The following is a 70,991-nucleotide window of genomic DNA, read 5'->3' as shown; positions in this document are numbered from 1 at the left end:
TATCTTGGGGCCAGATCCTGCCATCCCGTAAGGATTGAGGTCTTCTCAGAGTAAGTTCTCAAGGATGGGTAACTGTCCTTATGATCTATCAATCATCCTCAGAGGCAGCCGCCTTCCTCTGGGCCTGGAACAGCATGCAGAGGAGCTGCTGAGTGGACGGGTTGGTCACCCACCAACATGTGGTCTTAGAGATGGACGGCATCAGAGCAAAAGGGACACCAGAGGTCACCGGCCAGCTCCTTCGGGACAAGCCTAAGGCCTGAAGTGTCCTTAGCCCTCACTCCCAGTTATCTACCCTCACTACTCAAGCTGCTGGTCCTGAACCCAGGAGCTTATAAGAAATGCAGAGGCCCAGCACCTTGGAATGGTCAATTGCAGGCAGGGGCAGACACAGACACCGGAAACCACTGCCATCACAACCACCAGGTTCAGAGCTCCACACCACATCCTACATCCATAATGGCGAGGAGACAGACGGGACGTCCTTCTCCCTAACCTGAAACCACAAGCTCTGATCGCTCACAGCAACATCTCAACAGAAAACTCCAGATTTCTGGGGGAGGCGGAGAAGAAGGGCTGAAGGCAGAGAGAACAGGACTCAAGCACGTTAGCACAACCTAAACCAGCGGACACTGGGAAAGGAAGGCTCTGCTTTCACATACTATCAAAGTGAAGCGAAAGCGTTAGTCACACAGTCGTGTCTGACTCTTTGCGACCTCATGGACTGTAGCCCGCCAAGCTCCTCTGTTCATGGAATTCTCTACCCAAGAGTGCTGGAGTGGGTTGCCATGCCCTTCTCCAGGAGATCTTCCCAGTCTGAGGATCGAACCCAGGTGCCCTGCATTGCAGGCAGATTCTTTACCATATGGGCCACCAGGAAAGCCTACTATCAAAGGAGGATAGAATGGAGACTGATTGAGTGACTCTCCTGTATCTACAAGATTTTATGTTTATATTTAAATACAATCAGTGTTCCCCACAGGACCTTTTATCCTTACTGGCTTTGTCATTCCTGAATTCTTAGTCTGACTGGTCTCTCAATTGGCTGGCTTTGGTTTTCAAGATATTTTTATTCCAACAAGGACTCATAGAATCACATTCCATGATTTCTTTTATGTTTGATAATGTCTGTTTGTAACCATTAGAAATAAAAGCAACTTTAAAGGACTTCTGTAGTGGCTCAGACGATAAAGAATCTGCAATGCAAAGGACTCTGGTTGGATCCCTGGGTGGGGAAGATCCCCTGGAGAAAGGCATGGCTACCCACTCCAATATTCTTGCCTGGACAATTCCATGGACAGAGAAGCCTGGCAGGCTATAGTCCATGAGACCGTAAAGAGTCAGACATGACTGAGCGACTAACACTTGTAACACTTGCCAGGTAAAAAATAAGAAAAAAATGCAGATGCTCAGGCCCCAGACCTTTAAATCAATATCCACCTTTTGACAAGATCCCTAGTTGGTGCCTCAGCCCAGGCGTGGGACTCCTAGGAGTTACATTCTGCCCGCAGAGCTGTAGAACCCAGGACAGGGTACAGCCAGCCCACCCAAGTCACCACTGCTTTCCTCTCCCAGCCAAGAGAGTCAGACGAGGTTGACGTAGTTGTAACCTCAGAGGGTCCTAGCTGTCCGTGTGGAAGATGGGCAGGAAAAGATAACCCCACCCTGGGTGTGGAGAACCTACAGGCTCTCTCCTGCCCCTCACCCCACCTTCTTCCACCTTCCAGACTTTGCCCTTCTTAAATCAAGGGGCAGCCAAAGGGAAAAAAAAAAGAAGGATGTTCTGGACTTCCTGGGAGGTCCAGTGGTTGACTCCATGCTTCCAATGTATGGGGCATGGGTTCAATCCCTGGTCAGGGAACTAAGATCCTGCACACTGTGTGGTGTGGCTAAAAAACTTAAATAAATCAATTGAGGGACAGTGGTGGGCAGTAGACTACAGGCAGGTTGTTATCTGGCCTGACCTAAACTTTTAAGGACTTTTGGTTCACCTGCTTTCTAGCAGCTGATAATCAAAGGTTTCAGTTTCGCCTGCCCCTTGGCTTGTGTCCCTTGGTTAGCCTGATTCCAGACACCAGTGCATGAGTGCACGTATGTGCACTCAGTCATGTCCCACTCTTTGCCACCCCATGGACTGTAGCCCACCCGGCTCCTCTGTCCATGGGATTTTCCAGACAAGAATGCTGAAACAGGTTGCCATTTCCTTCTCCAGGGGATGTTCCTGACACAGGGATCGAACCCACGTCTCTTGTGTCTCCTGCATTGGCAGGTGGGTTCTTAACCAACTGAGCCACCAGGGAAGCCCTCCAGACCCCGGACTAGAGTCCACTTTTGGGCCTCTGATCCCTGCAGGCAATCTGCACTCCAGCTGAGGCCCAGCCGGCTTCAGGGAGGGGAGCTGTGTTGGGAAGAAGGCAGTTTGGCTGAACCGGAAAGCCATTAACTGCTATCAACACTCCTAGGGTGTGAATATCATTGATTCATTTATTGCTGTAACATCCTAGTGCGAATTAGCTATTAGCTCTTCTTCAGTTGGCTGTCAAAGAGTGGGATGGGACATCTGGACTGTCTGAGTTTTGACAGAGGAAGCGGCCTTAGGAAGGAGAAAGTACTGGTCCAGTTAGTTTCCAACCCTCCCGCTCTGCTCCATCTGGCATCACTCCATCCCAGGGCAAAGGATGCAGGGGAAGTCTCCACCCACCACAGATGTCTGCACCTGTGGCTGAAACTACCAGGTTCCTGTTTTATGCAGTCTCCTGGCCTGGGATTCTGAGGGTTCAGTGAGGAGGGGCGTTGCCTCCATCTACTCATGGGTCTCCCATCTCAGAGCACTGCTTTTAAAGCAGTCATCATATTTCCCACGAGGAGGGGAGGGAGGGAGGAGGAAAACTGACATTTAAGGGATTCATCATGGGTTGGTCATATGCTAACTGTGTAATCAGCAGCTCACTCAGGTCTCACAACACTGTGAGTTGGTACTGCTATTATTCCCATTTTACAGTCAAAGAAACTGAGGCTGGAAGAGGTTAACAATGTGCCCAAGGGCACCCAGCTATTAAGTGGCTGAGCTAGGATTAGAACCAAAATGTTCCATCACTGGCCAGGTCCAGAGAGGTGAGGCTGTGAATTGGTTTGAGCTTCTTCCAAGACCAGCTGAAGGAGGTGGGGCTCTAACACCTCCCTCTTCATCCTGAAGGCTCTCTTCCTTCTATCTCTCCTCCTGAAGAAAGCTAACAAAAGGAAAGGGAAGACGTCAAGCCAGCCCATGGAGCACAGGCTGGGGACCTGGATTCCTGCCCCTTTTCTGAACCCAGTGACTGAACCAGCATTAGCCTGGGGCCAGGGTTCCCTGGCCCCCTCATGTTAATTCCTGGCCTGTCACTCCTGCTAGGACTGTCACGTTCCAAGGCCTAGCTGCCTCTGGTGCTCCAGCGGGCACAGACCTGGGGCAGGGGGAGAATCCAGCTGGGCCTGGAAAGGGGCCAGGGCTCCCTCCAACCAGGGCAGGTGGGCATAGGATGAGAAGGGACAGCGGCGGCCTCTCCAGGCTGAGGTGTCAGCAACCTGGAATAGCTGATGCCCCCTCCCCCGAACTATGCCAACCCCATATTTAGGAAACGAATATTTATTGAATATGTCATCACATTTTGCCATGAGCAGCAGTTGCTGTGATTCCATGTCTCTTTGAGGAAACTGAGGCCCAGAGAAGTTGACCCACACACACAAAGTCTCACGGCCAGTAAGGGTACTGAAGCTGAGAGGCAAGCCCAGGCCTCTCTGCTCCCTCTCCCTCTGGCCTGATAACAAGACCTCCATCCTTTAAAAGTGAGACTTGAGGATTTCCCCGGGCGGGCCAGCGGTTAAGGTTTCACCTTCCAATGCAGGAAGTGCAAGTTCGACCTCTGGTCAAGAAACTAAGATTCCACGTGCCTTGTGGCCAAAAAAAGTCAAAACATAAAACAGCAATATTGTAAGAAATTTAATAGACTTTAAAATGGCCCTCATCAAAAAAAGGGAAAAAATCTTTGTTAAAAACTAAAAAAAAAAAAAAAAAAGATTTTTTAAAATTAAAGTGAGACTTGATTTTGGAGACCAGAAGCACAGTCTCTGTGCTTCCAAGTCCTCCAGCCACTTGCCTGTGGTCTGTGCTGCCCTGGGCCTGACTCCTGCACTGCCCTGAAGCCTGGAGGGTCTCACCACAGGGCAGAGGCAGCTGGGAAGGTATAAAGAACAGGCCAGCAGCTACCTTATTATCCTTCCTCTGCTCAAAAGCCTCCCAAAGCTGTCTAGCACCTGCTCAACGAATGCATACTTCCCACACAAGCCCTCCTCAATTACCTCCACAGTCTCAGTGCCCCCATGACTTTCCGCCAGTTCTCTTGTTTCACCAAAACTGGACTGATCTGTGTTTCCCCCAGGAGACCTGAATTTCCCTCTCCCTCTGCCTCTGCACATGCTCTTTCCTCCCCCTGAAGCCCCCTCCCAGTCATCGCCACCTGTCAGAATCCCATACCTCCTGCGTGGCCCATTACAGACGTCACATCCTCCAAGCACCCTTTTAATGTGAACGCGTCCCCTTCACAGGGATTTCTGAAGGACATCTCACTCCCCTAGGCTATTATGAGCTCCTGAGGGCCGAGTCCTGCCTTGTTGGATCTGTCACGGTGCCGATTCTGGGCAGGGGCCTAGCAGACCTGGTGGAACTGATCACCAGAGCCTCTCTCGGAAGCAGGCCTTGCACCTAGAGAGGCCTGGGGTGGCTCAAAGTGAGACTCAGACTTCCTGGGGTGCAGGGTTTTCTTGCGCAGGGCTCATCCCTCTCCCGGGCTGCTTAGAGGTGCCAGCTCTGTCACCAGGAATCAGGAGAGATCTGGGAACAGCGTGCGAAACCAAGGAATGTCCCACCCACAGCATCTGGAGCCACTTCCTTCCTGGAAGGAGAAGAAAGGAGAAAGAGGAGATCCAGCCTCCCCCGACAGGGGCGTGTGTGTGTGTGTGTGTGTGTGTGTGTGTGTGTGTGTGTGTGTGACGAGCTGGGGTCCAGGTGGGAAAGGAGGCTGCCAGGAGACAATCGGGGGCCCTGGAGACCCCTTCTCCCTTCTCTGCTCCTTCCAGCCTCTCCTCTGTGAATCCCAGACTTTTGTCCTCCACCCCTTTTCTCTCTCTTTCCCCACCTCCACCTCCCCCATCTCTCACTCCTTTATCGCCATGACCACCACTCCCCTGGACTTCACTGCAGAAAGACCACGCATTACTCTGAATTTCCGCCCCTTATCTCACCATCCCAGGCCTTCCTAACAGTCTGCCAACACCTCTCCACCCCTTCCCGCCTCCAGCTCTCCCCCTCCCGGAGCTTTCCCGCCTCTTGACTGCATCCCTGTGATTCCCTCAGCCCACAGTGACCTTCTCCACCCCACCCCGTGTTTTCCACTTCACCCTGTGGGTGACCTGCCTCTCCTCCAAGGTCCCATCGGATGGCACTGCCTGGCTCCCAGGTCAGAATACATCGCCCTCTTCCCTAGGCTCCCACCCACCCAGTGCTCACTACACTCTGTCCTGGATAGAAATAGTCTTGTTAAAATAACAGTAATAAAAGTCTTTGTTTATCCACAAATCCTCTTCCTCTTCCATAGTATAGAGTTGACCCTGGGAAGTGGTTCCCTCCTAGGGGAATTTCTCTCCCAATCCTCATGGCATTAACATAAGGCTGTACAAGGAATTCTCACCAACAGAATGTGAGAGGAAGAGACAGTAAAGAAGCTAGTGCACCTTCTCAGTGGAGCCACATCTCTTCCCCATCCACTGCCTGGATGCCAATGTCTAAAATGATCCTGGAAGCCACATGTTAAAAAAGGGCAGTGCTGTCAGCAAGGTTTCTGGATGAGGCCCTCTGCCAATCTGGCATTCCTTAAGACCATTATAGGAGCAAGAAACAAATTTCTATTGTCTCTAACTCTACACATTCTGGGCTATTTGTTATACCAGTTAACCTATCCTGACCAATGCAAGTCACTGCCAATTTACTGAGAACTTACTATATGCCAGGAACAATAAATACTTTCACAGTCATTGTCTCAGTTAATCCTCACAGCACTTCTACAAGGGAGCTACAGTTAAGTCCCCATTTTATAGATAAGAAAAATGAGGCTTAGAACTTGGTCATAGTTCCCCAGTTAATAAGCTGCATTCTAACCAGAACCAGAGTGCAGAGCCACCGATGGTCAGTTTGGTACACAGCAGATACTGGGCCCTTGATTATTGTCACTGGGAAAGTCCAAGTGGGGTTCTGATCACACTTCCCCCCTGCAGAGACAAACGTCACCCACACCATATGATTTTAAATGTGATTGCTTTTTAGCTCCCATCTTCTGAACATGCAAGGTCCCACAGAGAATGGAGGGCACGTCACAGATGTCACTCAGATCATTTCAGAAGCCCTGCCAGGCGGGCATTTTGTTGGTCAGGAATTGGGCTCTGGGAAGCTAAGGGGCCTGCCCAAGTAGCCCCATGTGGAAAGAGTGAGGTCTGTTGAGCCCTCACCTCCATCCCCTGTTCCACGCCTCTGCCTTGTCAGGGGAGGGGTGGGGGTGGAGGAGCACGTGCGGTGTGTGCATGCACATGTCCTGCGTGCATCAGTGTTTCACCGCCTTCCATCACTCAGTCTGGTTTTCATTTCTGCAGGGAAGAGGGTGGAGTCTGACAGAAGCGTGGCAGGAAAAAGGATTCCTCAGGCTGAGGGAATAAAAGATCAGAAAACAGAGTCCACAGAAACTGTAGCTGCCATGGCTAACTCTCTGGCTTCATCCAGGAGGAAAGGGGCCCAAAGAAACAGACTTGCTCAGTGAGTTGGAATTAAAATCTGCACTTCTAAAACCCCACCAGTTCTCTTTGACCAAGCCCTCTGCCTCAAAGCAGGAAGGAGCTAGAGCACCCACTGTTACAGGTCTCAGGGATCACCTCCTCCCGGCAGCCTTCCTTGGCATCTCTACCACTCCCCTGCACCACAGTGGTTTACTCACCCACTAGACTGGGAGAGGGCAGAAACAATTCCGCCTTTGTCACTGGTGCCTCTGCAGACCTCATGAGACCTGGCACATGGTAGACACTTGATAAATGTCTGTGGAATTCAATGTCCAAATGAACGCATGGACAAACCACTTGATTATACATGCTATTATACATAATAACAGCCTCAGTGCTTTCATTTCTCAAACCATATAGTCTCAGTGGAACCCGGTGAGACCCCAGTGACAAGAAGAGTGGCAACAAGTGTATACACATATGCACATGTACACACACCCAAACTGGTATGTGCAGCTCCAACCCGTGCATGTGTGTAGGTATATAGAGACACACAGATCCCATCCCCTTCCTAGCCAGCAAGGAGGATGCATGGCATGCCATTTCCTGCTTTATCTGCAGAGACAGAGACCTCCCCAACCCCAAGACACACACACACACCCCTGGTCCTTCATAAGCGTAGGGCCAATTTTCCCTTTAGGCTATGAGTGTGTGCTCAGTGGTTTCCAATTCTTTGTGACCCCCATGGACTGGAGCCCACCAGGCTCCTCTGTTCATGGGATTTTCCAGGCAAGAATACTGGAGTGGATTGCCATTTCCTCCTCCAGGGAATCTTCCTGACCCAGGGATCGAACCCACTTCTGTGTCTCCTGAGCTGCAGGAGGATTCTTGACCACTTAAGCCATTGGGAGAACCTCCCTTTAGGCTAGGGGAGAGCAAAAGAAAGCTGGCTGTCCACAAGGGGGCATCCAGAGACCATTGACTCCATGTCTCAGAGACAGAGTTACTACTTAATTAGCCTCAGAGAGACCACAAGATCCACAGGAAAAACTGAGGAGGCTGCCTGGGGTCTTGAGCAGGAGCCCAGAAGAAAAGATGGTCAACCACTGGAATAGCAGGACAGAGAGATGGAAATGGAAGCTCAGTCATTCAATAACAGAAATGCTGATTATGGTTGCATTTCATATGTATTCAATGTTTGTCTGATCCATGTTTGTACTGTCCCACATGCAGACATTATTCAGTTCAGTTCAGTTCAGTCGCTCAGTCGTCTCCGACTCTTTGCGACCCCATGAACCACAGCACGCCAGGCCTCCCTGTCCATCACCAACTCCCGGAGTTCACCCAAATCCATGTCCATTGTGTCGGTGATGCCATCCAGCCACCTCATCCTCTGTCGTCCCCTTCTCCTCCTGCCCTCAATCTTTCCCAGTATCAGGGTCTTTTCCAATGAGTCAACTCGTCACAGAGGTGGCAAAAGTACTGGAGTTTCAGCTTCAGCATCAGTCCCTTCCAATGAACACCCAGGACTGATCTCCTTTAGGATGGACTGGTTGGATCTCCTTGCAGTCCAAGGGACTCTCAAGAGTCTTCTCCAACATTATTAACATGTAATAACTCATTTCATCCGCATTGCACCTCTGCAAGGTGCAGTATTACGATAGTTTTTGTTTCATAGATGATAAAACAAATGACTCAGAAAGATTAAGTAACAGAATCAGAATTGGAACTCAGGACCTATGGTTCATCACTGACTCTGCCAACTGTTCACTCAGCTCCCTGGGTGTCAGCTGGGCCTTCAGACCCCCTCCTTCTAACCCAGGACTTCAGACCCCCTACTTCTAACCCAGGGCTCCTGTCTCTGAGCTCTTTCTGGAAGTTTCTGAAGGGCCTGGAAGCTGATTTCATAGGCAAGCGTAACTTATGGTCCTGAAGCTACCCGCTCATACACTGTAAATTGTTGATGTTGAGTTGGCATAACGCCTCGGAAAGCAATAAAGCAATTCCTAGCAACACTCATAAAGCCGTTTTTCCCCGCTGGAACCCAATCATCTCATGCCTGGGAATTTATTCCAAGGAAATAATTCAAACGGAAGCCAAGTATTATCTGCATAAATCCGTGCACTGGAGCCTTTCTTTAAAGGTCAAAAACTGGGAACCAGACTGGGGAAGTGGTTTAGTAAACTGGGACGTCCACACAATGGGCAATCAAGCTGGAAAACCGCAGCTGTTAAGAGTGTGACGGGAACGGGAAAAATGCTTTTACTATACAATGCGTCACCACCACGCTCCTCCCCGGACACGCTCACTCAACGAAGCTTGCTTATCAGACTGGGAGAGAGAGAGAGATCTGTTCCTGTTAGAAATAGATTCTTAGCCTCCACTGCCCCCAATGACGTGGGGAAGAGAAGCTGAAATATAACAACAGTATCAAACAAAACAATCTTTGGCTTTGGAGTTTCCAAGGTCCCAGCTGCTGACAATTTCTGAGAGCAATTTTCAGGATTGGTTATTAGTGACTTGCACATTTCACACCATACTGTGATACAATTCTTCATATTAACTTCTGTAAAGATAACTGATGGGGTTTTTGCTTCCTGACTGAGCCCTAACAGATACAGATACTGTCGGTGGACTCAAAGATATCTCCCCGATGTTGATGAAGAAAAAAGGAAACTTCAAAATTAAAGTACCTGTCACTATGTCAACTTATGTGAACATATGTATTAGGATGGTGACAGATATGGCTGGCCTTTCCCAAATTGAACTCAGGGCTCGTTACCTATTGCTGAAAATTATCATGAAGCTGAAGGTCATGAATCCAGGTACAGCTTAGCTGAAGCCTTATTTTGGGGTCCCTCGTAGGTGGTAGTCAAGGTGTTGTCCAGGGTTGTAATCATCTCAAGGTTTCACTGGGGAGGGTCCGCTTCCAAGCTCACTCACGTGGCCATTGGCAGGATCCAGTTCCTCGTGGGCTGTTGGACTGAAGGACTCAATTTCCTGGCTGGCTGGTGGCTGGAAGCTGCCCTCAGCTCCTTGGCACGTGGGTCTCTCCGCTGAGCAACACCATCGTAGCAGCTGGCTTTGTCAGAGCAAATGAGAGAGACGAGACATGGAGAGCGAGCGCGAGCAAGATGGAAGTCAGAGTCTTCAGGGGCCTGGTCCAGTGGTTAAGACTCCACGCTTCCAATGCAGAGGACACGGGTTCGGTCACTGGTTCGGGAACTGAGATCCCACATGCCATGGGGTGTGTCAAAGTGTTTTTTTAAAAAAGAGTAATATCCTCTCATTTTTGCCATATTCTATTCATTAGTAGCAAGTATATGGGTCCAGCCCACACTCAGAGGGAGGGGACCCTACAGGACATGTGGTATGCCTACCACATACTTGAACATTTATAGCATCTTCTCAATAACAAAAACAGTATTTTCAAACATTCCTTGTCTAATCTGAATATTTTCTAAATCTGTCAGCAAACTTCCACACCCATTTCTCACCAGCCACAGTCTGCCCATCCCCTGCTTGCAAGGAACCAACGTTCACGGCATCAGACCTAGCAGAAAGCCCCCCAGCCCAGCCCACACTTCCACCTTGGTGGGGAGGGGGCAGCTATAGGAGGAGAGGAGCAACCAGGCACTTCTGGAAGCCAAGTTTCAGAGGAGGGTGGCCGCCAGGGCTCCACCTTTGAAAAAGGTGGCAATGGTCCCTGCCTTGAGGGCATTCACAGGGCTTTTATTTTTCATTCTCATAACCATTGTTTTTTCATTCTCATTTTTTTCCCCCCTTAACCAGCCCTACAAGGTTTGGCCAAATGTGGCTCATCTACTATCCCGGACTCAAATCACTCTTTTCTTTTCAAGCACACCAGCCTTGTCTCTGCTCTCAGGCCAGACTCTCTCGCTCCTCACTGTATTCACTTGGGCTCTTTCCTCTCCAATCTCCCCAGCCTGCCCCCCAAACTTCACCAGCCTGACTCTTTACTGAGCCTTCAGCCTCAATTTGGACATACCTCCTTGCAGGGGCCTTGCCTGAGTCTCCAGACTAGGCCACTTTCCCTCCCTGGAGACTTCAGATTCAGACCAGGGATAGTCATTATTGGGTTGGCCAAAAAGTTCATTTGGGTTTTTTGTAATATGTTTGAAAAACACCTGGACGAACTTTTTGGCCAACCCAATACAACAAGCCCTGCAGGATTTTTTAAACAGTGCACTTTGGGGGAACTTGCCCACCCCGGTCATGAGCACTCCCAGAGCTTTCCTCCTCCAGTCTCACTCAGCAAACCTGGAATGGGTTAGGGGGTTCCCTGAAGACCAGACACACATCTGTCTTGTCGGAGCTAAATGGGGCAAGAAGTCAATGAGCAAGTTGTTTCTAATGTGGGCAGGTCGTTCTAGGCTCAGCCTGGTTCTAGGGGAGGCAGGCACTTCAAGACATCTAGGTTCCACTGAGAAAATCAGGATGCTAGGGGAGAATCACAGTCCAGGACCAGGAGACTTCTTCCAGAGCTCCTGCAGAAATCCAGGCTCTTGGAGCTCCTGCGGGTGCTGTGTGGGTTGCCCACAGCCCCACTGTTTAGGATTACAACTGGGAGCACGAGATTTAGGGTTGCCAGATTTAGCAAATAAACATGTAGATGCCTATTAAATTTGAATATCAGGTGAACAACAGATAATTTGTGGGAGACATATCTATTCTACCTGGCAACTCTGCCAAGTTGTGACTAGGGACTAGGCACTGAGATTGGAGTCCTTGATTGTTCCAAGGGATTTCTGGAGAAAAGAACAAATCCTAGGGCTCCAAACAGGCCAGGCCCCTGCCATGTTCTCAGAAAATGGCAGCAGTCAATCATTATTGTAAGAGTTCAACTCTGGACGCAACCTAAATATCCTTCCAGGGGGCTGTATTAGTCTCCTAGTGCTGCTGTAACAAATACCACAAACTGGGTGGCTTAAAATAATAAATTCACTGCCTCACAATTCTGGAGGCTATAAGTCCAAAGTCAAGGTGTCAGCCAGGCCAGGCTTCCTCTGAGATTCGAGTAGAATCCTCTCTTGCATCTTCCTTGTTTCCAGTGCATGCTAAGTCGCTTCAGTCATGTCTGACTCTTTGCGAATCTATGGACTGTAAGCTACCGGGCTCCTCTGTCCATGGAAGGCTCCAGGCAAGAATACTGGAGTGGGTTGCGATGCCCTCCTCCAGGGGACCTTCCTGACCCCCAAAGGGTTTAACCCACATCTCTTATGTTTCCTGTGGTGGCCATCAATCCTTGGTGTTCCTTGGCTTGTGGCTGCTTCACAACAGTCTCTGCCTCTTTCATCACATGGCATGTTCCCTGTGTATCTGCTCTTATCTTCTTGTAAGAACACCAGTCCTATTGGATGAGGACCCACCCTAATGAAGTATGACTTCATTTGAACTTGTTAATTGCAAAGATCCTATTTCCAAATAAGGTCACAACCACAGATATCAGGGATCAGGGCTCCAACACACCTAGGGAAATGAATGAATTAAGAATGAGTTATGCTTTTCGAGGGCGGTGACTGAGTGAGTGTGGCCTGGTGGGCGTGGGGATCGGGCTGGTGTTCTTGTGGAGGGGGGACGGCACCTGTGGACCCTCCTTTTCTTGGCGGGGGTCGGGCGTGCAGTCCCGATCCGCGTAATGTACGGAGGTAGAGGGAACAGGCTCTGGCCCCCTCGGAGTCATGTCTTCGGTACCGGCGGCCAGCAATCCTCCGGTTCTATCCTCAAGCGCCGGGACACAGAAAAAAAAAAAAAAAGAATGAGTTATGGAAGAATGTCCATTATGGATCTTTAATTTAAAAAAAAAAAGAAAGCAAGATGTAAGAAAAACACACAGCATGATCCCCTTTTTGACCTTAAAAACAAAATCTATGCATAAGCCATTATGAATAGTTTTTACTTTTCGTTTATTCAGTCAACAAATAAACTCCCACCAGGGATACAGCAGTGACTGAGGGAGGTCCCATCCATGCCCTCCTAGAGCCTACAATTAAGTATGTAGCTCACCAGAAAGAGGTCCATTTGTTTCTGTTTCCAAGTGACCTTGGAAGGACAAAGGGAAATATTTTTTATTTTTTCTGTATTGCTTGAAGTTTTGTAACAAGCATCTTATTAATTTGTGGCTTTTAAAAGATGTTTCACTTCTTTTAATCCTAAAGACCAACCCTTTTTGGAAGCTTCTTTGTTATGCCTTCCTGAGCACTGTGGCTCCTGTCACAGCTGCGTAAGCAATGGTACCACCATGAGCCGATGGCTGTTGGACCAACCAGCCAGGCTTTCCGAGTATGGGTAAGTGTGAACTAGCAGGAAAGTTGTACACAATCCAATCACTCATTTATTAAAATTTTATTGAACTTGTAATTATACATTTACATGTTTTTTGTTTGTTTGTTTGTTTTTACATTTACATGTGTTTACTTAACATCTGTCTGTCCTATTGGATTCTGAACTTGGAGATGGTGGGGCCATATTTATTTTGTCCAACATTGTATAACCAGCCTTCAGATAAGCACTCAACATATACTAGCTACTCAGTAAAAGTATGTTGAATGCATGAAAGAATATCAAACCTTGAATTGGCTCCTATCCATCATCCAGTCTAACCCACTCATTTTATAACTGATTAAACTGGAGCCCAGAAAAGTCAAGCCACAGACCTAGTTGTGCTCTGCTTATTCACTCAGTTGTGTCCAACTCTTTGCAACCCCATGGACTGTAGCCCACCAGGCTCCTCTGTCCATCGGGATTCTCCAGGCAAGAATACTGGAGAGGGTTGCCATGCCCTCCTCCAACGGATCATCCCAACCCAGGGATCGAACCCAGGACTCCTGCACTGCAGGTGGATTCTTTACCATCTGAGCCACCAGGGAAGCCCAGAAGTGATAGCGAAGCCCAGAAGAGCCTTATCACTCCCAATCCAGATTCTTACCTGAAAAAAAAAACAATAATAGCATGATATACATCTTTATGCTGGAGGAGGGCATGGCAACCCACTCCAGTATTCTTGCCTGGAGATCCCATGGACAGAGGGTCTTGGCAGGCTACAGTCCATAGGGTGACAAAGAGTCAGACATGACTAAAGCAACTTAGCATGCACGCACATATATTTTATAGTGAGATGAAAAGACATATAACCAATCAAGCATACAGAAGTACTGTCTAATAATAACCAAAATTGTGAACCATTGTTTTCATCAAATTGTGCCTTTTCCCACTAGGGCGAAAAAGTCAACAGATGTTGAGGTTTGTGGGTGCTAGTAAATCACACCCCTCACTTCTCCAAGTTCTGATCCAATTGAGAAATAGTCACAGGAGACAAGTAGGGATTAAAATGTCAGCTTTATTGCTGGTCCAGATGGGTTGGAGGATGTGGCTGAGACCCAAGGCCCAAATGGGCTTCCTTTCCTTCTCTCCTGATGTGACCTTACCCACCCACTCACAGCACAGCAGCTGGACTATTGAAGTCTTCTCAAGCAGAGTTGGGACTGCCCTGGTCCTCATTGCCTGGAGAAGGCAGGAGCAGAGAGCACACGCTGCTTGTAGTTCGATCAGTCCCAGAGAGAGAGCCAGGAACGGGCTGAGCAAGGCACACTTGATACCCTTCCCCAACCCCGCCAAATCAAGAGGTCAGTCCTCCCCTCCCAGTGAGGAACAGGAAGGGGCTGCCAAGAAAATTTAAAAGTATCTTTCCAGTACTTCCAAGAGGATGTCAGTTCCTGTTTTATGGGCTGATGGAGAATAGGGAGAAGAGAAAATTGTCCCCCTTCATGACAGCATTCAATTTACTCAATACCCTTTCATAAAATCTAAAAACTTCTGTGTTCCAGGAAGCACTCTGAGGTTAAAGCTTGTATGATTTGAAGGTGAATTTGCTGAATAAACAAACAAAACAGGAAATTAAACAATTGGTAACTTAAACTAATAAAGGATAAATTTTTCTTAATCAATAGGATATAGGAGACAGGCAGTCCTGGGTCTGTGTGAAGCTCTGGATGCCATTCAGGACCAGGGCTCCTTCTGTGTTTCCACTGCACCATCTTTACAAAGTAGTTTTTGCCCTCATGCTTGCAGGATTTCTTCTCCATCCATCTCTAGGCATCCTACCCACATCCTAGGTGGGAAGAAAGGATAAGGGCAAAGAGACAGCTAAATCTGTCCCTTTAATCAGGAAAATAATAGCTTTTCTGGAAACTCTTTTCACAGCATGTATGTTTTCATTTTATTGGTGGGAACGGTATCACCTGCCCCACTTCTCTGGAAGCGGGGCCTTTGCATTTAATTTCTTGTTTTTTAAATTAATTTATTTGCATTTAATTTATAACTTGACAAAATTGCGTTCTTTCAAATAAAGGAAGGATAAGAATGAATATTGGATGGCAGAACAAAGGTCATGAAATAATGAAAGAAAACATAGAAAATATTGTCAAAGAATTGCTTTTTTAATAAGATCTAAATGGGTGTCTGTGTGTGTGTTTGTGTGTGTTTCACTTTTAGTTTTTGGCAAACATTCAAGAAAGAGATTAGTCCCTGTGCAATTATTTTCAGAGCATAAAATGATAGAAAATTTAGTTCATTTTACATAGTTAGCATAACCTTGATACCTAAACTTAACAAAGAGAAAAAACACACTATAAATACATTCATTAACTAATTAACTAAAATTGCATACCAAGCTAACTTGCTAGCTGACAAAAACCTCATATTTCCCCCATCTAGGTTTCTCCCTTGTTTTATTGAAGAACATCCTCAAATGACTTACTAAGAAAAAGTATGTGGGAAACAAGCTCTTTTAGTCTTTGTGTGTCTACAAATGTTTTTGATCTGCCCTGGTACCTGATGGACAATTTAGCTGGATATTGAATTCTAAACTGAAAGTCATTTTCCCTCCGAGTTTTGAAGATATTATTCTGTTCCACTGTGTTTTAGCATCCAGCACTGCTCACGAAAAAGCAGATGCCTTTCTGATTTTCATGCCTTTGTGGGTGTCTTTTTTTCTCTCTCTCTGAAAACTTTTAGTAAACATCTTCCCATGTTCCTATGTATTTTGAAATGTCAAAATCTTGCATGTTCATTATGCTCTCTTAGTCTGGAAGCTTTGAGTCTTTTTGGTCTGGGTAGTTCTATTCAATTATTTATTGGAATATTATCTCCTACTTTCTCCCTTCTCCCTAAAATACTTATTAATCAAACCTGGACTTCCCTCATTTTTTTGCCTCTTTCCTCTAAAAATAATTCTATTTCTTTCCCTCTTGCTTTGTTTTCTGACAGGTTATCTCAACAATGACTTTCCATCTTTCCACTGAACTTAAGTTACATTTTTTATATCAGGGACTTTTTTTGTTCTCTAATTGTTCCTTTTTCATAGCACTGCTCATGTTTCATAGATATAGTGTCTTCTTGGATTCTCTTGTTAAGTTCTCTTCTACCTATAAATTGTTTCTGTTTCCTTGGAGATCTCTTTTTTCAGTTTATTTATCTTAGCTCTTTCTACTTCATATTTCAGGTTTCCTCAAATAGCTTCTGGCTTACGGTTGTCCATTCATAGTTAAGAATGAAGCAGTAGAAAAGTTTCCAGGAAGCTTTGTGTACATAGATAAGAGGAGCTGAATGGCAGGCTTTGTTTCAAAGTGAGTTGGTCTTTATGTCTGGGGACTTCTAAATGTCAGCCTGCAATGTGCTTTACTCTAGGATATCATCTTAAAACCAGCTATCCTAGTCTTCCTCAGACAGTTTTGTGTCTTTAAAAAAGACCCTCTACTTTACTGGGGAGGAGCAGTATAGGGGAGGGGCAGGGCAGAGCTATGCACTCTGCATACAAGAGTCAGAGAAGCTTATTGTCTCATTTATAGACTTTCAATTAGACCCCCAATTTCAGTTGTATATCCTCTTCTCACCCTCCACTGCACCCCACATATTCATGTCTCAAACTTCTTCAGTCTTCCATGAAAGGGTCAGCTCCCATCTGGACTGCAGATCCTGCCATGTGCATCCAGCCTACAGCATCTTCCATCCTGCCTCCTCAGTCACGACTCTTCCATCAAACCACTCCTCTATAAATATGTGGAGACTTCTCTTGTCCACAGACAACTTTCTCCCAACTCTCTTCTTTGGGAAGATTTATATGTATATTATTTATTTCTGAGACATTTCTGGAGGAGGAGGAGGAGATAAGCCCATGTGCATTTGGTTGGCCATCACAAGCTAAAAGTCCCACCTGCCTAGTAATCTGGGCTCATAAATGATGGGCATGGGCCTGGGTTCTCTTTTACAGTTTTAAATTTTTACAATTTTACTGAGAAGAATGCAAAGTCTTTCTAAGCCTTGACACATTTACAAGAAATTCAAAAATATGCACCGAGAGGCAAGGAAAACTTTTTTTTTTATTACATAACACATTTGAGCATGTGTTGATTAAAATATATTTTAAATGTGAAACGAAAATCAGACGTGTCCCTAAAGCACCTCCCAGAATCCTAAACATTTCATAGAAAATACTCAAGAAACCACTGGCCTAGTAAGAGCAGCATGGAATTGGGATTCAGATAAACTTGATACTGACCCTGACTCAACCATTGGTCCTCTCCAAACATTACTTTGCTCAATGGTACTTACCTCCTTAGATTACTGGGAGAATTAAATGAGACAGTATACATGCAGAGTACTTGGCACAGAACTTGGTGATTAGTAGGTGCTCACTAAATGCTAAAGACTGTTTCTTTTCCCCACTTCATACTGAACTTCTCACCATGCTGCACGTCATTCTATGCTACTTCCACCTCCCTCCTTCTCTATACCTTTGAGCTCAGTCTTCAATGTTCAGATCAGACATTCCCACCTTTACAAAGTCTTCCCCACCCTCCAGAAGGCTCACTGTTCTGTCTTCTGTGCCCCTGCCAACCGTAGCACTTGTTCACACCTCTAATCTCTCTGCAACCAAGAGAGCTGTGCACACATCTGTCCCTCTGCTGGGGAAAGAGTCCCCAAAGGCAGCATCCTGCTCTTATTCCTAAGATTCCCCCCAGCACCCACTGTGGCAGCTGGCACTCAGTAAATGCTGGAATCTAATTGAATGGCAACTAACTAACCTGAATTAGGGACAGCCTGAAACAACCGCCAGGCTGAGACACAAAAACCAAGCCATGACCCAGATGGACAGATTCTAACTTGTACGCAACGCAAATACCTTGTTCCTTTCCTGTAGGAGTTTCTGAGCTGCTGTCATCATGACCTCCACCCCCAGTCCTGCCACTTTGCCAAACACAAGTAAACACATTCAACGCCGGGAGACAGAACTTTGGTTTGGCTCAGCCCTTTCCCCACCCCATGAGACAGAGTCAGGAGGACCAGACAGAGCTCACCTGGATTTACGGGAACCCACTGGGTGGGGATAGAATTTTTCATCCTCCAGAATGACACATTTAGCTCTGGGGCTGGGCGAGGCAGGATGCTTTCTCTGTTATTCTCCTCTGCCTTCTTGGGCAGCAGATGACAGAAGAAAACATTGGGGGCCCTGACCTCTCCCCTCTTCCTCCCTCTGTCTTCATCTCTGACCCAGGTAGGGTCAGGCCAGGAATCAAGCAAAATAGAGATATAACACAGTCTGTATGAAGGACCCTGTTCTGGGGCCTCCCGTAGACCACCCATATTGGGTGTTACTGGTGTCACAAACAATATAAAGTCCCTGTCCTCCAGGAGTCCCCAGTCTAATGGGAAACAGGATAGGGAGACACAGGATAGTCTCAGCTTTCAAGTCGCTCTCTAGCTAATGTGGTCACCGCCATACTCAGGAAACATCCGGTCCAGAGTGGGGGACTGTGCAGGTGTACACAAGCATCATCCAGAGTTAAGTAGATACAGCACCAGCCATGGCACCTACTATGTGCCAAGCATTCGACATATGTATCAATGTTTTCAAACTGTGGTGCTGGAGAAGACTCTTGAGAGTCCTTTGGACAACAAGGAGATGAAACCAGAAAATCAATCCTGAATATTCTTTGGAAGGACTGATGCTGAAGCTGAAGCTCCAATACTTTGGCCACCTGATGCAAAGAGCCAATTCATTGGAAAAGACCCTGATGCTGGGAAAGAGTGAAGGCAGGAAGAGAAGGGGATGACAGAGGATGAGATGACTGGATGGCATCATTGACTCAAAGGACACGAGTTTGAGCAAACTGCTATCAACTCAAACTGCTATCTCGAGGAGATATCAAAGAACAAGAAAGCCTGGCGTGCCGCAGTCCATGCGGTCGCAAAGAGTCAGACACGACTTAGCGACTGAACAGGAGCAACAACATCGTGTGCTTGGTCATCATCCAAGTGGTGCAGTCTCAAAACTGCGTTATCATCAGGGATGGCAACTGAAAAATGACACTTTTGAAATAACTAGGTTTGTTTACTTGAATTCCTGAACCTGAACGAAAGGGCTTCACAGATCACAGCGATGCTTCTCGGGTCTCCTTGCTCCCACCCTCTTTCCCCTTACACATTGCAGCTGCTCCCAAACCTCCCTCCTCTTTTAGTCTTGCTCCTGCTGTTTCTTTCTCTCTCTGTCTTCCCAACTCTACACCACATTTGTCTAAGGATTATTCCGACAAATCAGACGCCTCCTTAGAGGTCGAGAGAGGCAAAGAAATCAAGAAGATAAAGCAGAAATTCCCTCCAGTGGGCACAGGAAAGGGAATGCCCAGGAAAGAATGTATGCTTGGGTGCTAAGTCGCTTCAGTTGTGTTTGACTCTTTGCAATCACATGGACCATAGGCTCCTCTGTCCATGGGATTCTCTTGGCAAGAATACTGGAGTGGGTTGCTAGGCCCTTCTCCAGGGGATCTTCCCAACCCAGGGATCGAACCTGTGTCTCCTGAGACTCCTGTATTGCAGGCAAATTCTTTACCGCTGAGCCAACAGGGAAGCCGTGGGAAAGAATACTCATACACTAATAATTTCCATCCTGCCATCTAGATATTGATTGACAGGATGGTCCTTACTCTACAGATGAAAAAATTGAGTTTACAAGTAACACACACCCAACAGCAGGCCCTGGATCCATGGGGGAATAAGGACTTGAAACCACGCCTTCCGGCGTCTGGGCAAAGGGAGACGTGGTCGCTGAAAAGACAAATATCAATTCGCGGGGTGCCCAGAGGGAAGGAGCCGGGTGACTCATGGCTTCGTGGAAAGAATCTCCAGGGTGAGGCAAACTTCTCTTCAGTACCTCAGGATACGTATGTGTTTGTGTCTGTGCGTCTGAGGAGTCGGTGAGGTGACCACAGGGAGTTCCCCTCAGCCGTGGTCCACAGCCCACAGCTCCCAGCGTGGGAGGACATTACTCGAAGAGCCGCTCAACCCCAGAGACTCAGGGAGAACTGTGAGGACACTGTGAGGAAATACACAGTAGAGTGGGCCGAGGGGCTCTTGGGGGCCAGGCCAAGAGCATAATCCACCCATGGGCGTCTTGCTACAGAACGCGAAGTTTCCGTCACTGACAATATCAGGCTGGTGTGGCACAGGCAAGAAAACAGAGACCCAAAGAAGTTTCACCACCAGGCTGACACCCAGACCTGACTCCCACAACACCCCACAGCCACCCCAGCTGCTGGGAAGGGGCAGACACATCTACACCCCACTCTCACGTCCCCCAAGTGAAAGTCGCTCAGTCGTGTCCGACTCTTTGCAACCCCATGGGTCATACAGTCCATGGAATTCTCCAGGCCAGAATACCAGAATGGGTAGCCTTTCCCTTCTTCAGGGGATCTTCCCAACCCAGAGATCGAACCCAGGTCTCCCACATTGCAGGCAGATTCTTTACCAGCTGAGCCACAAGCACCCCACATGCCCCAACCCACCCAGAAATGGGGCTTCAGAAGGCCTTTGGCATCTCCCTCTCCTCCTTCTGGGGCCACCAAATGACCCTAGATGCAGACTCCTCAGGGTGGACCCAGGGAGCTTGTCTTGCCAACTGTTTCCCAAGCTCCACGAATGAAGGAATGCGGGTGATAACCCCACTGGCGTGCGGGCATGAACGCTGGGCAAGGGGACATCAGGGACCTCGTCCTGCTTTGCCAGAAGCCAACACCCAGGGCAGACTCTTTGTGACCCCATGGACTGTAGCACACCAGGTTTCCCTGTCCTTCATTATCTCCCAGAGTTTGCCCAAGTTCATGTTCATTGAATAAGTGATGCCATCCAACCATCTCATCCTCTGTCACTCCCTTCTTCTCCTGCCCTCAATCTTTCCCAGGATCAGGGTCTTTTCCAGTGAGTTGGCACTTTGCACCAGGTGGCCAAAGTATTGGAGCTTTAGCTTCAGCATCAGTCCTCCCAATAAGTATTCAGGGTTGATTTCCTTTAAGAGTGATTAGTTTGATCTCCTGTTGTCCAAAGGACTCTCAAGAGTCTTCCCCAGCATCACAGTCTAACAGCATCATTTCTTCAGCGCTCTGCCTTCTTTACAGTCCAGCTCTCAAATCCATACATGAGTACTGCATTGATTTATTTATAAATGTATTTATTCATTTATATTTTATTTTTGGCTGTGCTGAGTCTTCATCATAACACTCGAGATTTCTCTAGTTGCAGTGTGTGGAGGCTGTTCTTCGATGTGGTGGCTTCTCTTGTTGGGGAGCATGGGCTTTAGGCACATGGGCTTCAGTAGTTGTGGTGAAGGGGCTTAGTTGCTCCACAGCATGTGGGATCTTCCCGGACCAGGAATTGAATGAGTGTTCCCCGCATTGACAGGCAGATTCTTAACCACTAGATCACCAGGGAAGCCCGTATCTGCTTTCTTAGAATACCTGTGGACAGGGTTTGTTTGCAAGCCTTTCCTCTTGTGTGTTTAAATCAGAATTTCCCTCTCCATTCGGAAAGTTCCTAGATGGGAGGTGGGCATGGGCCAAGGGAGTTTGTTCACCTCTATGCTCAGGTTCAGTAGCTCTTGACCTCAGTAGTATAGGAATCATGGCTTCTCCTTGAGGCCATCTCTCCTGAACACCTCTCTCCACTTAGTATCTGAATTTTCTCCAACCTCCTCTCTCATTTACCCACCTTGATTTGACCCTGCCCAATTCAGATGCTACTACCAAGAGTTTTCCCCTCAGTCCTTCTAGAAGGGATTTTGTGGGGGATATGTCTGAGGTCCTCAAAGAAACGGGCCTCCCCTATGCTCTCTGACCTTCCTACAGCCCCTTGAGCTTCCCTGGATCCCAAGAGGATATTGCTTCACCTGCATATTGGAGCCCAAGAAGGATCCATCTCCTGGTTCTATTTTTTTTTTTTTAATTGGAGGATAACTGCTTTACAATATTGTGTTTGTTTCTGCCATACATCAACATGAATCAGCCTCAAGTATATGGATCAGCCACACATATATACATATGTCCTTCCCTCTTGAAGCTCCCTCCCATCTCCCACCCCATTCCACCCCTCTAGGTTGTCACAGAGCTGCCACTGAACATGCATATTAGCGATTAACTGCCTACATCTTCTCTTGTCACCTCTGCACAGCTGTTAAAGTCCACTGCCTTTTTTTAAGTCCTCTAGCTCCACTGTGGTATGCCTGGAAGCAAGACTTCAGTCCTTATTTTCTTTGAAGAAAGAATTCAGCAAAGAGACCGAGATCGTGAAATGAGGGGACAGCATTTATCAGTAGGAAAGTACATGTGGATGAGCGTTTGGACAAAAACTCAGAGTTACTCACAATGGGGGCTTAAGTTGCTTATGTGGGGCAGTTTTCTGTCTCTGGCCAGTAGTCTCAATTGTGCCCATATTTGTTCTGACTCAGTGTCCTTTCTGATGTGCGCGTGCATCTCTCGACCAAAATGAATTCCAGCGTGAAGGTTTCTGGGAGGTTGGTATGATATATTATGGGCTGGCGACTCCTCCCTCATTTGATCCCTTCTGTAGACTGAGGACCTCTTCTGCAAATGTCAGACTGAACTTTCACCCAATCAGGGCCCAGGGCTCCTGCTGGTATCTTGTGTTAACAAACCAGTTGCAGCTGCTCAGCCCGGGGCCTGTTTATCTCCCACATCACCATGATACTTCATCTAGACCAAGAGTGCTGGGGGAAGCAGGTGTCCTATTCCTCCAAGCACCCCACCCTGTGTTCTGAGGGTTTTGGGTGGACCCCCAAAGGTAGTGAGACCCCAGCAAGGATTGGAGGCTGCTCAGCTCACAGCTCACTTTAGAAAATCTTTCCCTGGAAGGAAGGCAGGGGGCTGGATTGGATGATCCTGGGTCCTCCATCCTGAGAACCAATGGTGGGGCTGCCCCGAGAGCCGGTCAACAGAGTCTCTTTTCCCTCCAAACTTCTTCCCTTTCTGGTGCAGGTCTGTTGACTGATATGTGAAACAGACGCCCGAGGCCAGGCAGGAGGCAGAGGAGGGAGCCTGAAGGCAAAGGAGACAGAGGGAAATCCAGACCAAGATCAGAGATCTGAGCTCCAAGTGTCCCCAGCATCTTCATAAATCCAGACCCCAACACCAGCCACAGCAGGAAGTGGTCCCTGGGGCTTTATGAACGAAATGAGTGGAGAAACACCTTGAAGCCTGTGAACAACCCCCACGGCCCAGGGTCCAAGCCCTGCTAGAACCACAGACAGTCCTTGGCACTAGGAGGATAGATGGGCAGCAAGAAGCTGCAGCCCCACAAACCCGCCCCACCACTCACCACCCCATACATCGGGAGGGTCCCTCAGAGCCTTTGTGGGGCGGTGGGGAGTTAACTGTCAAGAGGCCTCTGGGAAGGAAGCTCCTCAAGGCCTTGCCCCAGTTTAAGACAAAGAAACAGCTCTGCTCTCAGGGAGCCCCCACTCCTAGGGGGAGACCCAGGCCCTACTAGGGGTGTGGGTGCGGGGTCAGTCTTGCTCTTTAAGACACCTCAGGGCTCCTCCATGACTCCCTCCCCCAGGGCAGGGAGAGGCCAAGGGTGGAGACTCCTGAGTAAGAAGGGTTACCAAGGACTGCCCTTCCAAGGACAGTGACTCAGAGGCAGGAAGAGGGGAGTGAGAAGCCCTCACCTGGCCTCGTGGGCTCAGCTGCCAGACACCTGGGAGACCCCAGGGCCTTCGCGCGCCCTCAGGTGCCACTACCCCCAGAAAAGCACCTTGGAAGACAGGCACCCATGGGGCACAGCGGAGGTTCCTGGGGCCAAGAGTCCTGCAAATGCTGGTGGGGTCGGGGAGGAGGACTTAATGAATTCCTTGCCTAGAGCCCTGACTTCTTTCTGCCCGGAGCTCAAACGAGCTCAAACAGCATTTGCAGGAAAGCACCCGCTGCAGGTGCCCACTCTCCCTCTGGGCATGAGCCTTGGACACGTGCCAGCTGACTCTCCCAGAGCACCTGGCACTTCACACTGGCTGGTCTGCTGCCAGCCTGTCCTCCCAGACAGACCGTGAACTGCCTGTAGGCAGAACCCAGCCTGGCTCTAGCTCCCCAGGGCGATTTGTGCAGAGCAGCAGACTCGTGGTGGGTGTTTAAAAGTGGTGACTGGACAAATGACCTAGTAGGTACAGGATTTAAGGCTGATCACGTGCCCACACTTCCACCACCACCACACTCGATCTTGTACCCTCTTGGACCTGCCACAACCTCAGAACTAGTCTTTCAGCTTTCTTTCTTGACCACTGCTCCCATCCTTCAGTCATACCATAGCCAAAGGATCTTTCAAAGCTGTGTCATCACATGTCTTTAAACACTTGCTTCCCACTGCTCTTGGAATAAGTCTAAAATATCTAACCCAGACTGCAAGGGCTAGCCCCTGGCTACCTCTCCAACCTCATCATTTTAAGCCCCATTCTTTATGTACCATTGCTCCTACCTCAGGACCTTTGCACTTACAGTTCCTTTCATTTGCCAGCTCTTTCTCGCTGCTTCACCTTCTTTCCCTGCCTATTTTCTATTGTCAGATTAATTGTCTCCTTCTTACAGAAGCCCTCCCTGATCTCCCAGAGGCAGTTTCCGCATTACAGATTCTCAAGGCAACCACAGCTTTTCCTTCATAGCATCTTTCACCATTTGTAATTACACATATGCAAGGTTCTTTCATCAATATCTATTTCCCTCCTGCCCCAAAGTCCATCAGCAGGATGTACCCACTCTCCAGCCCCAACTGAGGGACACCTGACCTAGAAATGCTCTGCACCCCTGGAGGCTGAGATTTGGGAAGTACTTGGCCCAAGAGGTCAGCCAGCCCCACCCCATGCCAAAGGTGTGGAGAAGAGGAACTGGAGGTGGGGAGGCATGCATATTCACCAAAAGAGAAAGCTGAGGAATATTTAGAGAGGGAGATAAGGTGCTCAAAAAGCAGGAAATGAGCTTCGGGGAGCTGTTGGCTTGAGGCAGGGCAGTTTAGAATGAAGGTTGCAGATCAAAGCCACAGGAAGTGGGCTGGTTTTTTCAGTAACGGAAGAATCAGATCAAAGCCACACTTTCCTGTCTGGGTGGGGTAGGCAATTCATTCACTTATTCATATGTATTCGTTCATTATCATAGGTCATTCAACAAATATTGATGGAGCACCTTTTTCTGTGCCAGGCCCTGGAGCTACAGTGATGAATCACAGTGGATTGGACCCCTATCCTCCTGAATTTACAAGCATCCTGCTTAGTGTCCAGACCAGTTTTTAAGAGGCAAACTTACAGTCCATTTAATGAGTCATAGTCAGCATTAAAAAAAAAAAAAAATACAGAATGGAATGGAATGGGATAGGATAGGATGGGATGGTAAATATCACTGTACCCCGTATAGTAAGGAAAAGCACTGTTTTGATTATATATGCATTTATGTGAACTGGGTACCAGCATAAAATGTTTTTCTTACCATGGGTCATGATCAAAAAGGTTTGTGAAATGCCAGTCTAAAATAAGCATTATTAAAATAATCCCATAAGCCCATAACTAAAGTCTGTGATAGTGATAGGGAGCAGGCAGGATGGAGTGCAACGGAAAATAGAATAGTACCACCCAATCTGGTCTAGGCTGGAGGGGGATGGTCAGGGACGATTTCCCAGGGAAGCAGATGCTGCAGGGAGGAGGAGAAGGAAGCGGGAGAGGAGGGGGAGAGGGAGAAGCTGATAAATAGGCTTATCTTGAGAAGCCCAGCGTAGGGCAGAGGTGAGACAGGCAGAGAGAACCACATGGGCCATCTGGCAGGAAGGAGCGTGGGAAATCTAAGGGAAGGAAAGAAGACAGCAGAGGGGAGGGTGGTGTAATATAAGGATGGAGAAGTAGGAAGGTGCCTTGTGGGGCTTGTTGAAGAGTTTGGCCTCTGAAAGGCAATGCGAAGTCACTGATGGGTTTATTCATTCCTGTATTCAACAGCAGCTTGCCAGCTCATGCCCTGACCTGGCTGTCCTGGTGCTGGAGACACAAAGACACCTGCAAGTCACTTCCAGGCCAGTTGGGAGTCAAGACAGGCAGGAAGTGGTCAAGGCAGACTCTCATCCCAGTTGAATAAAATTGACCTCTTGGGCTGGGTTCCCCTATGGCAGACTCTGCAACAAGAATGTGCATGCCAGGACTTCCAGGGTAGTCCATTGCTTAGGACGCCATGCTTCCACTGCATGGGGCGTGGCTTTGATCCCTGGTCGGGGAACTGAGATCCTGCATGCCTCTGGGCACGGCCAAAATAAAAGCATGTGCACGTCATGCACCCTAATGTTCACTGCAGCGCTGTTTACAATAGTAAAGACGTGGAAGCAACCTAAATGTTCATCAACAGAGAAATGTACAAAGCAGATGCGCTGCGCTGTGCTGTGCTGAGTCACTCAGTCGTGCCCGACTCTTAGCGGCCTCATGGACTGTAGCCTGCCAGGCTCCTCTGTCCATGGGGATTCTCCAGACAAGAATACTGGAGTGGGTTGCCAAGCCCTCCTCCAGGGAATCTTCCCAACCCAGGGATCGAACCCAGGACTCCCACGTTGCAGGGGGATTCTTTACAGTCTGAGCCACCAGAGAGACCCAAAGATGTCATAGTACATACATATACATGTACATATATAGTACATATATGTACATGCATATATATAGTACATATATATATAATGAAATATTGCTCAGCCATTAAAAAAAGAACAAAATAATGCCATTTGCAGAGACATGGACGGACCTAGAGGGTATCATACCAAGTGAAGTAAGTCAGAGAAAGACAAATTTCATATGATATCATTCGTATCTGGAATCTAAGTTTTTAAAAATGATACAAATGGACTTATTTATAAAACAGAAACCAACACAGATTTCAAAAACAGACTTCCGGTTACCAAAGGGGAAACATGAGGGGGAGGGAAAAATTAGGAGTTTGGGATTAACATACACACACTATTATATATAAAATAAGCAACAAGGGCCTGCTGTATAGCACAGGGAATTTTATTCAATATTCTATAATAACCTATATTGGAAAAGAATCTGAAGGAGAATGAATTATGTATATGTATAACTGAATCACTTTGCTATACACCTGAACTAACACAACATTGTAAATCAACTATACTGAAATTAAAAAAAAAAAAAATGGGCATACCAATCACTTCCTTGAGGGGTGACCCCAGAAAGGACTGACGGGAAAATGGAAAAGTGACACAGAGAAGGGGAGGAGCCAATAGAGGGGGGTTAACAAGCCCCTCCCACCAGTGCCCTTCGGGAGACCACAAGGAACATACCTTCCTAAGGGAGAAGAGCTGTGGTTTTCATCACCCAGGTCTCATCTGTCACTGCTGAGGATGCTCCTGGGGACACTCCTGGCCTGTCCCTCACACAGACCAGGCCCGCTTCTGCTGCAGAGAAAGCCATCTGGAAGAGCTACAGGGTTGCAGTGCCAAGGGGATATGGACAGGGCACTGACCGTTTCTGCCAAAATCAACCTGTACCACTTCCAGAGCATTCTGTGGTCCCTTAACTCATCTGCATTTGATTTAGGGTGATGACCTCAAAATCTCCCCAGTTTTAACTTTTCTTGTGGCCTCCAAACCTTCATATCAACCAACCATCACCCAGACATCTCCCTTTGGATGTCCTACAAGCCCCTCAAATCATCAGATCCTAAACTTAATTCATATGACTCTCCACCCCCACCCGCAAACCTACACCTCCAGTTTCCCTATTGAGATTAATGGAGTCCCAGTCACCCAAGCCAGAAACCAACTCCCGCACCACCAACTGCCCGCAACCAGCCCCTCAATCCTATCACTTCTTGGTCCTCTCCGTCCCTCCCAGTCTGAGGATGCCTCACCCCTTTCACCCAGATCCCCACATTGGCGCCCTGGCTACCTTTCACAACCCCATTGGGCCATCCTTAATGCAGCCCAGGCCAACTTTCCAAAACACAGATTTGGCTGGGTCTGTCCCGGACAGAAATCCTTGCTGCCTCCCCCACTGCCCTGAGGATGAAGTCAAACACTTCTGTGCGGCATAAAGGCTTTCACATCCCTCCTAGTCAGTCTCAAGTCCCACACCACCATGACTGCCACCCCAACTCATACGCTCCAACTATTCTAAATTATTCCTAGTTGCCTTGACACGTATCCATTCCTTTGCACTCGCTAAACCAACTCTCTAAACTCAACATCCTTTGCTTTGTCCATCTGGCAAAAAATTCTTTCAGTCTCAGCTCAACTCTGCCTCCTCAAGAAAGCCCATCCTGGTTCCCTCCACGCTCCCACTGTACCTTACACATCTTCCTTCAGAGCAAGAACATCATGAAATAGTGAAACTGTCATTGTTAACCGCAGATCTGCTTCCCTCGTGAGCTCCTTGAGGGCAAGGAAATAAAATTTCATCTTTGTTTTCTCCAACTCTTAGCACGCAGACTGCTCCCAGGAAATCCCCATAAATATTGGTCAACCAATGATGTGACCAGGCTCAGGTGACATTACTGGACAGAAACTGGACTCTCTCCTGCCCTCATGTCAACCCAGGTGACACAGACCTGTTAAGATGAAATAACATAAAGTGGCCCTTCATCTCCCCACACAGGGCTGAACCTTGTCAGCAGGACCCAGACTTGTCACAACAGTGGGGACAGGGTGCACCGAGGCAGCCACACTCTCTCAGTACCAGAAGCAGGATCAGACCAACAGACAGGCTTTGAACCTGGGCAGAGCAAGGAGTTTCTGTCCCACCAGACACTACAGACAGTCTTGGCTTCAGGGCCTCTGAGCTCTACCCACGTGGGCCAAATGGCCAGTGAGCATTGGGGGATAGCTCTGCCTTCTGGTGGGTGACTCAAGACAAGTTGCCTCCTCTCCCTGGGCCTCAATTTACCCATCTGCAAAGTGGCAGCTTGAAACAGGTCCTCACGTGCCGTGTGCCAAGTCGCTTCCGTCGTGGCTGACTCTTTGCAACCCCATGGACTGTAGCCCACCAGGCTCCTCTGTCCACGGTATTCTCCAGGCAGGAATACTGGAGAGAGTTGCCATACCCTTCTCCAGAGGATCTTCCTGACCCAGGGATCAAACCCATGTCTCCTGCGGCTCCTTCATTGCAGGTGGGTTCTTTACCGCTGAGCCTCTGTGGGAGGCCTGAAGCAGGTCCATTCCAACTCAAAAACACTACAATTTGGGGAATTCCCTGCTGGTCCAGTGGTTAGGATGTTGCACTTTAACTGCTGAGGGTACAGGTTCAATTCTTGGTCAGAGAACTAAGATCTCACACGCTGTTTGGTCCAGCCAAAAAAATTTTTTTTCAAAAAAAATATATATACTATAATTTGGACTATAATCTCCTCAAGAAACAAGTCTGAGGGCCAAGAAAGGGACCAGTGACATGATGTGGAAAGCACGCATAGTTCAGGCGCGGCTGCCCTCTGCCCAGCCTCTGCCCTTGGTCCCTATAGCCCTAGGTGCGTCTCTTTGCCTTCCACAGTTTCCTCATCTGTAAAAGAGAAGAAAGGCTCCACGCTCCACGAGGTTGCTGACAGGAGAAATGCTATGAAGGATATAAAGTGTCTGCCGCACTGCTAGACCCCTAACTGAGGCCATAAATTGATGTGGTTCCTTTCCTCTGGTTCTAGAAGGCGCCTGTGGATGTCGGGTGCCTCCCAGTTCAGCCTGCAGAGCCCAAGACCAGCTCACCTCCTTCCCTCCCTGCCTCGCCCCGAGTCCCATCTGTGGCTTCCCTCACCGCCAAGCTCAGCTCCTTGCCCACAGCTGGCAGAGGACCCGAGTGGCCAGGTGAGTGTGGTCAGCCACTGACATGACCACCCAAGAGCCCAGAACCAGAGTGGCAGGACCTGGATCCGCACCAAGGTCCAGGGCCTCCAAGCCCCAGTATGCCTGTCATAAGACAGCAGACCCCTGCATGACACAGGTTCACCGGCTCACTGCCCACCCGCTATCCAGCCACCCTCCCTCTGTCCCCAGGTGACCCCAGCACATTCCTGTGGTTTGGGGTTTGCTGGTGGTGGCGACCAAAGTCTTGGCCCCCTCCCATCGGCAAATGGGGAGGGGTCTCCAGGGGCCAAATTCTTTTTCAAATGAGATTCTCGTGGTTTCCTCAGCTGAGGCGTCTGCGGAGCAGAGAACAAACAATGTGGAATTAAATTTCTCTGGAAAATAGGCCCCGCAAGTGAAGATCTAAGCGTCTCCTTGGGCATGGGGCCGAATTCGCCTGGTGCCAGGCTGGACTCCCACTGCCTTCCAGGCCCCAGGGTTGAGCAACCCCAGCTCCCGAGGCCGTGCACCCCTGCCCCCACCAGCAGCCACCCCACCCTGTGTGACCTCAGAACTGTCACCAGAGCAGGGCTCCGGCTTCTACTGGGTTCATCTGGGGACCCCTGACCAGAGACAATTGGAAACCCTGAAACAGGAGCATCCTCCCCAGATAGGGCCACACCAGCTGTGTCTGCTGCCGGCTCCGCCACGGGGCGGAATTTGGGGATCAGGTTGCAAAGACAAGGGGAGGTGGTGAGACTGGCTGTCTCCCTGGGTCCCCAGGCCCCAAGAGCATATTCTAGAGTGACAGACCCCAAGAGTCACAGAGGAGAAATAAACAAAGAGGCAGAACGACCAGCTGACTTGCCCCAACCACCAGCCCGTTACCATCTTGGATCCTGGCAGAAAGGCCCCTGTACATGTGGTCTATCCATGCAATGGGATATTATTAGGCCATAGGAACGCGTGAAGTGCCGAATCCTGCAACCAAGTGGATGAACCTTGAAATCATTATGCTAATTGAAAGAAGCCAGTCACAGAAGACCATGTAGTGCCTGATTCCATTTATAACAAAGATCCAAAATAGGTAAATCCATAGAGACAGAGCACAGTTTAGTGGTTGCCAGCCCCTGGGGGAGGGAGGGATAGGGAGTGGCTGCTTAATGGGTCTGGAAGTTTCCTTTTGGGGTAATGAAAGTGTTCTGGAAATAAAGGGTGTGTCTGCACAACGTTGTGAATATATCAAATGTCACTCATGGTACACTTTATATGTGCTTTAACACACTAAAAGGAGACAAGAAAGGCCCTTGCCCTGGGTCCTCAGCTATACAGCAAGCCTGCTCTGGTCACCCCGGGGGAAGGAGGAGTCAGAGGTCCTAGTGGATGTTCCCAACAGAACCACGGCCTCCCTTCTAGACCACACTTGGCACACCGAGGGCAATTGCATTTCCTGCCTAAACTGCCCTGAGATTTCTCCAGGTTCCCTTTCCCAAAGGCAAACCACACCCTGCGCCCCAGGGGCAGGCAAGGGACAGCTGTTTGCAAGGGAGTTAATGGAATTTAGCTCATCCAGCCAAGGCTCCCCACCCCTCCTGGTGCTGGATGGAGCCAGGAATGACAGAAGAAGAGGGCTCAGACCACAGACCAGGGGCTGGAACCCAGGGGCCAGGCCTCTGAGGACAGCTACCTGCTGGCACAGAATTCCAAGTCATCAGAGAATTACAAGTTTGACCCTGGCCTTCAAGGTCATTATGAAGATATATATGTCAAGATGGATGGGTAGACAGTATTTGATTACCAGTTTGTAAGCTTGACTTTTGGCTTTGGAATATTTAGATTGTGGTATTCATCGTCTGTATTTGTCTTCTGTTGCTGTATAACAATTGACCGCAGACTGAGTGGCAAAAACACCCATTTATTAACTCACAGCTCAGCGGCCAGAAGTCTGTGTGGGTTCGACTGGGTTCTCTGCCTCCACAAAGCCAAACTCAACATGGGCTCTTATCGGGAGGTTCTGGGGAAGAATCTACTCCCAGACTTGTTCCAATTGTTGGCAGAATCCAGTTCCATGTAGTTGTAGGACTGAGGTTCCCATTTCCTTGCTGGCTATCAGCTGAGAGATGCTCTTGAGTGAAATTCTTCATGTGCTTTGAATCTCCCTAACTTCCTATCTGCTACCAGAAAGGAGAAAACACTCTCCTTATGAAGGGCTCATCTAATTTGGTCAGACCCATCTAATTAATCTCCGTATTTTAAGGCCAACTGACTTGGGACTTTGTATCTGCACAATTCCTTCATGGAAGACCTAGATTGATATCTGACTGAGTAACCATGGAATATTAAAAAGCAGAGACATTAATTTGCCGGCAAAGGTCCGTCTAGTCAAAGCTATGGTTTTTCCAGTAGTCATGTATGGATGTGAGAGTTGGTCTATAAAGAAAGCTGAGCACCGAAGAATCGATTCTTTTGAACTGTGGTGATGGAGAAGACTCTTGAGAGTCCTTTGGACTGCAAGGAGACCAAACAAGTCAATCCTAAAGGAAATCAGTCTTGAATATTCATTGGAAGGATTGATGCTAAAACTGAAACTCCAAAACTTTGGCCACCTGATGGGAAGAATTGACTCATTGGAAAAGACCCTGATGTTGGGAAAGACTGAAGGCAGGAGGAGAAGGGAAAGACAGAGGATGAGATGGTTGGATGTCATCACCAACTTGATGGACATGAGTTTGGGTAGCTCCAGGAGTTGGTGATGAACAGGGAGGCCTGGCATGTGGCAGTCCATGGGGTCGCAAAGAGTAGGACACGATTGAGTGACTGAACTGAACCGAACCAGGGGATGGGGTCTTGGGATAGGGGCATGCTCAGAATTCTACCTACCATTGCCTCCATTTGAAATCTTCCCCTGGGCCTTGAAAATGTTAGAGGTGCCTATTCCAGCCACACATGTCCAGCTCTTACTACCTCAGGATTTAACTCACCAGAACTTTGCTTAACCTAGAGGAAGCATGGCCCAAGTCTATAGTCCGAATATGATCCTTTCTCCTTCAAGGGCCTGATGAAATGCTACCTCCCCCGTGAAATCTTTAACTAGAGCCTCAGGCAGAATTAATCTCCCCCAGAGAGCCCTTTGGGGCTTCCCTGATTGCTCAGCGCATAATCCACCTGCAATGCAGGAGACACAGGTTCAATCCCCGAGTCAGGAAGATCTCCTGAAGAGGCAATGGCAGCCCACTCCAGGATTCTTGCCCGAAAAATCCCATAGACAGAGGAATCTGGTGGGCTACAGTCCAAAGGAACACAAAGAGTCAGACACAACTGAGCGACTAAGTATGTATGCACAGAGAGCACTTTGCTAGTACCTCCCTTCTAGGGCACATCTCAGCCTGCCTTGGGGTACAGCTGAGAGCTCTAGTCCTCTAGTCACCCATAAGACCAGGAGCCACCTGGGCAGGGCCCATCAGACCTGGCCACTGTGCCAGGCCCAGCAGGGACCCAGAGAGAAGAATCAAATGCCAACCCTGCCGTGGAGGATCCTTCACAATACAGCAGGGCCAACAAACCTAGTGTGCCCATCACTGTCCATACTTTCCAAATACCCTGCGAAGTGCACACACTCACAGGTGAGGAAACTGGGGCACAGAAACATCCATGAATTTCCCCAGAATCTCATGGCCCGTCTATGGGAGAAATCGGGAGTCCACCTCCCGGGACTAACCTTGTAACTCCCACAGTAAAAAATCTTAAAGAATTCAAGGGACCTCCCTGGTGCTCTAGTGGTTAAGATTCCATGCTGCCAATGCAAGGGGTGCGGGTTTGATTCCTAATCAAGGAACTAAGTTCCCACATGCCAGGTGACACAGTCAAAAGATTTTTTTCTTTTTTAATTAAAAAAAAAAAATCTTAATGAATTTGAGAATTCTTTAAGAGGTTATGACTCTGCATTTTCACTGCCACGGGCCCATGTTCAATCCCTAATGGGGGAACTAAGATCCCACAAGCCTTGTAGTGCCACAAAAAAAAAAAAAATTCAAGCCCCCTGACTTCTCTTCTGGAGTCAGACACTGTTAATTGGGCTGCCACCTGCAGTACCCACTCCAGTGTTTCTGTGGCTTCACATATAAAGTTGTCTTTCTCACACAGGTGCAATGGGCGTAGGCTCTGCTCCTTGTAGTTCTGCAGGGACTCAAACCCCTTCCAGTCCACTGTAGGGAGGGCCTTGCCATCCTCCCCTGGGTCCTCCACACCCGGCCACGGAACAGGGAAGAGAGTGAGATCAGACCAGGACGTGGCATGGTTTACATTTCTTCAGCTACATTCCACTGACCAGAACTCAGCCCATGGCTCCAACTGCCTGCAGGGGAGATTGGGAACTGTAGTGTCACTATGTGCCCAGGAAGGAAAGGAGTTGAATTCGAAGGACACAGGGGTGTGGCCCTGAATGCCACGCCCTTTGGCCACACATGGCTCCAAAGGTGCTGTATGTCAAAGGCTGCCTGGTCCCATCAGTGACCATAGAGCTAAGGTCAAGAAGTAAAGTCAGACTGGGCACACCAGTAGGAACCGGGAAGCTGTGAGAACACAGGGCATCCTCTTAGTCACCCGCTAGGCTCAGCAGGAGGCCTTGCTCATCTGACGAGCTCACCTTGGGCCCAGGGCTATGTAGGATCACCAGCAGCAGCCCCCTCCTCCCCGAGCTGGCCAGGGCCCCCTTCTCCAGGCCAGGCCCTGGACAGATGGTCCAGCAGCTTGGTCGTTGCTACCCTGGCCAAGAGTAGGACACAGGCACTGATGTCCCCAGGAGTAACCCCACTCTGCCCCCCACCCACCGCCAAGGAAGATGGGCAGGCCTGAGGTTGGTGAGCCCCTGGGCTGTCTGGGTTTGGATACTGATGGCACTAGTGATAAATAATCCACCTGCAATGTAGGAGACACAGGAGATGCGGGTTCAAACCCTGGTTTGAGAAGATCCCCTGGAGGAGAGCATGGCAACTCACTCCAGTATTCTTGCCTGGAGAATCCCATTGACAGAGAAGCCTGGCAGGCTGTAGTCCATGGGGTTGCCAAGAGTCGGACACAACTGAGGGACTAAGCATGCATGTCTGCTTTAACCCTAAGGTATAAGAATCACCAAATTGTGTTCCAAAGTCAAGGACAAAATATTTGGTCTAGAGAAGACACGTGACTTAGCTCTGGTCAGATTGATGCAGACTCTATCTGTCGTGAGAGAGGAAAGGGTGGGAAAGGAATAGGGTGTTATGATCAGAAGCTTATTCACACCTACTCTTGGGCCCACCCAGTGTGCTCCCCAGAGAACAATGTAGAGCAGATGCCAAGGTCCCAGCCCCAGGCCCCAAGAAGACAGAGGATAGGAATTCCTGAGACCGCAGGACCCGGTGCAATGGGGCTGAGGCTGCAGTAACCAGCCTCTTTGGGCGTTGGAGGGAGACCCAGGAAAGCAAGGACCTAAGTCTCTTGCTACCCCCTCTGACTCTCTTATTACCCCCTCCCAGCCCAAGCCTCAGGTGAGCCATCAGTCCAGGGAGACCTGACCACCACAAGGTAACTGACTGATCCATGGGTATGTGGGAAGAAAATCTTAGAATTCAACATACATGCGTCCACATGTATTTCTATCTAAAAAGAAAGAAAATAATTCAGCTCTACTAATATTTAACATAAAAATTGGCCCAGGCACCCCTGCTATTTTGGCCGATCATGTCCCCCACATTAGTCAATGTCTGGTAGGAGACATGTCCATCAGGCAGAGAACTTGAGGACGGCATCTTCACTCTATTGCTCAACTTCTGACCTATTGTGACATACTGCCGTTCACATAAGCTCAGTTCAGTGGAATGCACATATTGTAATCTTTGATTCAAACTAAACTGGGACTTCCCTGGAGGTCCAGTGGAAGGGCTTCTCACTTCCACTGCAGGGGGCACAGGTTCAATCCTTGGTCAGGGAACTAGATCCCCCAAGCTGCAACTAAAATACTGCATGCAGCAGGCAACAAAGATTGAAGATCCCACGTGCTGCAACTAAGACCTGGTACAGCCAAATAAATAAAAATTTCAGAAAAGAATTTTTTAAAAAAAGGACTAGTGGCCTAAAAAGATTTCTGCAAGGAAACAGCAGGAAAACAGGAGCACTTCCCGCTGATCCCAGGACATGATTTCATTTGACATTTCAGGAAGGAGAGACAAGGGTTGCGTATTGAGTTCTCCAGTGAAGATTTCCAAAAGTGAAATCTCTTTTCATGAGGACAAAGGTGAGGTTTAAACAGTTGTTAAGGAAGTAATTCTTTTTGGAAGAACTATAGTATGAGAGAACATTTAGAAATAAAGTTGGAAAGTGTTCCCATTGTTACTTGATTTTATTGCCGAAAACTTCATGTGTTCCCAAGATCTTTCACATCCACCCTTCAAAGAAAACAAAAAAGGAATTTTTAACTTGCTTTAAAATGAGTTTGAGTGGGTTTAAAATCCATTTGTGAAAGTATTAAAATGCAACATATTCCAATTTCTTTGCACGAAGAACTGATTGACATGAGAGAGGATGGAAATTTGAAAGTCAATTTTGAACAAAACCTTTGCATAATTGGTGGATGGCACTGAAAACTGAAAAATGAATGTCATGGTTTAATGAGCAGAGCCCACAATGCACCTCGTCCGTCTGGATCTAGGTATCTTCATGAAGCCTTCTTTTCAGCTGTGACAGCCTTTAAAACTGAATATTGAAATAAACTGAATTTAGTACCAGACATTCAAGTCACTGTCCCGCAGAGTGTGAAACTAGGATTTTCAAAAATAAAGAAGGATATTCAATGGCGTCGCTCTCATTATGGAGAGCAAAAAGGGATTTTACGCCATTATGAAATGAAATGCCATCAAAATTATTTTAAAACTGTTTTTATTTATTACCTCTTTCTAGTTCTGTGGCTTTATAATGTGTATATAATAATATGCATGATGTCTAGTTTATTAATATGTATATAGTGTACGTATTTCATAATATGTATTTTATAATATATATGCTAATGTATTTTTATGCATATAGTTTATATTTTATTAAGTTCTATGAAAATAATTTATAAACAGATATCAGGATGCCTGCTCAACATTTTTTACTGATGACATATGAATAATAAAGTTTGAGTTCAGGGTGATGGCAGCGCCCAAGGGGCCCATCTAGCTCTGGCATCAGAGCTAATTGGCAACAGAGAGCGTAAATTCGAGCATCCAGAGTGCCAGGTATGGCCTTTTTGCTGCTCTCTTCTTTCTGGTCCTTCTCGCAGAGCCTGGTTTAGCTACTTTAGTTACCAAAATCTCACTATTTTCTCTGTTGAGAAGCCCTTCCTGCTATTCATTTCAGTCTCGCCTGCTGCAAATAAAGCCTGGAATGTTCTGGAGGCTAGGTCACTTTCCTGTCCCCACTGTAGCAAAGAACAGCCCTCTTAAATCTTTGGCACCTGTCTTGACCCCAGAGAAGAGACAGTCCCAGAGAAAAGTTGGGCCTGCTCCTCAGCTACGCTCTCAAGGGGTTCAGCACCTCCCTGAAGCCAGGAGATCTTTCTCGGGCACAAAGATGTTCACGGCTTTCCCTCCCTGCTCCTGTTCTGCTTTAAAGCATTTCCGGTATCTCCACTGTTCGCAACAGAGAAGTCAGATTGCTTAGGGCGACCCCCATGCCCTTGACCCCATGGACCAACCCACCTGCATCACTCAGCAGCAAGAAACAGAAACCACACTGGCTAAACTCAGCAGAAAGGAATGTCATACAGGTAATTCCATGCTGGTAAACTCATCAGAAGGGCTAGAGGAACAGGCTGCACCTGCAGCAATGACTCCAAAGACAAACTTGGGACCCACCCTAAGAAGCAAGCACCTCCTCTGACACCATCAGAAAGGTAAGGAATCCAGAGCCACCCAAGAAGGTCCGTTGGTTTCAAGAACCATCACCTAACTGATTCAGGGGTCAGGAGACCATTTGAGCAACAACTTCTCCACACCCACAAAGCTGGACACTGGATCCTAGAAGGCAACGGCACCCTAAATCAGTGCCTCCATAACCATGCTGATCGAGGAGTCATATTTCCAAGTCCGTTTGATTGACAGACCAGTTTCCTTACTAAAACTCTAGCAGCAATGGAGTCTGAGGAACGCAGTGGTCAGTGTCCAGCCTCTCCAGCTAAGCAAGGCTCACTAGGAGAAGAGTGGGCAAGAGGTCGATGCTGTGTACACACCGTCTCTCCAGATTTTTCTCCCAGCGTTCCTCGCACCCTCACCCTGAGTTCCAGCTATAGAGAACACCCCAAAGGTCTAGGAGCACCCCAGGATTTCTCACCTCTCCGACCTTGCCCAGGTTACTCACCATCCCCCTCCACTTTGAATGTCCTTCTGAGTCTGAGATGTCTCCTCTGGTCCAGGAGTCAGGAGTTACTATAGCCTGCAACTGTCAGAAATATAATCAAGTCACATATGTAATTCTAAACTTTCTAGCAGGCACACGTAGAGACTGAATAATGGCCACCCTCAAAATATCAAGTCTTAACTCCGGAAAATTTCCAGTGTTACCTTATTTGGAAAAAGGATCTTTGCAGATGTAATTAAGGATTTCACAGATTACCCTGGATTATCGGGGGGGGGGGGTCCCTAAATGCCATCTTAAGGGTCTTTATAAAACAGAAGCAAAAGATAACACAGACACGGACTTCCCTGGCCGTCCAGTGGTTAAGAATCCACCTGCCTAGTCAGGGAAGATTCCACATGTCTCAGAGCAACTAAGTCCATGAGCCGCAACTACTGCGCGTGCGCTCTAGGGCCCACGAGCCACAGCTACTGCGCGTGCGCTCTAGGGCCCACGAGCCGCAACTACTGCGCGTGCGCTCTAGGGCCCACGAGCCGCAACTACTGCGCGTGCAGTTTAGGGCCCATGAGCTGCAACTACTGAAGCCCACACACCCTAGAGCCGAAGCTAGCACAGACAAAAGAAGCCCCCACACTGAGGAACCCCGCACCACAACTAGAGAGTAGCCCTTGCTCCGCAACCAGAAAAAGCCCATGTGCAGCAGTGAAGACCCAGCGCAGCGCCCCCAATAGATAACACAGACAGAGAAGAAAGCAAAGACAAGACAAGGCAGAGACTGAAGAACGTGGCCAGAGCCCAGGAATTCCAGGGCAGCCATTAGAAGTTGCAAGAGGCAGGGAACCATTTCTTCCCAACTACCCAAAATCCAGCCTCTAGTCTCTAGACTGCAAATGACTACATTTCGATGTTTTAAGCCACTCGGTTTGTGGAAATGTGTTACAACAGCCTCGGGAAACTAATAAGTGAAGTGAAAGTCGCTCAGTCGTGTCCGACTCTTTGTGACCCCATGGACTATAAAATCCGTAGAATTCTGCAGGTCAGAATACTGGAGTGGGTAGCCTTTCCCTTCTCCAGGGGGTCTTCTCAACCCAGGGATTGAACCCAGGTCTCCCACATTGCAGGCGGATTCTTTACCAGCTGAGCCACAAGAGAAACCCGGGAAACTAATAAAGTACATCTCAAAAAGTGAAAAGAAACAGGTCAAATTAACTTTGCTGGTTTATTTTCTTTACCCCAACATCTACAAAATATTATCAACATGTTATCAAGAGAAAAAGCACCAATGAGATATTTACGTTCTTCAAACTAAGTCTTTGAAATCTAAATTTTATTTCCCATCTATGTATGTGTGTTCAGTCACTTCCGACTCTTTGTGACCGCATGAATTGTAGCCCACCAGGCTCCTCTGTCCATGAAATTTTTTCTAGGCAAGAATACTGGAATGGGTTACCATTACCTACTCTAGGGGATCTTCCCAACCCAGGAAAACCACATCTCTTGCATCTCCTGCATTGGCAGGTGAATTCTTTACCACTAGCGCCACCTGGGAAGCCCTTCACACTAATGACATGTCTCAGTATAGACCGGGCACATTCTTCATCCACCCGTGACTAATGGTTACCATAGAGGATGGTGCATTTCCCCTCCTTTGTAGGGCTCTAGGCAAGCAGCAGCCTGGAATTTGGGGCCTTATTTGTCTATGAGTCTCCGTTCCCTTGGACAGCAAGGAGATCCAGCCAGTCCATCCTAAAGGAAATCAGTGCTGAATGTTCATTGAAAGGACTGATCCTGAAGCTGAAACTCCAATACTTTGGCCACCTGATGCGAAGGACTGACTCATTGGAAAAGACCCTGATGCTGGGAAAGATTGAAGGTAGGAGGAGAAGGGGAAGACAGAGGATGAGATGGTTGGATGGAATCACCGACTCAGTGGACATGAGTTTGAGCAAGCTCCGCGAGTTGGTGATAGACAGGGAGGCCTGGTGTGCAACAGTCCATGGGGTCGCAAAGAATCAAACATGACTGAGCAACTGAACTGAACTGAACTTCCATGCTTCCACAGAGCATGCATAGACTGTATGCTCCATGGGGACAGGAATCTTGTCCCATTCACCTTGGTATCCCAGTGCCTAACATCAAAGCAGTCAATAAATGTATTTTGAATGAATGTGTATTTTGAATGGATTCTTGACAAGAAAAAAAAAGCCCTGTAGGAAACTACATTTTTTGGTTGATTGGTTTTCCGTCTTCTCTAGTGAGCGGAGTTCAGGATCCATCAAAATATAGACTTGGAATCCCTTCTCTCAGAAGCACAGATGTAGACCAAGTTCTCCCCAGCAGCCAGGAAAATGCTGTATGTTGAGGCTGGAAAGAAATGCTGTGAATAGGCCTGTGTCTACTAATAATCTTCCAAAACTGAAAGCATCAGACCCATATGGGTTTACTGGTGAATTCTACCAAACATTTAAGGAAGAAATTATACCAATTCTCTATAGTCTCCTTCAGAAGCTAGAAGCAAAGAGAATACTAGCTAATTCAGAGGCCAACATCACCCAAATATCAAAACCAGACTGAGACTTTACAAGAAAACCACAGATCTCTCATAAGCATCGGTGCAAACATCAACAAAATACTAACACATTGAGTTCTACGATGTATAAAAAATTATATAGCATAACCAAGTGGGATGTAGTCCAGGTATGCAAGGTTGGTTCAGTATTCAAAAATCAGTTAGTGTACTCCATCACATCAACAAGTGAGAGAGGAAAAAAAAATCACATGGTCATATCCATAGATGCAGAAAGGCTGATGATGTCAGAGAATCATGGTGATAGCAGAGCGAGGTGGGGGATTAGGCAGAGGCAGGAAGGTGTGGGTGCACAATGTCTATGAGGAGGCTGAGGCTGGAATCAGTGTTCCTGAGACTGGCTTAAGGTAAAAGGAACAATCAAATGTGAACCAAGAGGGTCAAATCTGCCAAGAAAGATTGTAAGCCTCAGGCACAGGGTCATAAGCCTAGGGCTCCCAGGCCTGAAGAACCACTGCTAAAGCGGTCCTTGGTGTCAGCCCCCAGGAACACAGCCAGGGCCAGTGTCAGGACCACACCAATCCTGGCCTGACGCTTCGCCCCCCGTCCCATAACCTGCACCTTCCCCCTGAGAATCTTAGCAGCTGGCTGCCCATGAATAAGGCTGCTGTGGGCAGTGCATGCTGGCTTGCAACTGCACACACCCCAAGGGAGGGGCATCATTTTCTTCATTCAAAGACACAACTGCTCACCAAGCCACGGGCTGCTGGCTGCGTGAACACCCAGAGACACCTTTCATTGTCTTTCAGTGATCACCTTTCACTGCTATGCTCAGCTGTGCTTCCCGGCCTCTCTCGACACAGGCCACAACGCCTCCGTGAAGCCACAGAACATCAAAGACTTTAAGGCCAGAAGCCCTCTACTCAGCATCAAGGGGGCACTGGGCAGCCCTCCCACCCACCCACCCCTAAGATAAGCCCCTGCTGGGATCACCCTGAGTCCCTGGGCTGGAGAGTGTACCAGCTCCCTAGCTTCTGACCAACCTGCCCAGAGGGGACTTGGCTTTACCACTGTGCCCCTCCCCCACAAAGTCTGGATGCCCCCTCACCACACTCTGGGACCCCTGACACAGAACAGGAAGGGAGCTGGAGCCAGGGAGAGGGAGTGTCTGGACTTTTGGGCTTTCTGCCATCACTCCCGCATGGAACTTCCACCAGAACAGAACAGTGCAGAGGGATAGTCTGTGAGTGAATGAATGAAGACCACCATGGTGCTGGGCCCCTTCTCAAAGCCCTCCAGACATGCAGAGCCTCTTCTCATTGAGTTAGAAGCCTATTCCCAGACTAAGAAAAAAAGACAAGATCTGTGCCCAGCCTGAGTCCCAGCAGGCCCCTACCTGGTACCTGTCGCAGTATAACCCAGCTCAGAGAGCACAGAAGGGGCCTATGAGAAGGGTCTCCTGCCCCTTGGCATCCTGCTCCCCCAAAGCCAAGGCTTCACTCTCTGCTAGCTCTGCCAACCAACCCTGTGTCCCTCCCCTGGCTGGCACTCAGGTGAAGGGAACACCTACAGCACACTTGGTTCTAAGAAGACCCTGTCCAAGCAGAGGTTCCCCTGAGCGCTCAGCGCCCAGGGAGGAAACAGGATGTTTAGGAGCCTCTCACATACACTCACACACCGGGCTCCAGTGCCCACCAAGGCCAGGCTTCCCTTCGTGCCTGTGCCAGCCCCACCTGAGCTGGTCCAGACAGGCGGGTGGGGCCTGCGGGCTGTCAGGCCACGTGTAGGGCTGGCGGGCAGGAGGGAGGGCGGGGTTGGCCGGCTGCTCTTAAGGCGGGGCTGGAGGTGAAGGGTGCCTCCCTTTACTCCTCACCTGGGCTCTGACCGACCGCCTCACTTCGTCTGTCCCAGGAGCCAAGAGTGAAGGCAGGAGCGTCTTGCTCGCCCTGGACACCAGGTAGGCATCTTTGTTCTTCAAGGAGAAAAGAGGCTCAGCACCTTCAGCCAGCCCTCGCCCCCAGTTTTTCTCCTCTCCTGGGGCTCAGAGTGAAGGTGGAGACAGATAAGATGGTCCCGGGACCACAGACTCAAGTTCTGCACTTTGAGGGAACTGAATCTGTAGCCCTCAGTGTACAGATGAGAGAACCAGGGTCTGGGGAGGGGAAGGGGTTTGCCCGGGGTCCTGAAGACTTGGGAAGGGAATGGACCCAGAACCTGGCCTCCTGCCTGCCAGCCCAGAGCCCTCAGAGCCCCCCGTGCTGGGTCATTCAGAGGCCATCAGGAATCCTGGTGTGGGAGGGAGAGGATGGGCAGAGCAGGGCTAGGGAAAGGCCTTCACCGGCCCCGCGGGCCCCTGTCTGCTTCACCAGGTCTGGGTGGGGACCATGGGATGATCAGAAGGCTCTCTTTCAGCAGTGGAGTGGGGAGGGGATTGGGCTGGTGAGGTGAGGCACTCTGGAGGACACTTGTCCTCCCCTCTGCCATCGTCTCTCTCCACTGCCCTGGGCTTGTAGGAGGGAAAGAGTGAGTCAGGAGAAGAAGCTGGCAATGAAACTGACAAGGGGATTTGCCCAGGAATCAGGATCCCCCTGCCTCCAGAGCCCTTGGGAACAAAGAAGGAGATTTGAGTCCCATGGGTGGGCAGGACCTATAAATAAGACTGAGTTGGCTGGAGCCCTCCATACCCACTACAGCCCCCAACAGGCACACACACAGTGCTGAGCCCAGAGGTCCTCCCCTCACCTTTCGAGCAGGAAGGAAAGAGCTAGAGAAGTGTGCTGGTGGGGACAGAAGAAAGAGTGTCCAGGAATAAAGGAGTGAGACCAACCCCTGCCCTGGGAGGTCTGGCGGTGCTTCGGGTAGTGTCAAAAGTGAGAAGACTTAAAGAAAATCCCAAGGGGCTGCCTAGACTTTGCTCAATCCCATACCTGTCCTGCTGGGTTCTAGAATCCCAGAAGGACAGAGAGAGGTGAAATGGATCTTAAATCTATGAAACAGTGGCACCGAGTGTGGGACTAGGAGCCAAGATGACCTGGGTTCAAATCCCAGTTCCACTATGGGTGCTGTGGGTTGTATGACCTCAGGCAAGTCCCTTAACCTCTCCAGTCCCACTATAAGAGTACCTTCTTCTAAGAACCATGGAGAAAACAAAATGAGTACATTTTAAGTGTCTGTTATGATTGCATTCCCATTATACAGATGGGACAACAGAGGCCCAGAGAGGAAAGGACACTTGACCAGGGTGGCATAAAAGCAGATTCCAAATCAGTAGGCAGACATCCTGGATCCTAGTCCTGGGGGAGGAACCAGGTACCCAGTGCATTCCCCAGAGACCATGACCCCAGGTCCTCTCTGAGGCACAGCCAAAAATCCTGCAGGGTGTGCAGAGATCCTGCCCCAACAAACCCAGAGCGCTTGGAGCCAAAGCTCCATGTCCTTGGCTGCCCCCAGAAAGGAGCTTGAAGGCCCGTTCCTTGTTCCCTTTCACTGCCATTTATAGACACGCTTCCTGAGCCTAAGATAATGCCTGCCCCCTCCAGGATCTGGCCAAGGAGAAGTCTGGCGGCAGGTCTAGCAGGAGCCGTGGGGTAGAAAAGGGTTCTGATTTTTCTCATTAACTTACTGTGTGACCTTGGGCAACTCACAGTCCCTCTCTGGACCTCAGGTATTTCTCTGCATTTGAACTCCATGTGATATAAGGAGTTAAAGGTCTAAAGTCCAGGCCTGAGTTTGAAACCCAGCTCTACCACTTTTCTGGATGTGTGGCCGACACAAATTTCTTAACCTCTCTGAATCTCAGTATCTTCATCTGTAAAATGGACTGGTAATAGGGGTGCAGTGCTTCCTAAGGTTATGAGAGGATTAGAAGAGTTATCATAGGGAAAGTCAGTGCCTGACACATGGTGAGTTCTCAGTAAATGGGAGCTATTATTATTTATTGTTATGAAGGCATTATATTCTATATAAGCCCTGATTTCTAAGTAGCATTTAGAAATGTCCGATAGCTTTCACAAGCAGTATCTCACTGGTTCCACGCCACCTTCTGGGAGGATATATAGCAGGAATTCTTATTCCCATCTCACAGATGAGGAAACTGAGGGTCAGAGTGACACCTTAAGGAACTGTTTGAACTGGGGTTCGAATTCAAATCTCCAGACTCCGAAGTCTGCATTCATTTCGTTTGCCCCAGACTGGTCTCAATGACTTTTCCAAGACTGAGGTCTAACTCTAAAGCAGAATGTAATAGAGGCATCTTGGAAAAAAAGAAAAGTGGAGTTGGGGAGTGCTGGGGCAGGAGGAAGGTGAGGCTCAGGGCAGGCAGTTGTAACACAACCAGCATGTCCCAGCTTCTTACAGTTTTCTTGGCAGCCTCTGTTTTGGAACCTCTTACCTCCTGTAAGAAACTGCTATCATGTAGCATTAAGGCTAGACAACAGGAAGAACTTCCCACAGTCAGGAAGCCTGGGACGTCTCTTTCCCAGATGAGGCCCCAGGGAGTGAATATCATCTGATGATGTCACTCCTAAGCTCTAAACTATTCTGTGGCTCTCCATTGCCCTCAGGGTTGAGTCAGCGCTACCAAACCCAGCCTGCAAGGCTCTGCGGGGTCTGCCCAGCCTGCTTCCCCAACCCCAACTTCCCCCCCATTCACGCTAGGTTCTCTCTGTTTCCCAGATGCTCAATAACGTCTTGTGATCGCCTCGGTCCATCAGGCCTCTGCATACACCTGCCTCCTCACCCCACCTGGTGTGCCCAGCCAGCTCCTGTTTTTCATCCTTGTCTCCCTTTACATGTCCCTTCCTCCAGGAAGTCCTCCCTGGCCTCCCCCTCTCCCCTTCCCCGTGCCCACTGAGTCCCTTCTGACTCCCCTCCTCCCCCATGACACTGTTGTGATTGCTCACCTGCTTGCCTGTCTGTTTCACCAACTGACTCACGCTGAGTAGCAGCTCAATGCAGGGGCCCTGACATCACACAGCTAGGGTCCAATCCTACTCTGACACCCGTTGGCCTGACGACCTTGGGCAAGTTACTTACCTCTTTGTGTCTCAGTTCTCCCATTATAAAATGGAACAATAATAGCATCTACTTCATAGGGTTGTTACGAGGACTTTAAAAGGTTTTATACACCAGAGCCTAGGTACATACAATTATTCAATGAATATTAGCTGTGCTGTGCTAAGTCACTTCAACTGTGTCTGACTCTTTGCAACCCCATGAACTGTAGCCTGCCAGGCTCCTCTGTCCACGGGATTTCCCAGGCAAGAATACTGGAGTGGGTTGCCATGCCCTCCTCTGGGGGATCTTACCGACACAGGGATCTAACCTGAGTCTCTTACATCTCCGGCATTAGCACCTCCTGGGAATCCAGAATTTTAACTATTATTTATTTTTAAAGTAAGGCTGCAACACAGTAGGTAGCCATCAAACATCTATTGAGGTTATTTTATTTATCCATCACTTGCGTACTGCTTATTAGGTACTAGACAAGTTCTAAGTATATTATAAATATTAACTCATTCTACAGATGAGGAAACCGAGGCACAGAGAAGTTAATTAACTTCCCCAATGTTGCACAGCTAGTAAGTGGTGGAGCCAGGATGCAAATCCCAGGCAGTCTGGTTCCAGCAGCCATGCTTTTAAATGAGTGAATAAATATGCCTTTGTTTAGCGGGAGGGGAGGCAGAGGTTTCATCTACAGAAATTACTCAGTTCCCACCCCCGGCTTCTTTCAGGTCCCAGGAGCTCCCGGTTGGCAAGTGACGACTGTGGGATGTGAGTCTGGCTGGAAGCCAGAGGTAAACCGCCAAGTCACTGCCCTCAACATGTCACAGGTGATGTCCAGCCCCGTGCTTGCAGGAGGCCCCGCAGTCGGCTTGGCTCCCTGTGAGGAGCCCAGGAGGGTCCTGCACCCGGCCCCTAGCCCCAGCTTGCCGCCACAGTGTCCCTACTACACCACAGAAGGCTGGGGAGCGCAGGCCCTGATGGCCCCCATGCCCTGCAAGGGGCCCCCTGGCAGGCTCCAGCCAACCCCACAGGCTGGAGCCAATGCCAGCAGCCTCCTGCAGGCCCCAGGGGAGCAGGTCTCAGGGGCTCGGGAGGACCTTGACGCCTACATTGACTTCTCACTGGAGAGCCTCAACCAGATGATTCTGGAGTTGGACCCCACCTTCCAGCTGCTCCCTCCAGGGCCTGGTGGCCCCGAGGCCCAGCCCACCCAGAGCACTACCTTGAGGAAGAAGAAAGAAGAGCCTGAAGCCTTGGGTAAGGAACTGGGGCACAGTGCCGGGAAGAGGGCTTGGGGACCAGTCCTCATGAGGAAGGAATTTTCTATCAAATCAGAGGAACGGAGAACAATGTCCTGTTGGGGAGTGCTGTGCGGCTGTAGACAAGTTTCTTAACCTCTCTGTTTCCTCTGCTCTATACAAGGGATAAATATAAGTAGTTCTCACTGTCCAATTCTATCTGGTTCTTGAGTTTGGAAAGTGATGGATACCTGTTTTATGTAATTTCCCAGAGAATTAAAATAAGCTAATGCAGGTAAGAATACTATACAATGCCATGCATATAAATAAGAGCTTGATAAATGTGTGGTCCCTGAATCTTAATCTTCTATGGTGTCTCTCTTTAGGTTCTAACTTGGTCCCCTGAAATTTTTATAAGAATAGTATTTTCACCTCACCAGTAACAATAGATGTAAATAACTTCAAGTATAGACATAGTAAAATAATTAGAACATGATGAATTTTTGAGTATTTATTACTTTTGTTTTTAATACGTCATTACATTGTAAATTTATATAGTTTACTCTTTAGTATTGCCTAAAGCATCAAACTATATTAACTTACAATGCTTACATCATTTAGCAACCAGCTGAAAAAAATCTTGAAAATTTAACAATCAGCTTCTTTGAGCTAGTTCAAGCCAACTCCAAGATACCACCACCTCCACGATTGTCCAGAAATCTCTGCATCTGGCTTCAGTTTCCCAAAGAGTTTCAAGTATACATTGAGGATGAGGATCATGGAGCAGCAGCCCCATGAGACAGGCTGGAAGACTGAGGCCTCCAGGGGTTTAAACAATCAGTGTGGGCTAGGGGATACAGGGAGGATTAGAGATGGGATCCAGGAGAATTTCTGCTTATTGAGCATTTATCATTCTACCCAGGCACTTGTGTGTTGAGCAGTTAATAATTGAACCTTTGATAATAATAATTTAACCTTTGATAATAATAATTTGATCCCTTCAATCCACCTCCGTAAGATGAATATTTTATCCTCATTTTCAAATGAAAAGACTTGGTTGATGGACTTGAGTGAAAAGCCAGTGTAGCCTAATCACTGGAGTCAGGCAAACCTTAAACAAGCTGCTTACGCTTCTTTGTATCTCAGACTCTTCTTCTATAAAACAGAGATGAGTTTTCACCTCAAAGGGTGTTGCACGGATTAAAAGGAATATCACAAATTCTGGGACACTATAGGTCATGATCGGTGGTGGCTGTTTATAGTCAACATTGGAGTTGCATTTAGGACCAGCTCCAGGACAGTTTCAGACCCTGGGGTGGAGGTGAGCCCAGCACCCAGGTCCTCTGGCACCTGGGTTCCTGGGTTCTAGCTGGCCTTCTGCTCCTGCCCCTGGAGCATTGCCTGCCAGGCCTGTTAAATGAACCACCTCCATCCCTCAACAGTCTTTTGCTTCTTAAGGCCAGTCGTGGGCATGTCTCTGCAGGAAAGATAGCTTGGGCCTAATTATCACTGGCAGGAGCAAACCCAGGACTTTAATGCTCATGCCCCAAGGCAGGGCTTCCATGCACTTAAGGCCAACTGGGGTGAGAGCAGTCTCTGGATCGGGTGCACATGTATGGGGTTGGGGTGTTGACAACAGGGCCCTTCCTCCAAGGGACCGATGGGCAGTAGTCAGCCTTCTCAGATGCCCTAGGCACAACCTGCCCTTGTGAGGATGTGACCACCAGACTCTTGGCAGCAGGGGGCGCCAGAGGGCAGCAGTGGTCCCAGGGTCCTGATGAAGCCACCTAGCTTCCCTTGATGGAATTTCTAAAAATCCTCTCCTCTTATCTCTGCCTGGACACCAGTGATGCCTGGGAGCTCACTACCTCCTAGCATATCCAGAGGGTCAGCTCCCTGTTGGAAAGTTCTCTGCCATCACAAGAATAGCAAGAGCCTGCCTGTCACTGTGGTGATTGCACCTCCCTCCCAAAACCGTCCCCTGAGACCACCACTCCTGGTGACAAAGCTCTCACCGGCCCACAGCCTCTCAGTGAGTTTCACCCAGCCAAATGTATCCGGTGTTCAGGGCCCCTCTGTCTGCAGTCTCACTCATCCTACTTTTGGCGTGTTGAGTGGAAGATGTTCTGTAATTATGATGCTAGCAGACGTTCACGGCTTCTCTTTGTCCCAACTTGGCAGAATCAAAAGTTAAACACTGGCTCTCCTATATCGATCCCTCCCTTAAAAATGTATGGAAGGATTTTTGTAAGCATGATCCCAACGTCGACCCTGGGAAGGAAATAGTGGAAACCTCATTTACAGAGGAGAAGACAGAGGCTCAGGGAGGGGAAGTGATGGCCACAGTCACACAGCTAGTGGGTGGTAGGTTAGCTCAAAGCCCAGGCCTCTGGGCTCCAAAGTCCACATTCTAACTTTTCTCTCTTCCTCGGAGCAAGTTTTCTGCCCTCCAGGGCTTCACTGAGTTTACACCGCACCACCCACCCCACCCCACCCCCCCCCCGCCTCCCACCCCCCCCCCCCCCCCCCCCCCCCACCCCCCACCCCCCCCCCCTGCCTCCAGCTTCTCTGCCTCTGCCTCTTTGCTGACCTTCCTTCAGATTAACCAGAGGTGGGCCAGGGCCGGCGTGGTAGCATGGAGCAGGCTTGTATCCACCACCCCCAGGGAACACAGCTTCTAGCAGCAAACACCATATCCCCGCCTCTGCCACCCCTCCCCATCTTTGGAACAGGCCCCCATTTTATTTTCCAGAATTTCTGCCAGGCAAGGCAGTTTGCCAATCCCGAGTGAAGGGTGTTTAATAACCGTCTGCCCGCCCCCCACCCACACAGGCCCCCCTCCACCCACCCGGCCTGGTGCCGGCGCCTGCATCCACCCAGCACTGCTCAGACTTGCCCCACGGGCCTGTAAACAGCAACTGCACGCAGGTGATGGGGCGGGGGCCCCATCACCCCAGCCACATCCACCTCGAGGCCAGGCTACAGCAGCGGGAGTGACTCACAGCTCCAGGACTCCTCCCTCCCTTCCTGCCCGAGTCTGCTTGCTCTTTCTCGTTCCCTCAGCTAGGCCTTTGGTCTCTCTTCATCAGGACAGGAGGCCCTCCCCAAAGCAGCTGAGCACCTACTTACAGGCAAGGCCTGGGCAAAGGGTCCCGAGGAGCCTGTCTCGGTGGAGGAGCTCCCTAAAGACAGAGCACGGGAGCAGGGATCAGCTTCCTCAACCCTTCCTGTGACACTATTCATGTATTTGTTTGGCTGCTCCTAGTTGCAGCACGCGGGACCTTCGATCTCCACTGCGGCATATGGGATCTTTAACTGTGGCCTGCGGGATCTAGGGCCCTGCATTGGGAGCGTGGAGTCTTAGCTACTGGACCACCAGGGAAGTCCCTCCTCAATGTTTCAGAGCCTTGATTTCTCATCTGACATGGAATTAAGAATGTTTCCTACTTCAGTCAAGTTGTCATGAGGGTTAGATGAGCTAACACAGGCAATATGCCTGTGGCAATGCTGGCCCACAGTGCTCAATAAATACCAGCCTTTGTTGTAAAAGGCGCAGTAAATCTGAGCTCTACCCTTCCATTTCTCCAAGCCTCAGTTTCCTGCACTGTAAAAGCAGTCCCTGCTGGCATAAGGGTGGTCTTGAGGTTTGAGAGGATTATGAGCATGAACACAGTGAAAGTGAAAGTGTTAGTCACTCAGCCGTGTCCGACTCTTCGTGAACCCATGGACTGTAGCCCACCAGGCTCCTCTGTCCATGGAATTCTCCAGGCCAGAATATTGGAGTGGGTACCCATTCCCTTCTCCAGGGGATCTTCCTGACCCAGGGATTGAACCCGGGTCTCCTTCATTGCAGGCAGATTCTTTACCATCTGAGCCACCAGGGAAGCCCATGAATACTATAAAGACCTTTCTTTTTTTTTAAAAAAAGTCATGCTTGCCAACCTTGCAGAAGAATCGACCCCATTCCAAAACTTCCCTTTCAGAGCCCACAATACATTGTACCAAATATTCTCTCGCCCTCAGCAGTGGGACTCCCACCTTAGCCAGAGTATTAGCCAACTGGCCAATACTGCCTCCCAAAAGCAGGCGGGCAGGAGACGCTCTTCGAAGCCCACCATGGACCAGGCTCCAGGCCCTGTTCATCAGTGTATCTCATCCTTACTGGAATCTTGGGAGGTTGGTTTTAGATCCTCACTTTACAGATGAGGAAACTGAGGCTCAGAGCAGTTAGGAAAATTACCTGATGATTCTTGGCGGGAAAGTGGCAAAGCCAAGACTTACACCTAGGTTTGTTTGTCGACAAAGCCAGGCCTGTTCCTCCATCCCCTGGGACAGCATGCACAGGTTGACCTGCCAGCCTCCCCCCTCCATCTGATGCAATCCTCCACCCCTACCCAGCCCAAGCAGGCTCAGACAGAGGCAGTAACCATGAGCAGGGCCAGAAGGTCCTAGCCCGGAGCGGGCTGGGGCAGGCAGGGACTTCAGAGGTGGTGAGGGGGGTTGGTGCATGCACCAGAGCCCAAGGGATTGGGAGGCTGGCACATGGGAGATGAGGGTACAGTTTCCCACTGACTCTGCCCTAGTTTTCATCCTGGGAAGCCAGAGGCAGGACTCACAACCCTGTAGAAGGGAACAGCTCAATGACCCGCATCGTTCACCACCTTTCCCAGAACAGCACCGAAAACAGCTCCCCTCCCCCAAGTCAGGAGGAGAGGTCCCCATTCCCCCCTGGGGAGAACCAGAGGGCGCCCCACTCCAGGGAGGAACAAGAATCTTAGGTGCCCCCAGTGGGGAATGAAAGAACATCAGAGTGAGTCAGCAGCCTCGGGTGCTAAGAGTCTACAGCTCAGTAAGGCAGGCAAGCCCTGCCCCCAGGGAGTTCTCCACGCAAGTGAACCCTAACGCTGACTTGTCAAACTCCAAGGTGCACCCAGCTCCCCTGGGATTTTGCTAAAATGCAGATACTGATTCAGTAGGCCTAGGGTGGAGCTGGAGATTCTGCACAATCTCCCAGCTCCCTGGTGCAGGGGTGCTGCAGGGCCGGGGACCACAGCGGTGAAGTCCAGGGCACAATGGAAACACCTAGGGAGCTAAGCTAAGACCCTGAGGCCTGGGCCCACCCCTGGAGGTTCTGATCTAACTGGCACCATTGCAGGCACAGACATAGAAACCACTTTCACTGGCCTGAGTAATAGAGGCATCTCAAGATGTGACCGGTGCAGTCCTTCTGGCTGGGGAGTGGAACACACATGAAGGAGAGGATCTCTCAGTTTTAAAGGGCTTACTATGTGCCCGACGCTGTGCTGTGCCACCTACATTCATCTCAGTTCATCCTTACTGTAACACCAAGAGGCTGGGTATAGCCATCCAATTCTACAGGCCTGGAAACTGAGGCTCTAGGTGGTCAAGTCACTTGGCCTAGCTCTCAGAGAGCAAGGGGCAGAGCCAGATTTGAAACCCAGGTCTGTCTGACTCCAAAACCCGTGTTCATGTCACTGTCTCTCTCCACCCACGGGCAGTTGTCACAGAGAGGGTGACATTGAAACTGGTCCCTGAAGGTGAAGCTGGAGGCTGATCCTGATTCCAACAAACATCTCCCTGGGCCTCAGTTTCCTCATCTGTATAAGAAAGGGTGGTGGTCCAGTGGTTAAGACTCCTCACTTCCACTGCAGTTTACATGGGTTTGATCCCTGGTTGGGGTGCGAAGATCCTACATGCCATGGGGCACAGCCAAAATTTTTAAATATATGCGTGCTAAGTCGCTTCAGTTGTGTCCCACTCTTTGTGACCTCATGGGACTGTAGCCTGCCAGCCTTCTCTGTCTATTGGATTTCCCAGGCAAGAATACTGGAGTGGGTTGCTGTGCCCTCTTCCAGGGGATCTTCCCAACCCAGGGATCGAACCCAAGTCTCTTAATGTCTCCTGCATTGGCAGGAGGGTTCTTTACCACGAGCACCATCTAGGAAGCTCCTTTAAATGTATATATATGTGGGCTTACCTGGTACCTCAGACTATAAAGAATCTGCCTGCCAGGTGGGACCCCTGGGCACAGCAACTCACTCCAGTATTCTTGTCTGGAGAATCCCCATGGACTGAGGCCCACTAGGCTCCTCTGGTGGGCTGCAGTCCATGGGGTCGCAGAGAGTCGGACACGACTGAGTGACTAAGCACAGCGCAGCACTCTCTGAGAAAGAAGAGACCAGATGGCCTTGAGGACTCTTCCAGCATCCTTGTTCTGCGGGTCCAAGCTCCCTGGTTTCACCGATGCTCTGCTTCTCTCCCCAAAGATATAAAGTACATCGAGGTGACCTCCACCAGGCCAAGGTGCCACGATGGCCCACGGAGCTGCTGCAGCCCATCTGTCACCCCACCCTTCGGCTCCCCGCGTGCTGGCGGCCTCCTCCTTTCCAGAGACATCCCCCGAGAGACCCGAAGCAGCAGCGAGAGCCTCATCTTCTCCGGGAGCCAGGGCAGGGGGCACCAGCGCCCTGCTCCCCCCTCGGCAGCTCCCTCCTCTCACCCCCCAGCATCTTCCAGCATCTCCATTCCTGGCATGGGGAGTAGGACCTCAGGCCCCCATGGCTTGGGCTCCCCACTGGTGGCTTCCCCAAGCTTGGAGAAGGGGCTGGGGGGCCAGAGCCCACAGCTGGGCAGCAGGGTCTCCATGCTCTCAGGCAGCCCAGCGTCTGATGTCAGCTATGTGTTTGGAAGGTAGGTAACTCCCACTACAGCTTCTGATGTTGCCTTCATCACACACACACACACACATCCTAAATCAGACATCCTGCTCTTTCTGAGCAAAATCTGGGACTGTACCAAAAATAAAAATGAAGGTTCTCTTTTATACCATTTGGCTCTCAAGCTTTCCTCAAGCATTTAGAGTATCATTCAATATAGGAAAATCTAGACTTCTATTTACCTCCTGGGAAAAGAACTACTGCATTAATGAGGCTCACCTGTATCCTGTCCAGCCCTCCTACAGCCCATCTGTAGGAAGATTTGTTTAAAAAAAAAAAACACAGAATATAAACAGAATCGAGGGTCTGGGAAAAGCTTCCTTCATCTTTGTTCCTGGCAAAACCTAGCAGGAAGGAAGCAAACCTGGCGGGGTATTATTTACAATCACCCTAGCCCAGTTCTCTGTAGGCTTCTGAGTAGAGCCACACACTCACCCATCTTGCCCTGGAAGACCAAACCACAGGACCTCTGTCCCCCATACCAACTCTGAAGCCGCTGTGCCCAGGCAGTCCCTGGCAAGGAGACTGGGATTCCACGGCCATGCGTTGGCATGGGCCTCTGAGCCCAGAGAGAAGCCTGGCTGGCTGCAGAGCTGGCCTCTTTCTCTTCCTCCAGCTGGAGAATTCCCTCTCCATCAGTCATGGACAGAGTCCAGCCCAGGTCCAGCCTTTGTGCCTGACTCTTGGGAATGCTTGGGGTGGGCGGGCGGGGAAGATGGCTGATATGACAACTAGGTTGGATCGCCTGGCTGGGAAGCCAGGGGGAACAGAGTCCAGCCTAAGCCATGAGACTTGCAGGGGGAAGCCCATGGGCTACTTTAATTAACCACAGACCCTACATTGCAGGTACACTCCTGTATCCTTCAGCATCCCTTAGGGGTCAGATGGGCTCTGGGGATGAGGTTGGGGGGGCACAGATGGGTGAAGTATGCAGTTCTCTGACCAAAGCCATGGGCACCTACATCACTAAATTCCGGAGCCCAGCTCTGGCCCCAGACAGTCCACTCCCACTGCCAAACACTCTGCCTTTCTGGCCCTCTCCCCCCTTGCAGCAGCCAGTCCCTCCTCCACTCCAGCATCTCCAGCCATCAGTCATCTTCTAGATCCTTGGAAAGCCCCACCAGCTCTTCCTCCAGCCTCCACAGCCTTGGTCCAGTGTCCCCGTATATGAGAGCCTGTGACCTCCAGGTCCCCAGCGATGCCACCCCAAGCATGGGCCAGCCCAGAGCAACCTGCTCCCCACCTCTGGCCAAGGAACATGCCAGCAGCTGCCCGCCATCTATCACTAACTCCATGGTGGACATACCCATCGTGCTGATCAACGGTTTCCCAGAGCCAGGATCTCCCCCATCCCAGAGGACCCCAGGACCCCAGGACTTTGTTCGCCCTGGGGCTACTTCCTCCAGCACGCCCTGTCCAGCCCCCAGGAGCCACAGCCAGACCCTCCCAGAAGCCCCTCCCACCACATCCCCGGAGGGTAAGTTGTAAACCAATCAATACCTCACGCTTTGTAAGGTTTGGCTAATGGAGAACAGGCAAATGTGTTTCCTCAAGAGGAGGTCAGTACATTGATTAAGTACCTACTGTCTCCCAAGCACTGTGCCACTTAGTAGGGACACAGTCTAGGAGAGGGGAAAAACCCAAAGGGTTACTGCAGAGTAGGATAAACACAGAAGTAAAGAGATGTTCTGAGTCTTGTGAGGCTACAGAGGAAGAAGTGAGCCTTTTTATCTGGAGAAGTGGGGAGGCCAAAAAGTGGATCAAAAGTTCATGGCCAGAGCAGGAGAGGAAGGGCTGCCCCAGCAGAGGGAACAGCCGGGCCAGAGGTATGAAGGTGTGGAAGCACATGGCATGTTTAGGAAATGACTGGGATGTTGGGTGCAGGGTGAGGTCATTGGGAGTAACTTGGGGCCAGACTGGGAAAGACCATGAACACCAAGCTGAAGAGTGAACTTTAACCTTTAGGGACCAGGAGACCCTCAGAGACTCTCAAACCAGAGAGTGATGGACTCAGAGGCTCATGCTCCATCCATCACTCTGGCAGCTGCACGGCAGATGAATTGCAGGGCCTGGCCTGGCAGGGAGAGCAGTTTTTATTTGGTTCTGTTTGGATTTTCATCACGAAGTGGTCCAGGGAGAGGCAGAGGGTGGAGGAGAGTGGACAGAGCCAGGAGACCCTCAGGATATGGAAGCAGCAGGCTGGGTGACTAACCCAGGAGAGGGAGAGGGCGAGTCAGCCCTAACTCTGACGTTGGCAGATGACGAACACAGACAGGGGAAGGCCAGGGTAACCGAGACAATGCATTCCAATTCAGACAGCTAAAAACCACAAAACAGCAACCACCCTCCTCCCTGCAGTCAGCAACTACAGGCATCCAAAAAGAACAAAGCCAACCAGAGCCCAAAGCAGTAAACACAGGCTAACCCTTAGCACCCTGGGGTACCTTTCTCCCAGGAGCAGAGTCCCCCACTGAGCCCCAAGGACAGGAGGCTGCTTGCCTGTGGCTCAGTCATCTCCATCCCAGGCTCTCAGCGTGGCTACAGACATCAAGGTACTCCTGCGGGGTGTGAAATGCTCACTCTAGCCCGCTGCTTGCTCCCACCCACGAAGTCATGTCAATGAGAACAAGAGAAAATGAGGTGACAAGTATGCTTTGAACATTTTCCTAGGACAAATCGTTTGCAGATATCAGTACATTTTTAATAATCAGTTATTCTCAACTGGCAGTAACACACCTTTTCAAGATGCCGAAACCGAGAACCACTGCTCTCTGCCTTTGTTGTTGTTCATCACTGTGTTGAGTCCAACTCTTTGCGACCCCATGAACTGCAGCCAGGCTTCCTTGTCCTTCATTGTCTCCCGAAGTTTGCTCAAACTCATGTCCATTGAGTCAGTGATGCCATCCAACCATTAGGGTCCCAGGGAAATGGGGGGCACTTTCACATCTCAAAGAGCACATTTATTTCGCCTGGTGATATCACCATCCAGAATTGGTGATGCCCAGATAATCACTCACTACCCCTGGGATCTTAGCAAATTCCGCAAAATATTCTCAAGACAACATTCAGTTTCATTTCCGAGCTGTTGGAGCATTAAAGACCCTCACGGGACTTCTGGTTCACTCAGTTCCCTCTGGGTTTCAAGAGGGAAAGAGCCGTCCCAGATCAGAGTCCAACTCCATCTCCTGACTCCTGGATGCTCTTCTGCCCAGATCTGCTGTCTTCCTTTCCTTTCTCCTTTTCTTTCATTTTTTTTGCAAACTGAACATCCCTCCCCCTACCAAGAAACTCATAGGATTATTACAGGGGAAGAAAACATGAAATCAAGCAAATGATGCATCTCAGAATCTTTTATTTATCCTGTTTCTGTCTCTACTGCATAGTATTCAATTTGAGAAACTGTTTCTCATTGAATTGAGTTTTTAATCTATTTGTTTGTGATCTATTACCAAGGATACAAGGGTAGACTCCTAGATGGCACCAAGTTCTGGGATTCTTCTGGCGGATTTTGCCCCTTTAGGGAGCTAGAGATACAGTGGAATAGGGATAGGGGAAGATGGGTTGAATGGGACCACTGGGCAGAGAAAGGGGAAGGTCTCTCAGTTCCCCTCTATCCGGCCTACAGGGTTCCCCTCCCCTGTCTGTCTCCAGGTCCTGCCAGGGACATGCAGCCCACCATGAAGTTTGTGATGGACACATCTAAATACTGGTTTAAGCCAAACATCTCCCGAGAGCAAGGTAAAATGAAGCCCTGATTCAGGGACTGAGTGACCCAGGAATCAAGTCTGGGTCCCATCACCCTGCATTGGGTAGATGGGGCTCTGGGTTCATGTAGAGGAGGGAATGGAATGGCAAATGGCAGGTCCAGGGAAGGGGGTGTCCTGCAAACCCCATGACCCAAGGAAATAATGACTGTAGCAGGAACGGTGCAGGTTAGACAACAGAAAGGACTTCCTGGGGACCAAAGGCGATTCTGTACCATCTGCTCTATGAGGACCCAATGGGGCTGAGGCAGGGAGGGTGTCCCGGTGGGATGGTAACTGTCTCTGACCCAAGGATTGTTCCAGCCATCGAGCTGCTGAGGAAGGAGGAGCCGGGGGCTTTCATCGTGCGGGACAGTTCTTCATACCGGGGCTCCTTCGGCCTTGCCCTGAAGGTGCAGGAGGCCCCCACACCTGCCCAGAGCCGACCAGGTAGGCCGTCTGTGTATTTGATCAAGGCTTCTTAGAGGCATCTGGGTTGGGTGGGTTCCAGTCCCAGCTCTGCCGCTCACTTGCAGGGAGACCTTGGGCCTCCCATCCTGGGAGGATGAATCTTGGTCTCCCAGCATTGAGGCTCCCCAAGTCCCCCGACTCCTTGCTCTGCCCTCTGGTGGGAAGAAGAGGAGGGTCCCAGCCCCGCTCCAGCCTGCTCTCTTCTGGTATCCACCTCTGTCCAGCCCGGCTTTCTCACAAAAGATTGTAATGTAGTAATAACGTGTGAAAATGAGACCTTTTTGGTTTGGTCTGTTTTTCTCAAATAAGAAGTAACTAGTAACATTTTACATCAAGTTTATAAAGCTTGATTTTTTCCCCCATGAATTCAATTTATTTTTATAAGTAAACACTGGGTTTTATGAGCTTCCCCAGCGACTCAGTGGTAAAGTCACCTGCAATGCGGGAGACATGGAGACCTGTGTTCGATCCCTGGGTTGGGAAGATCCCCTGGAACAGGAAATGGCAACCCACTCCCAGTATTCATGCCTGAAAAATTCCATAGACAGAGGAGCCTAGGGGGCTACAGTCCATGGTGTCCCAAAGAGCTAGAAACAACTGAGTGACTGAATAACAATAACGTGTGTACTAGCTTAGGCCCTGTGGTCTTGCACACAACACGTGTGGACAGAGCATCCACCCTACCCAGACACTGTGCAAGGCACCAGTGAAACCTCATTGAGGACAGGGATAGGAACAGACCATTGCATTACAGGGTTCCTGGGTCACAGCCCTTCATCAAAGGCCCAGGATTGTAGCTCTTACACAAGGAATGGATAAGGGAACTGACAACTCCCAGAGGGAGTTAATGACCCCTGAGCCAGCAAGTAATAGCACAAGAGGATAAAAACCCCAAGTCCACATTCTCTACACCACACCTCTCTGTTCAAATAAGAAAGTGACCTCTGGGCAGCGTTAGTTATCAAGGAAGCTCTGCCAAGGAGTCCAAAGAAAGCAGGAAGCTGTGGGCTGGCAGAGAAGAGGCCAGGGGCGTGGCCCCCCCTCCCAAGGCCAGCCTGGCGCCAGCAGGGACCATCTGATGGAGAATAATAGCACCTGGGAGGGAGCAGGTAGGGGAAGCGGGAAACCCAGCCCAAGAGTTATTGAAACCAAGAGCAAGGTCTCCTGAAAAAAGAATTGCACATGTGCATAGTAAGTCACTCGGTTGTGTCTTACTGGACACAGAACGCTTTGAGCAAAGATGTCGGCACCTCCTTCATGAGAGGCCTCGAGGATAGGATACCTACCTGCAGTCCCACCCAGAGGCAGGGGGATGGACAAGTTAACCTCTGGATGGACTGGAAGAGGCGGGTCAGGAAACAGGTTGCACTTCCATCCACATGCTTTCTCTGACCAGGCGAGGACAGCAGTGACCTCATTCGCCACTTCCTCATCGAGTCTTCCGCCAAAGGGGTGCATCTCAAAGGAGCAGACGAGGAACCCTACTTCGGTGAGCTGAGCCTCTCCAGCCCTCAGGCCCCTTCCAGGCAGGGTAGGTGGCCTGGGGAAGGCTCCTGATGCAGGGCTTCTGTTTCCTCACAGGGAGCCTCTCTGCCTTCGTGTGCCAGCACTCCATCATGGCCCTGGCCCTGCCCTGCAAACTCATCATCCCGCAGAAAGGTGGGCTGGGGCTCCACGCCTGTTCGTTCTCAGGGGTCACCTCTCACCTTACTTAGGGATCATGTTAGTGTCCCAGTGAAAAGTGCATGCTCTGGAGTCCACCCACATCTCTACCTCCTAGCTGTGAGCATCTGAGAAGGTCAACCTCACTAAGCCTCTGTTTCCTCATCTATGAAATGGGCACAGTTAGCATCATACCTGCTTCTAGGCTGGGTGGGGGGTGAAATGAAAAAGCTCAGGCAAGACTTTTGGCACAACGCCTGGTGCTGAGTTGATGTTTGAGAAATAGCAGCTCTGTTTCGGAGAGGAGAAAAGAAGCATAAATCTGCCCATTTGGCCAGGTTTGGTTTTTACTTCCAGGTCCAAAATTTACTGGGCCTCCCCTCCTCCATTCACACCTCACTCCAACCCTGTGAAGTAGTCATTGCTGTTGCTGTCCCCATTTCACAGATAAGAAAAGGAAGGGTCGAATCTGAACCCAAGTTTCCCTTGCTGTCTTGTTCCAAAGTGTTCAGGGAGCTGACAGAGCACAAAGGTACAGACAGCTGTTTCATGAAACTCAAGGAAGAGAATTATGAGAACAAAGAAATGATCAGTGGGTGAAATTCGGGGAGAACAAAAGAAAGAAAAGGAAGATTGGAGGCATTAAGTAACTTCCCCAAGGGTGCAGAGTCAAACCTCCAGCCCAAGTCAGGGAGCCCTCTCCAGAGCTTACAGCCCAGCACACCAAGTGCACCCACATCTCAGGGTGTGCAGGAGAGCTGTAGGGGGCTCAGGGGGAGGAGTCAAGGCCGAGGGAGCCCCAGGTGTGGTGATGGCGAGAGCCTCCCTGCTTTCTGCAAAAAAAAAAAGGCCTGGGTTTGGGGCAGGGTCTGAAAGAAGCAGGAGGTCAGGGGCCTCTGAGGCCAGGTTGCTACTGCAGTCCAGGGGCCGGAGGCGGGAGGGGGAAGGAGGGATCAAAAAATCTGCCAGCTAGGCTTTAGGGGAGCCCAGGGCAGCTCCGATTGCCTAATTACAGGAATCACACCTGGTTTCTCAGCCAAGTCACTTCCTGAAGGTGGGGGCGGAGGTGGGACCCGTTCGAAGGGCTGAATGAGGCCTGTTCCAAGGACAGGGGTCCACTGACTGCACCACGCCCCTGAGGGCCTGTTCCTTTGCTTTGGCTCAGAATTGGGAGGTGGAGACGGGGCCTCAGACCCCTCTGCAGATGGCCAGGCCTCCTGTCTGAAGAAATCTGCGGGTGAGTGGGGGGCAGGGTGGGGGGAAGGCTTGGCTGTGTCCCGCCCCAGGGCACCTCCCAGCCCTGTGCAGGCACACGCAGGTCCACACATGTTTCCCATTGCAGCTTTATTTCTCCATCTTTAACAAGGTGCCACATTCTTCCCTCTGCCTGTAAACCAGGAGATGAGAGGCTCAGGGCAGCAGGCCAGGAGGAAGAGGGGCAGGAGAGGAGGGCGGGTGTGGTGAGGCTTAGAGCCCATCCCGCATACGGGGTGCACACATGGATGAGCTAGGTTCTCTCTGGGTCTGAAGGGCCTGGTCCTGGAGAGGGCATCCTCCGTGGAGTGTCAGGTGTGAGTCCTGGGGGCGGTTTATTATGGGAAGGGTCACTTTTCATCACATCCAAGGGCCAGGCATGGGTCAGCACTTGGGTGAGTGACAGCTCCTATTCCGTGTCCTGAGCACAAAGGCCCCCTCCCCATTCCTGTCTACTCTCTCTTCTTTCAGCAAGGAGCCAGGGCTCTGGGGTTGTGGGTGAGGGGTAGAGGTGGGGGAAGCACCAGCCATGGAGCAGAAGGACGCCCTTACACACAGGGCAACATCCCCTCCTTGCCCCCTGCTGGAGGGCCAGAGACCAGAGTGATGCAAACAACAGATGACCCCAAAGTCCTCTGGGGTCAGCCCCAAATTTCAGTCACTCACACAGTCCCTACCTACCCGCCTGATGGCTCAAAGAGGAAGCCTGCTAGATTCCCCAAACAGGATGGCACCCTTATCCCCCAGCTCTGGGCAGAGGGACAGCAGGGCCTGGGTGACCTCCACTCACCCAGTGGATTCTGGCAGGGCCCCAATGCAGTATCTGCACCCGCCCCCTAGGTTGCCATGCCCTGTATCTGAGCTCTGTGAGCGTGGAGACCCTGAGCGGAGCCCTGGCCGTGGAGAAGGCCATCTCGGCCACCTTGGAGAGGGATGTCCTCCCCACGCCCACCGTGGTCCACTTCAAAGTCACTGAGCAGGGCATCACCCTGACCGACGTCCAGAGGAAGTAAGGGACTTCCCTCGTCCGGGGCTGCAGGGCTGGGCAGGGTGAGCTGGAGGGGATGGCTGAGGTGGCTGTAGAGCGGTGGTGGAACTGGAATTCAGGCTCCTGGACCCAGTGAGGCCAGTGATGTGCTGAGTGGCTCCAGACAAGTTCTCTGCCTTCTCTGGGCCTCAGTGCAATGACTTCCTGCCGCTTCATCATGACTGATGGATTTGGAATTAACAGCAGTCGTTGGGCACTGATTAAATCTGTATCCACTGATAGAACATCTCCTGTAGGCCAGACTCTGGCTGACCAATGAGATCGCTCCTTCCCAGGCTCAGGGATTCAGTCCAGCAAGATCCTGGCCCTGGGCTGGAGGAATAAGAGATGGCCAGCCGTAATTGCGTGCTTAGTTGCTTCAGTTATGTCCGACTCTTTGTGATCTCATGGACTGTAGCCCACCAGGCTCTTCTGTCTGTGGGATTCTCCAGACAAGAATACTGAAGTGGTTTGCCATGCCCTCCTCCAGCAATTTCTACCCTCAAATCATTAAATGACACAGTGGACAATTGGGTGGGTTGGTAGAAAACCCCAACACATAGGACACAAGACAGATGACCTTCATGAAAGGAGAGAAATACAAACTTGTGCCCGGGTACAGCAGTGAAAAGGTCACAGCAGGCTGTCAGGGGTCATGGAACTAGGAGGCTCTTGGAGGACAGGAAGCTGGAGATGGAGGAGGTGGGGCAGGACACTGGGGCAGGCTCTCACCAGCTCCCCTTCTCTCCCCGCCTCCTCCCAGGGTGTTTTTCCGGCGCCATTACCCCCTCGCCACCCTCCGATTCTGCGGCATGGATCCCGAGCAACGGAAGTAAGTTCAAGTCTGGGCCAGACTGAAAAGGCCAGCCAGGGGCCTTTTGACTGCCCCCTGACTCTGGGATCAGGGTCCCAGACAGAGCCTCTGAACCCCAAGGGGTGAGGAGCAACAGAATGAGGGGAGGGGAGCACGATGGGAATAGAGGAAACACAGCTGGCCATTATTAGCTCCTCCCACCCCGCGGTGCTCAGCTGGAGTTCTGTGAAATGGAGCAGAGAATCGGTACCCAGAACTGTCTTTGTTCCTCTCCCACAGGTGGCAGAAATACTGCAAGCCCTCTCGGTAAGGCCTTCCTGTCCACTCAATCAGTCACCATGAGAGGTCTCCCTGGGGCAGGGCCCGGAATCAACACGGGGAGGGAGTCAGGGAAGGAGGGAGGCCCCAGGCTGACCTTAAGAGCCCATGGGTTTGCTGAGGGACAGCACAGGCCCCGGCCCTCTGGGAGCCACCTGTCTGAATGGGGCGGACATGAGCCTGGGAGCTCCGTCTTCTCGGGGAGGCACAGGCTTTAGTCTGGAGGGACCCTCCAGTCTGCTGGGGAATACACAGGTCCTGTCCTCAGAGGCCCCCATTCCAAAGGAGAGAAACCCAGATCCTAAACTTAGGGATCTCCCAGTCTGACAGAGGAGGCACGTCCTCCCCCTAGGAGAGCTCCCATCATGACGAGGTGCTGGGCCGGGGAAGGGCAGGAAGGAGGTGCTGGGCTGGGGAAGTACTGGGGAAGGGCTGAGTTCCCCAGCTCCCAGTCTTGTGCCTCCCGGGGCTGTCCTCACCAAGGCTCTCCTCTCCCATCAGGATCTTTGGGTTTGTGGCCAAGAGCCAGACCGAGTCCCAGGAGAATGTGTGCCACCTCTTTGCGGAGTATGACACGCTCCAGCCGGCCTCGCAGGTCATCAGTCTGGTGGGTGCTCTGCTACAGGACCCAGAAAGGATGTAGGGGAGGGAGCTTCCTGTGTGTCTTCCCAGACATTCCAAGGGGCTTGCCCAGGATCCCCCCTCTGCCCTGAGCAAGAAGCCTCTTACCACACTGATGGACCAGTACCAGGTTGAAACCCTTGAACTCACTATGACCTTCAGCAGCAACCTTCATCCAGACCCCCTTCCCTCCCGGGGTTCAGTCTCTTCAGCCTTAAAGGAGCAGGACTTCCCTGGTGGTCCAGTGGTTAAGAATCTGCCTGCCAATGCAGGGGACAGGGGTTCGACCCCTGGTCGGGGAAGATTTCACATGCCATGGAGAAACTAAACCCAAGCTCCACACCTACCGAGCCCACGCTTTAGAACCTGTGCTCTGCAACAAGAGAGGCCACCACAGTGAGCAGCCCACACGCTGCAACTAGAGAGTAACCCCTGCCTCGCCACAACTAGAGAAAGCCTGTACACAGCAGTGAAGACCCAGTGCAGCCAAAGGTAAACAAATAAATAAATGTTTTAAAAGGATACTTTAAAAAAACAAAAGGAGGCAACAGACACGATCAGCTGTTCGTCTGGGACATCTGTGGGTATCTTAACAAGCTCCCTGTGATTCTGAAGCAGACCCACATCTGAGACCCCCCCGTGAAAATAACCTCTGAAGACTCCTGACTCTGTCAGCCTGGACACTACCAACACAGCAGCTTGAGCTAGAGACCTGTGACCCTCATTTCATGGCAAACAGCAGGTGCTGAGTAGGGACCCAGGGGCCATGGCCAGAGGCCGGCCTGAAAGCAGGTGGTTGGCAAGGATTGAGGACCAAAGGGGGTCTCCCCGATGGTTCAACAGTAAATAATCCGCCTACAGTGCAGGAGATGCAGGAGACGCAGGTTCGATTCCTGGGTCAGGAAGACCCCCTGAAGGAAGGCATGGCAACCCACTTCAGTATCCTTGACTGGAGCATCCCACAGACAGAGGAGCCGGGTGGGCTACAGTCCGTAGGGTCACAAAGAATCGGACATGACTGAAGCAACTTAGCATGCACGCACAAGGACCAAAGGAGGGATGGACTGACTCTCTTTCCCTCCTCATCTGTTCCTTTCCCCATTTCCTTGACAGCTTCTTGAGCTGCTATTCCCAGGACAGAGCTAGATCCGCCTGTCCTGGATTCTACAGACCAACGTGGCCATGGTTGGTCAGCAGGTAAGCACGTGGGCACTTGCCCTCGTGGTCAAAAAAGATGATCCAGCTGTCCTTAAGATCTTGATGTCTAGTCCCCTCCATTGAAAATGAGCATCAGTTCCATCTCTTCCTTCAATTTCTCATAAGCAAGTGTGTCTCAGCTGCCCTAGTGTTACTTGTGTCACCCAGACCCGGAGGTGGGGACAGTGAGAGCCCCTGCTCACTAGAATGGACACAAGGGCCAGCTCTCTGGTTCTGCCTCAGCCCCAGCCTTGCTAGTCCTACACACACATACACACACACGTGCGCGCGCGCGCGCGCGCGCTGCCCTGCGCAGTGCTGGGGCGGCAACTGGCCTTATAGCCACATGAGGGCAGCAGAGAGTCAAGAATGCAAACAGGCAGCTACCCCCAAGAGGCTTGGAGAAGTGGGCGGTCTTTCCCGCCCCACCTCCACCAAGACCCCCAAGAAGCTGGAACTGTTTGTCTAGCAGACCTGGGGACCTAAGGAAACCACACTATGAGAATGCAATAGGAGGCTCAAGGAAGAAGCCCACTTTTGCTCTATGAAAGACCAGTGCCTGCCCCTGCCCAGCTGGGGGCCCTGCCAGAGAATCATTATCTTTGGCCAAAGTTGGGCCTGAAGGGTTATTATTTCAACCCAGGAAACCAAACCAGACTGAAGCGGTCCTGGGCTGGCGGGACTGGCTGAGCCTAGCCCACCCAGCCTGTGGTCAGGCACTGCCCCACCCCGGAGACTACCAAATCTGGACAAGGTTCTCAAGGTCACAGTGCCCAAGTTCTCAAGGTCACAGAGAGCCCCCCGCCCCCATATATCTGTGGATGCCTTGTTGCTCCCCTCATGGAGAATAAAGTGTCTGTCTTTGCACAAGAATTGTTCCTGAGACATTCAGGGCTGTCCGCTCAGAGATGGAAACCTGAACAAAAAGGGGACCTGGCTGGGCCGGTGGCAGCTGGTCTGAGAGACGACCACGTGTGTCACACCCCTCTCGCAGCCCCTGGCCATGGCAGGACAGCCTCCACCGGCTTCCACTTCATAAACCTTCACTTAAACTCTTCTGTGTCCCCCATGTGTCTGACATACCCATTTTCCTTCTTCCCGACCCCTTTCCTGCCACTGTGGTAGGAAGATAGGAGGCCCGGGCTGTCTTGTGCATACCAGGGCCTGAGGTGAGCATGTGTGACATCGCTGCCAGCTTCCAGGATCTCACTCGGGCTCCCAAAGGATGGGGAGAGGCAGGTGAAACATGGACAGCTCAAGAAAAGTCTGGAAGAGTCCTTGAATACAGATGAGCCCCAAGCTACCAGCCCAACCCTGGAGACCTGAACAATGGCTCATCATTCATCCTGGTTCTGTCTCCAGTCCTGGGGTAACGCCCCACCCCCAGCCCTCTCCAGGCCTGCTGCAGCTAGGGATTCAAGATGGGCAGGCCATCACAAGTGGTGACAAGGGCTGCAAGGGCACCGCTTTCCTGCAGAGCCTTGGGAAGGGGCGAGCTGCTGGTTCTGCTCAGGCTATGTGACCCGTGGCAAAGGCTGCCTGGAGGAAGTGAAGAGACCTCCCAATGCATTTGAACCACCCACCATTGAGGAGCCCCTGCCGCCCCTCCCACTGCCCAGCTACGGTTCCAGAAGGGCCTCCTCTCAGCCCCCTCCCTGGCCACAGACTGAGTCCATAGGAGGTAACGACCTCTACTGCATTTATGTAGCTTATTTTTCCTCCAGGAAGATTTAATAGAGCACTTGACTTTTGCTGATGGTCAGAGCCGCCAGCCCAGCAATAGCAGAAGGGAGGAAGGACAACCACCAAGGCAGGAGTTGGGAAGGGAGGGGTCTTTATACCCATGGGAGAATATCCAGGCATTTTCTCTGCAGCAGGTTCCAGGCCTTGCAGTCCTGGGTCTTAAGCCTCCCCCAGTGTCATATTTCTCAATGTTCCATCCCACCCCATCACTTCCTCCTTGTTCTCTCTACACACATACACCATCCCTCCTCACTGACCCCTCCCAGTGTCTCTCTCCATCCTCACCTCTCTCCTCATCATACTGTCAGCAGAGGTTCCTATGCCAGACGCCCAGTGAGGCCAAACAAATTGAAACATTAAAGTTTGGAGCAAAGAAGGGATTTACTGCAGGGCCATGCAAGGAGATGGGTGCCTCATGCCTTAAAAAGCTCAAAGTGCCCTGAAGGGTCTCCACAAAGCATTTTTGAAAGCTGGATGAGGCAGGGGGGTCAGGGTGTGTAATCAATTCATGCACAAGTCTCTGATTGGCTGATGGTGAGGGAACAGGGTGATGTCACAAAGGTTAACTTTATCAGTCTTTAGGCTCCAGGAGGTCTGGGACTCTGTGCTTATAGTCATCAAGTAGTTAACGTCTTCCGTCTGGTGGGGGGCTCCCACATCTGTAAACTTAGGAAGTGTACATCAAATACTGTTATCTGGGTACTTCAGAGAGGGGTTAAAGCAGAGATTAGGGAAGAAGGCCTGTCCTGGGAAGGCCCCAGGGTCCCGCTCCATTTCAATACCTTCTCCACCCACCCCCTTTACAGAAAAGCCTTCCCCTTACTTTTGTCCCATTTAATCCCCACTCCCCTCTGTCCCACATGGCTGGACCCACAGCAAAGCCCAGCTGCTGCTGGAGTTGATGGGAATGGAGGATGGCAGCCCCACGCCCTGTGCCACTGACCTTTACTCAAAACCCAGATTCCCCAGTACCCTGACCCGTGCCTCCACTCCGACTACTGAGCAAACTCCCCAGAGGGCTGAAACACCCTCAGCCCTATCTCATCTGACCAGCTACCTCCCCCATACTCATCTCCCCCAGGAGGCTCAAGCAGCTCACCTCTGCTCTTTTATCTTCATCCTCAACCACACTACTCCCACCCCACTATCTGCCACCTCCTACCCCTGTCCTTAACTCTTATGCCATCCAATAGGCTGAGAGCTTAGAACCAGAGCAAGGCTTGGGGTGGGGGTGGGGGTTGCTAAAGGCCCCCAGCCTAGAAGTCAGTACCTTGAATTCATGCAGCAATGTCTCCCGGCTGCATGCTTTGCTCATGTGATCCAGGAAAACAGATAAATATAATACTGTTATAATGGAGGTTGTAAGTGTCACACAAGGCTAGCAGGAAGGGTACAAATAGGAAAGATAAACTTTCCCCCTGGGGAGAATGAGGGCAATGTTACCAAGGTGGTAACAGTTGAGTTAGGTCTTCAAGGATAAGTAGCCTAACAGCAAAGAAGGGGGGAAACCCAACTTTTGCTGCAGGGGGTGGTGTTCTATGTGCTAAGTGCAATGTGAAGAACATTATATATGTTTAATCCCATCTTACAGATTAGAAAACTGAGGCCCGGAAGGTTAACTTGCCCACAAACACCCAGGTACCTGTATATGGCAGAGAAACAAGATTCCAAACTTGTGCCCATTCCATTTACTGTGCACTCTCAGACAAGCAGATGGATGAATTTTGCATGAAGCACATAGGTATAAAAAGTACCATGTTTAATGTGGCTAAAATATACAGTACTCAAGGTAGTAGGTGAGAGAGGAAGCAAAGGAAAAAGGCAGGACCCAGGTCATTAAGAGCCTTGGGTGCTAAGATGAAAATACGAAGGAATGAATACTTCTTGAATGAATGAATGAGTTTGATCTCAGGACCACTGCACAGTTGTGCAAGTTGCATGATGCACAAATGCACATGGCAACCTGCTTGGACTTCCTCCTGTAGGTAATGAGAAGACATCAGAGGCTTTTCAGCCAGGGAGTAACTGACCAGATTTGTAGGAAAAGGAAAAAGGATCTGAGGGTTGGGCAGGAGTGTGTTGGGAAGAGGAAGCTGTGAAGACTTGGAGTTCAGGCCAGGAAAGGGAACGGGGCTGTCATGCCTGAGACAGGCTGGGACAGGCGCCTACTTGATCTGGGCCTGGGGCCTGGGTTCTCTCTGAGCTTGAATGGATCACGTGAGAAAGAGCAGGACTGAGGTGGGAGGGGAGGGCTTCCCTGCGGTGTTAGTCTGCTCAGACTATCATAAGAAAATATCGTTGACTGGGTGGTTTGAACAAAAGACATTTATTCTCACGCAGTTCTGGAGCCTGGAGGTGTGAGATCAGGGTTCCAGCATGGTCGGGTTCTGGTGAGGGCTCTCTTCTTGGCTTGAAGACAGCCACCTTCCTGCTGTGTGCACATGCAGACTTAGTGGATTTCCCTCTTCTTATAAGATTACCAATCCTATCAGATTAGGAGCCCACCCTTTGGCCTCAGTTAATTTCCTCAGTTACCTCCTAAGAGTCCTGTCTCCAAATACAGTCACATTGGTGTCAGGGCTTCAACTGTGGGGACATAATTTAATCCATAGCACCCGTCCATGCAGGTCCCTGCCCCAGCCATGTTCCCCGTCTACATAATCCCCTAGTCCTGGCCAGACTGGGGCTCTGAGCCCCAGCAAAGCAGACCCTCTTCTTCCTGAGTCTGTGACCCTGGAGCCAGCCAGGGGCTCATTTTTGTAACTCCATTTCCTGGAAGGCGTCTCAGCCTTCACCTCTCCCCAGTCGAGTCTTGCCAGGGAGCAAGTTGAGCTTGGCTTGGAGCAGGCCGAGGATGCAGGGAGACCGCCAGGAGGAGGGAAGCAGAAAGAGAGAAAGAGGAGGGGGAGGGAAAGGGCAAATGACACGCACTCATTCATTCACTGGATCACCAAATATCATGCTGAGTGCCTACAGGAACCATGCAGAAATAGGGGACCCCAAGTTGACTAGGAAGTTGGGGGAGGCCTGCATATGCCCCAGGAGAGAGGTCCCCTCCTCCACAGCATTCAGAATGGATGACCCATGAATACCAAGATCGGACGTATCCTTTTCCTAGTTCACCCCACTCCTACCTGTGCACAAATGCACACACACAACTTCTCTATCCTGCATCAAGAAATAGAAGCCTGGTGGTCAGGCAGATCTGGGTGGCAGGTCCCTTCTGCCACTAATTAGCTGCATGATTTAGGGCAAGTCACTTCTCTGGGCATTGATCCTTGGTTTCCTCAATTGTAATATCCCCCTCAAGATTGCCAGAAGAAATATCGACAACCTCAGATGTGCAGATGATACCACTCTAACGGCAGAAAGTGAAAAGGAGCTAGAGTTTCTTGATGGGGGTGAAAGAGAAGAGAGGAAAAGCTGGTTTAAAACTCAACATTCAAAAACCTAAGATCATGGCATCCAGTCCCATCACTTCATGGCAAATAGAAGGGGGGAGGGGGAGGGAAACAATGATAGATTTTATCTTCTTGGACTCCAAAATCACTGTGGACAGTGACTACAGCCATGAAATTAAAAGATGTTTGCACCTTGGAAGGAAAGCCATGACAAACTTAGACAGTGTATTAAAAAGCAGAGACATCACTTTGCCCACAAAGATGCATCTGTATAGTCAAAGCTATGGTTTTTCCAGAGAGGTGTGAGGTGTTGGACCATAAAGAAGGCTGAACACCAAAAAATTGTTACTTTTGAATGGTGGTGCTGGAGAAGACTCTTGCAAGTCCTTTGGACTGCAAGGAGATTAAACCAGTCAATCCAAAAGGAAATCAATCCTGAATATTCATTGGAAGGACTGAGGCTGAAGTTGAAGTTCCAATACTTTGGCCACCAGATGCGAAGAGCTGACTCATTGGAAAAGACCTGGATGCTGGGACAGATTGAGGGCAGGAAGAGAAGAGGGCGACTGAGGATGAGATGATTAGATGGCATCACCAACTCAATGGACATGAATTTGAGCAAACTCCAGGAGACAGTGAAGGACAGGGGAGCCTGGCATGCTACAGTCTATGGGATTGCAAAGAGTTAGGCACAACTTAGAGACTGAACAACAAAATACCCCACTCACAAAATTAGAGACACACTGGACATAAATACACTTTGTAGCCTGTGAAGTATCAACGTCCTTTATGAGGAGGCTTACATTCTTATCAGCCTCTTGTTGAGCACCTAATATGTTCTAAGGAACAGGCTGCTGGAACAGGAGGTCCAAGAAGAAAGAGACTCACTTGTTCACCATG

General features: G+C 50.0%; 1 protein-coding gene and 1 non-coding gene across 3 annotated transcripts; both read left to right on the top strand.

The window, feature by feature from the left end:
* The first annotated feature begins 12,414 nt into the window (after positions 1 to 12,414).
* Positions 12,415 to 12,563, top strand: LOC122695874. Its single transcript, XR_006341612.1, has one exon. It is a non-coding gene; the product is annotated as a small nucleolar RNA SNORA57 (small nucleolar RNA).
* Positions 12,564 to 42,705: 30,142 nt separating this feature from the next.
* On the top strand, positions 42,706 to 65,820 carry TNS4 (tensin 4). 2 transcript variants are annotated; one of them, XM_043904486.1, is made up of 14 exons: positions 42,706 to 42,818; positions 46,594 to 47,122; positions 53,391 to 53,814; positions 54,893 to 55,317; positions 57,492 to 57,578; positions 57,908 to 58,033; positions 59,451 to 59,543; positions 59,636 to 59,713; positions 60,882 to 60,953; positions 61,811 to 61,979; positions 62,761 to 62,829; positions 63,091 to 63,117; positions 63,631 to 63,736; positions 64,864 to 65,820. In XM_043904486.1, exons 2-14 carry the CDS (start codon positions 46,684 to 46,686, stop codon positions 64,894 to 64,896), a joined length of 2,148 nt encoding a protein of 715 aa, XP_043760421.1. In that variant the 5' UTR covers positions 42,706 to 42,818; positions 46,594 to 46,683; the 3' UTR covers positions 64,897 to 65,820. The 2 variants fall into 2 exon arrangements, with proteins under 2 accessions (XP_043760421.1, XP_043760420.1); XM_043904485.1 differs by having other exon boundaries at positions 63,631 to 65,820.
* The last annotated feature ends 5,171 nt before the right edge of the window (positions 65,821 to 70,991 follow it).

This window comes from Cervus elaphus, chromosome 5 (genome assembly GCF_910594005.1).
Source record: "Cervus elaphus chromosome 5, mCerEla1.1, whole genome shotgun sequence".
In the NCBI taxonomy this organism is placed as follows: Eukaryota; Metazoa; Chordata; class Mammalia; order Artiodactyla; family Cervidae; genus Cervus; species Cervus elaphus.
The sequence above is the reverse complement of the archived record's forward strand: the minus strand, read 5'-3'. Positions and strand labels throughout refer to the sequence as shown.

What these genes read in the sequence shown, in the direction of transcription:
- TNS4 (XM_043904485.1), top strand. Translation starts at nt 46,684, where the DNA reads ATGTCACAGGTGATGTCCAGCCCCGTGCTTGCAGGAGGCCCCGCAGTC. An exon ending in TCCCACCACATCCCCGGAGG is followed by an intron (nt 55,318 to 57,491) that starts GTAAGTTGTAAA and finishes GTCTGTCTCCAG; the next exon opens with GTCCTGCCAGGGACATGCAG. An exon ending in ATGGATCCCGAGCAACGGAA is followed by an intron (nt 62,830 to 63,090) that starts GTAAGTTCAAGT and finishes CCTCTCCCACAG; the next exon opens with GTGGCAGAAATACTGCAAGC.